The sequence below is a fragment of the Arachis stenosperma genome, chromosome 5 (genome assembly GCF_014773155.1).
Source record: "Arachis stenosperma cultivar V10309 chromosome 5, arast.V10309.gnm1.PFL2, whole genome shotgun sequence".
Classification (NCBI taxonomy): domain Eukaryota; kingdom Viridiplantae; phylum Streptophyta; class Magnoliopsida; order Fabales; family Fabaceae; genus Arachis; species Arachis stenosperma.
In genome coordinates, this window is record NC_080381.1 from 132,768,226 (window position 1) to 132,840,314 (window position 72,089).

A 72,089-nucleotide genomic window follows, 5' to 3' on the forward strand; every position below is an offset into this window, starting at 1 on the left:
CTTCCTCTGCCTTTCGCCATTTGTCCATCTTCCATCTCATCCACTTTCTTGACTGAATGTTCTATCAGTCTTCTTCTCACATGTCCAAACCACTTGAGATGCAATTCAACCATCTTTTTCACAATGGGTGCTACTCCAACTCTCTCCCTTATATCTTTATTACTTATTTTATCCAATCGCGTATGAGCATTTATCCATCTCAACATTTTCATCTCTGCCACACTCAGAATAAAAAATTAGTCCAAATAGTTTTAAATTATTTCAATTAATATTTATTATTTATTGCTAAAATAATTATATAATTTTAGATATATTAAATATATAATTATAATTATTCCATACATAAATTAAATAAAATTACTTTAGTTATTGTCTTATGTCTAACATTTCTTATAATCTTATATAGTTAATATATCTATCTATCTATCTATATATAGAAAGCCAAAAAGTAGTCTCTTATTTTTATCCTGTAGGCAATGGGTTCCTACAGAATTCAGTTAGTAGTGGGTATAGTCTCATCACTCCTTTTTGTGTTTCCAAGTACACAAGGATGGGGAGAAGATGGGCATGCCATCGTCTGTAAGATTGCTCAGGTGCCTCACCTACTGCCCTTTAATTTTAATTTGTTTCTTTGGAGAATAAAATTGTCATTTTCACTTGGTATTTTAAACAGGGTCGGCTGAATAGCAGAGCTGCGGCGGCTGTGAAGAAGCTGCTGCCGGCGGATGCAGGAAATGATTTGTCGAGCAAGTGTTCGTGGGCAGATCATGTGAGGTTCATCTACACTTGGTCATCTCCTTTGCACTTTGCTGATACTCCTGACGCCCTTTGCACCTTCAACAACCAGAGTATGTTTAAAAAGAAATTATATTACAGATCTCGGGATCTTAAGGATAGTGTGCTTTTCATAGTTAATACTCATATGATATCTTCAGGAGATTGTGTGGATCAGGCTACTGGAACGAGGGGAAGATGTGTTGTGGCAGCCATTGCAAATTACACCACCCAGCTCCTCGACTACGGGAGTGTCCCAAAATCTAAATGTAAATCATCTTATTATTAATATTATATGAAGCTCCTTGGAAACTAAAAATTCTCCATTATTCAGATAACCTCACACAAGCACTTTACTTCCTATCACACTTTATGGGAGACATTCACCAGGTATGCATCATATTTTCCCTAGGTGAAACTCACACACCTACAATCGGTGATTTTCATATGAAATTGATAATTGAGAACTAAGTCTACGTGAATCTTTACTTTTAAATTTAACTCTCAGTTTCATTTTTTTCACATATTAAAAAAATCAATTTATTAATTAAAAAAGAATAAGAATCGTGTATTTTTTTTTTTCATCTGGATTTGCAATATGGTTGATAAACTTAATCATTCTCTGTACACGCTAAATCTGCAGCCTCTGCATTGTGGATTTACCACTGACAGGGGAGGAAACGATATAACTGTTCACTGGTACACAAGGAAGCAAAATCTTCACCATGTGAGTCTCTTTGATTTCGGACTTTAGTCAATTAATTATAAAATTCTATGATCTATTCACTCTCCAATGTCTAATTGTTCAGATCTGGGACGACAGCATAATTGAAACAGAAGTTGAAAGGTTCTATGATTCTAACATTACTGACTTCGTTAATGCAATTCAACAGAACATTAAGGTATTCAATTCTATGCTACAACTTTGTTATCAATTTATCATCAATCTTAGTAGATTGACTTCGTTAATATTTTACTTTAATAACTTTTGTTTTTGGGTCATAACGAACAGAATGAATGGGCGGATCAAATTGAAGATTGGGAGAACTGCAGTGCTACGGATATCCCATGTCCAACTACGTATGTAAATTATTTAATTTTCTGTTGAAAATTATACAACTCCGCCAAGACTCCATTTTTATTCCCTAAAAGATAGAATTAATTGAAATATTTTTCTTGTTTTTCAGATATGCGTCTGAAAGTGTGGATGATGCTTGCAAATGGGCATACAAAGATGCCGAAGAGGGTTCAGTATTAGAAGGTAAGCATCATATCTTTTGAATTTAAAATTTATTTATTACAAAACTTTTTTATTTTGTAAAAAAATCTTTTTCTAAAAAGTAAAAATTGTAGTTTTTTTTTTAAAAAGAAATTTTTTATTTTATGTTTTTAGGCTATTCTACTTTTACTAAACTATTATCAAATGATGCTAAAAATCTCAATTTTTTAATTCAAAATCTTTTTAACTAAAATAACGACATCGAAACAAGCATCTAGGAGTTTTGATTTGATATATTATTATAATTTATTATTGGTGAATTCTATAGTGTTTATAATTTGGTATCTAATTTTTACCTAACTTACTTTTTATGGCAATTTTTGAATATTTAATATTTATTTATTTTTATACTTTTAAAATTAAATATTAATTTTTAACTCTTTTTGATAAGTTAGGTAAACACTTTTTAAGCACCATAACAATCACCTTTATTATTTTCCTCTCACGAAATCGCAAAAATGTTATTATATGCAGATGATTACTTCCTTTCACGGTACCCAATCGTCAATTTGAGGTTAGCTCAAGCAGGAGTACGGTTGGCTGCAACTCTCAACCAAATTCTTGACCAAGAGTTAGTGATGTCGATGTAATTCATTGATTGGCTGCAACTCTTGTTTGATGCCGTAGTAGGCTCGTTCCGCACGCAAGTCACTTTTCTATTTTATGCGAATGGCAGTAGCGAATAAAGGAAAAATAAACATAAAAAAGATCAGGAGGAGGAGAGAATAATGTTAAGCCAAGCCATTAGAATGCTTGAAGGCACTCATAGGTTCTGAGTTCCTTGCATTGTTTTCATATCAAATAAGAGTAATGCTAGGTAACATTATATCAAATAGGCAAGTCACTTTTTATTTTATGCGTATCATATGTAATATTTTATGAATTATTGAATTTTATTAGATAAAAATTAAAAGATATTATAAAAGAAAAATAATTAATAACGATCTTTAATAAATATAAAATATATTAACACATAAATAAGAAATATTTTGTAATATTTTAAATAGGATAAGTTACCAAAATTATTCTTAATTTTTGAATACTCTAACAAAAATACTTATACCTTTGTTAAGACAAAAGTATTTTAAAACATCATAAAAAAATCCAATATTAAATATATATTCTCAAAAAGTATTTTAGACATATACGGAAAAAAATATTTTTGATATTTTTATCCTTAAAATTTAATAATTTTATGCTAAGTATATTTTTTTTGTATTTCTTTTTTTAATAGTCAAGAATACTTTTAAAAAATAAAAAAATCTAGAGATCGAATTTTTATCATTTTTTGTATGACATTTCTAAATAATTATAAAAATATTTCTACAAAATTTTAGATTAAATACATAAATAATTTGTCAAATACAAAAATTATTTTTCATTTATAAGATACTAATATTTTTTTTGTTGTTTTTGTGGCACTTTATAATATTTTATTATTTTTAGGACATCTTAGTTGTTAATTTAATAAAAGTGGATATAGTATATTTTGTCAAGGTATTCAGCAATCAAGAGCAATTATAGGAGTGTATCCTTTTAAAATTACAAGTGTAACATTTTAAACAAGGTTGAGCTTTCTTTACTTTTTTCCAATTATTTCTTTAAAAGGGTTCTGGAAACGGAAAGGTAGAGCTTTTTTTTTTCATTAAAAAATTGGTTTTCCTTTATACTTTAAAAAAAAATAGAAAATAAGGACATTATTGTTATCACTATTTTTCTTCTATCAAGTTAAAATTTAATATAAAATAATCTAATTATCTATGTAGTAATATAAAATTTAATTATTTTATATTTTATATGTTGTAATTAAAGCTTACATGATAATATAAATTTATTTTTAATATAATAAATCTTTCACTGCATAATTTTAGTGAATAAAAAGATTTATAATTTTATATGCTCTGTATTTATTATAACTATATTAAACAAAAATAAAATATAATTATTTATTATGTATTAACATATTCTATGTTTATTAAATTCAGCAATATTCTTCATTTATTTTATTTTTTAATGTTCGTTTAATAAAATTGTTTGTGCAAGTGGCACATCTAATGCACTATAATTGTTTTGGCTAATTATAAACGCACTTTTGTAACAAAATTTAAGTATTAGCTCTACAATATTTCAAAATATATTTTGAGAGAAATTCTCTGTATACAAGCATTTTTTTATACAAGTCTTTACAAGTTATTATATCAGCGTGCTTGAACGTTACTGCACGTTCTTCTTCCTCTTCCTCTTCTTCTTCTTTTCTTTCGTTTCTTACTTTCTCTTTCTCCTTCTTCAACCGTTACTGCATAATTTCACTGCACCGTCTTCTTCTTCTTGCTGCACATTCTTCTTCCTCTTCCTCCTCCTCTTCTTCTTCTTTTCTTTCGTTTTTTGCCTTCTCTTTCTCCTTCTTCATTTACGTGCTTTTCTCTTTGTTTTCTTTTTTCGTTATTCTTGATTTCCATTATTTTTTTATATCAAGCTCTGAAATCATTTTTGAAGAAGAAGAAGCAGCAGAATATGAGGAGGAGAAAGAGAAAGAGTTCTGAATTATGCATAAAGTGTCCTTTGGGTGTATTTTCTATAATCGTTTGGGTGTATTTTCTATAATCGTTTGGGTGTATTTCTGAAGTTCTATCATTTTCAAAACGATTTCAAAGTTTGATTTCAGAAACCATGAAAATCGAAAAAAAAGAAGTAAGAATACCAGTAATAAACGAGTAAAACAACTAATGAAAAGGCAAAGAGAATAACGAAGAAATATCGTTTGGGTGTATTTTCTATAATCGTTTGGGTGTATTTCTGAAGTTCTATTATTTTCAAAACGATTTCAAAGTTTGATTTCAGAAACCATGAAAATCGAAAAAAAAAGAAGCAAGAATACCAGTAATAAATGCAAGTAAAACAACTAATGAAAAGGCAAAGAGAATAATGAAGAAATATCGTTTGGGTGTATTTTCTATAATCGTTTGGGTGTATTTTCTATAATCGTTTGGGTGTATTTCTGAAGTTCCATTATCTTCAAAACGATTTCAAAGCTTGATTTCAGAAACCATGAAAATCGAAAAAAAAAACGAAGCAAGAATACCAGTAATAAACGCAAATAAAACAACTAATGAAAAGGCAAAGAGAATAACGAAGAAATACATGGAGGAGGAGGAAGAAGAAGAAGAAGGAGAAGAAGAGGAAGAGGAAGAGGAAGATGAGTTGTTCATAATTCACGGTGAGGAAGAAGAAGAAGAAGAAGAAGAAGAAGAAGAGGAAGAGGAAGAGGAAGATGAGTTGTTCATAATCTACGGTGAGTGAAGAAGAAGAGGAAGAGGAAGAGGAAGAGGAAGAGGAAGAGGAAGATGAGTTTTTCATAATTCACGGTGAGAGAAGAAGAAGAAGAAAGAAGAAGAGGAAGAGGAAGAGGAAGAGGAAGAGAAGTCGTTCATAATTCACGGTGAGTATAGCGCTTTGGAAACTAAATAACGCATTAAAAGACTCTAATGTGTAGCAACTTGTAAAACTTGTAAGTCAAAAAGACTTGTATGTGTAGCAAGCCTCATATTTTGATGATTAACAAACTCAAACACTATAAGAAAGTCATTAAATACCATAATTTAAGATAGAATAAATTTAGTAAAAAAAATTTTAATTGACAAAATTTTTGAATTTGTTATTGTCAGATTTTTTTTTGATAAATCCGATTGTAATATATTATTCATTATTAATAATTAAATTAATAGTTATCGGTATATTTAACCAACGATAAACTTAAATTTTAGTTTTCTTAAAAATTTTTGTTGAAAATTTAATGTATAATTTTAAATATTTAAATTTAATATTTTCTAAATTAACAAAATTTAAAGTTTTACAATTTCTTAATAATTTATCTTTAATTTTTAGTTAAAAATTCATAAATAAATCCAAATATTAAAGTTTATTATTAAAACTAAAAAAAGAATTTAATTAAATTAAAAAATCATATTTAAAATGCATTAAATTAAACCCTCAATTACAAAAATGGAATAAAATTAAATCAGAAATCGAAAGAGCAATACCTATGAGTATTAAAGATTAAAGCTATACTAATACTACTACATTACGTAAAGAATCAACCATACCAAACTATTTATAATACTTGCAAATGATAAGACGACCTAAAAATTAAATCCTTTAGAATTTCTAGTTCAGTATTTTAGCATTGAAAATTGACAAAACAAAAAGGCATTTATTGTAGCTATATAACATCTATCATCTGCTCTGAGTTTCATTACAATAGTATCATATGATTCCAAATCAATGAAGCTTTAAAACGGTAAATTTACAATGAACCAAGGGAAAATAATCTACTTAACATTTAAAAACACATATTTAGACAGCCAATCTAAGATTTGAATCCATAACCTTTCGGTTCAAGTCACAATGTTGTATATCAGTGCATCAAATGAATTTCATCGAACAGATGTTGTATGCTAGTAAAATTAAAATGAATTTTAAAGTAGATAAAATTTAAAACTTCCAACAAAATCATCCATCACATCATTTAAAGCTTCTAACAAAGTAATTCACCACATAATGAAAAATCACAAGCTAACATTATTAGTTCTAAATTATTTAATAAGCAAAGATTTAATAAAAATAATAAAAAATTATCCTGTTTAGATAGCTCAACAGCAGCATTAATATTAGGATAATTGATGAGTTGTCCAAAAAAAGACAACACATAAAAAACTTACTTAAAAGAATTTCATGTCAACGAATAAAAACACTAAAATAAATTTTATTATCGATAATAATAAAAAAATACAAACACGTATTGACAGAGCCAAGTAAAGAAAGTAATTAAATTACACATGTTTACACTCTAAAATGTCAATTTCGTACAACACCTCCAACCTCACTAACAAGACCAATCCAAATAAATATTAAATGACTAATTAAAATTCAGAGTTAAAAACGAAATCGAAAAGTAGGGTTAGGGTTCAAAACTAAAACGGGTTAGGGTTTTTATACTTTTAAGTTATTAGACTGTACTAATCAAACAAAACAAGTTGTCAAGTTATATGCAGACAACAAACCATAACTTTTCAGTATAAATAAATTAACACAATCAATGTACTACTATCAAAATTCTTATTGAAACTATTAAAGTCTCCATAAAAAATATAAATATAACAAAATTAGAAGATTAAAACAATTAGATAATTATGAGTGAATATTCAACCAAGGTCACATCCAAGTAAACTAATAATACTAATTTTTCAAGTCTAAAAACGGGAGTCAGAGAAATGTAGAGCTAGGATTTAGCAAATGTCAACAATATAAAAAAAAAGAAAAAATAATGGAAGAAGACATATTTGGATGAAAGAGAAAGGGTAGCATCGTAGCTGACAAAAGGCAATGCAAGCAGCAGCAACGACGAGCGATGGAGGAAACAACTCGCAGGGAAGAAACAAATAGGTGTTCTTACTCATCCTCCCACCATATGTGTTCATAAATAGGTTAAGAGGTAGCAATTGGAAGGTTTTTCTAACGCTTCTCGGGCTAAAATCAAGCACTTTTCTTCTCACATAGGTGCGGTAATTCTTGTCATTCACCTCGCGAGCAAGATCCTTGTATGTAATCCATGCATCGCCATAAAATTTTTGGACCTTCAGCTGGCCCACCTCAATGTGCGGATTACGGAGCACCTCCCAACCTCTTCTTTTTATTTCATGTCGGATTTTCGGATATTCATCCGGCTTGAGGTCAAACTTAACCTTCAGGATCACCATATTCTTGTCAGTGATCTAAAAAAAGTGCTCCCCATGTAGCTTAGAGGAGAACCTGTTTGAGTTAAAGTTTTCGGTTTTAGGTGTCTTTTTCTTTTTCTTTCTTGAAGAAGATTCTCCTCCTTTTGGTGCCATTGATGAAAATATAGAAAAAGAGCGAAGCGACAACACCAAACTTATATGTTTGCTCATTTTTGGGCGTTTAGCGCCACCCCTCCTGAACCAATTTCACTCTTTGCGAAGCCTTCAGTGCTAAACGCTGACCCCTTGGCATTTAACCCAATTTTTTTTCGTATACCCTGGTGCTAGATGCCCAAGACTGACGCTAGACACCAGGGTAAGGTTAATTCCTAAGAATTAGCACCCCATGCACTAGATGCCCAAAGTTGGCGCTAGATGCCGGGGTGACAGTAAATCCTCCTTGAATTGTGTGCTTCCTGGCACCAAATGCCAGGTCCCGGCATTTAGCGTCCAACCACTAGAATCAAAGTGTTCCTTCATGGAGTTTCTAGCTCCATCCCAACCGCACCCGTTCCTGCTTTTTTCAGTATGCATGACTCAATACAATTAAAAATAAGAAAAACTATGAGATATGAAACTAATATAAATAAAAGGTGAAGAATAAAACATAACTATATACGAAGGCATTGGGTTGCCTCCCAAAAGTGCTTCTTTAACGTCACTAGCTTGACGGTTCATCCCTGCTATTAAGGGGAAATTTGATCATATTGCTTTAATTCCTCCCATCTGACCGTGAATCTTTTCCCACTGTCTTCATGGATCAACTCAAAATGCTCAAGAGAGAGAAGTTTGTTCATTGTAGCAGGCAATATTGGATGGTGAGTCAACACCACTTTCAATTTTGGTGAAAAATTTTCGGTGAGAATCTTTTTGTTTCTCTAACCTCTAGGTACCTTCTTCTTGGTATCCTTCTTTGGAATGGATGCCATACAGCTGGAAAATATTATTGGTTTCCACCATAGAAGATCTGGATTGTAACTCATATTTAGTGTCATCAGTTGGTTCTGGAGGGAATTGATCAGTGGACTGTTTTCATGCACTTTTCCTCTTCATTGGAGTGATGTGAAACCTTGAAGACATGGAAGATCAAGTGCTCATCATGCACTTTCAAGATTAATTCACCTTTTTTAAATTTTTCAGTGGCTAAGAATGTCTTACTAGAATGATGGAGAAATTTTTATCTTTCTCCATGTCAAGAATTACAAAATTTGTTGGGAGGAAGAACTTTCCTACTTTGACCAAAACATTCTGCACTACCCTATATGCTTACCTTATAGATTTATCTGCCAGTTCAAGAACTATTCTTGTGGATTTTACCTCTTGAATTTGTAACTTTTTCATCATAAAAAGCGGCATTAAATTGATGATTGCCCCTAAATCACACAATGTTCCTTCAAAGGTGTTGTTTTCGATAGTACAGGGGATCTGAAAACTTTTCTGATCTGGCTTTTTACTCGACAAAATCCTCTGAATGATAGTGCTACACTCTCTGGTTAGTACCATTGTTTGGCCTCTCTTCAGAAACCTTTTCTCAGGCAATAGTTCCTTCATGAGTGCAGCATACATAAGCATTTGTTCTTAGAGATTTGTTCATCCTTGTATTCAAGCACTGAGGTCTCCGCCTTGGGTTGTTTGATCTTTGTGTGTGCAGGGAGAGAGAGTGGACTCCTCAAGGTCTCTGACTTCCTTCATACTTTCTTTAGCCTGCTTCTCATCACCAGAGAGTTGATCATCTACCTCTTTTTCACCTATCACATAAATGGCCTTATATTTCTCTCTCAGATTTGGAATTGTATCACTAGAAAATGTATTAAGAGGCCTCTCAGCAACTTGCTTGCTCAACTGTCCCATCTGAACCTCCAAGTTTCTAATTGAAACTCTGGTTTTCTACATGAAATTATGAGTGGTCTTGGAGTCTGCTAATGATGCTTCCAACGCTGAGGTATACTGAGCAGCTGGGGGTAAATTGTATAGTTGAGAGGATTGATGTTGATGGTTAAAAGTATTCTGAGAAAAGTTGTTGTTGTTGAAGTTGGACTGCCTTTGATTCTAATTTTTTCAGCCAAAGTTTGGGTGATTTTTCCATTCCGGATTGTATGTCTTGGAAAAGGGATCATTATTAACCAATCTTGAAGAATTACCCATGTAATTAATTTGTTCAATAGAGAGTTGCTCATAATCAAAGCTTTCAAATTGAGATACTCCACCACTCATGTCAAAAGAAAGATCTTGGGTAGCTACATAGGACACTTGCATACCTCCCAAATGTTGAGTAATGACGTTGATTTGCTGAGACATAGCTTTGTTCTAAGCCAAAATAATATCCAAGACATCCAACTCTATGACACCTTTCTTCATGGTTCTCTTTGAAGAATACAAGTATTGATTATTGGCCACCATCTCTATCAAATCCAAGGCCTCATTAGTGGTCTTCATGTGCAAAGAACCTCCTGTAAAATTATCCAAATAAAGCCTCTAAGCCGGAGTAAAATCATCATAGAAAATCTATAATTGTACCTAATCCGCAAACATGTCTGGAGGACATTTTCTCACCATAGTTTTGTATCTTTTCCAAGCTTCATAGAGAAACTCTCCTTCAAGCTGTCTGAATATCTGAATGTCTGAATGTCAGTTCTCAACTTAGTCAACCTCTATGGCAAAAAAAAATTTGATTAAAAACTTACTAACCAAATCTGTCCAAATTGCTATACTTTCTTTAAGTTGAAAAAATGATAATTAATAAAAAAGATATTTATATATCTTGTCCAAAACAAGAACTCGTTAAAAAATAAATCACGTAAACTCTTTACGTTTTTCTTAGATTGGTTAAAAAGACTTTAAAAATAGTTTTTAATAATTAAAAAAATAAATTTAAAAAAATAAATAGAATCATTAAAAAAATAGTCAAGAAGCTAATGAGAATTTGCATAAATAAATTTAAGATAATAACAATAAATACAGAGTTATTAGAAGAAGAATTCCAAAATTTGTATCAAGCAAATATACATTATTAGCACACAATAATAAGTTATTCTTTCATAAATGATAAAACCATAATAGAACCTTCTCAAAATCGCGTCAAATAATTAAAGTTGCATAATAAATAAAACAAAAAATTCCAACGATTTACCGATTTTAAATAATTTTCAGAATTCAGTTAGTCATGAGAAAAATATACCAAAATAATAATAAAATAAAAAATATTATAAAATTTATATAAAAAATAAAAAATAAAATTTTTAAACATAAAATTATTAATCAAACAGAACAATAAAAATTTCACCAAAAAAAAAAATTGATATCAAAGTCAAAATAATAATTTTAAAGGGAAAAAAAGGAGAATGAACCCATAAAATAGGTTAAATTACATAGTTGGTCCCTACATTTTTAATGAAATTACAAATTGGTCTCTACACTTAAAAGTTTATAATTATGTCCTTAAAGAGAATTAAAATTTGTAATTTAGTTTCCATCATTCAAAAAATATTTAATTTAATAGAATATTTTCTTAATATTCTCTATCTTAAACATGCGAGCTTCACGTGTTCTATAATAGGAACCAATTTACAATTTTAGTGAAAGTATGAGGATCAATCGGTAATTTAACCATTTAAAAGTGACCAAAAACTCTCTAGGCTATCTAAATCCACTCCGCCCCTCTCCAACTCTCTCACTCTCACTTTCTCACTTTCCAAAACAATACCCTAACTCCAGCGCTCTCTATCTCTCACCCCGGTTCACCGTCGTTGCGCCGGATCTATTGCATTTGTGCCCACGAGTCGGGTTTCGCCTCCTTTCCATCTCGCTTCTCTCATCCGGTGACTTTTTCTTCTCTTTCAATTCCAATACTGAACACCGATAAATGGAAGAGAACAATTCCAATCCCAAACATGTTTAAAGCGAACAATTCAATATCTAAGAAACAAATAGCAACAAATTAACATAAAAATAGTAACTCAATTTATCAGTGGATCTGCGTGCAGTGACATAGGTGAGAGGCACAGCGATGGTGAACCGAGATGAGAGATAGAGAACACTGAAGTTGGGTGCTATTTTAGAAAATGAGAAAGTAAGAGTGAGAGAGCTCGGGAGGGACGGATTGAGTTTAGATAGCCTATAAAATTTTTGGTTATTTTCAAATAGTTAAATTATACAGTTAGTCTCCATACTTTCACTAAAATTATAAATTAATTTCTATTGTCAAACATATACAGCTCACATATTTAAAATAGAAAATATACTAAAAATATTTTATTAGATCAAACATTTTTTGAATGATGAAAATTAAATTATAAATTTTAATTTTTTAAAAACTAAATTATAAATTTTTAAAATATAAGAATTAATTTATAATTTCATTAAAAATATAGAAATCAACAATATAATTTAACCCATAAAATACGACGTTTACGGTCTCTATCTCTATCAGCAGAGTAAACATTTAAAATTAAACATTTACACCTTAATTGTTACCATTCACCGTTAAAGTTTCATTTCGCTTTGAAAATCTAAATTAAACATACTTTAATTGCGCCCAAGTTGTGATAACTGACATGATAACCACAAGAGGAAGCTAGAACTTTTCGAAATTGCTTATTGTTATGTTATTCACTATTCAGTGTGGTCATATGATTCATTGACGCTAAGATGCATATTGCAGAACTTTGACCTTGGACGGTGCACATTTGGCACGTGAGACAGACATTGTCCAGTGACACCCAACTTCTGTAAGAGAAAAAGTGCACGTGACATGACAAATGACAACGTGCTAGCAACAAGGATTGTGGATTGAGGAGTGTGGGACTGTGGTCTAAAATGTTGTGCTCTCTTGATTTTAATTCCAATTCAGGGATTACAATTTTAAAATAAACGTTGTGCCAGCCTAACTATTAAAAGTTTAAAATACTTGAATAAATACCAAAAATATTGATTTGACTGACAAAGTAAAGCTTTAAAAAATTTTATTTTAGAATTTTATTTTTCAATAATTTTTTTATATATTTTTAAAAATTATGTTGAAAAATCTAAACACTAATTAGTAAAATCTTTTAAAGAAATTTTTAGAATTTTTTACTTAAATAGACTAAAAGAGACACTTTATTAATCTACACTAATTTTTGTTACAAATTTGCATTGTCATCCTTTCTTTTATGCCAAAAACTCACAAAATGATAAAAGTGTGTGTTTCCCGAAAAGTCCAAAACTCGATTTGAATAAGAAGAGAATTGAAGTAATAAGAAATTGTATAATTAATATTTAAGATTTTGTAAAGGCACAATTTTTTTTTCTAAAGTTAGGAGTGAGATTCGAACCTATAATTTTTAGGTGAGTATAGAAAGATTAAGTCATTTGAACTATAGTTTGTTGGCTAAAAGTATAAAATTATTACGTAAAAAAATTCTATAAATAACATTATGGATACAAAGAGGTGTTCTGAAGGTTACTTGAAATTGGGTTATTTTTGGACCTAACTAATTTTTTTTTGAGGCAGCGTTCGACTTGTGATGGTGCCGAGGTACCACCGTCCGAGTTCCTCGTCAAGCAGTAGGGAGTGGTACCTGCAAGGAACTCTGATATTTAAGTTAGCAAGGGATTTAAGCAGGTTTTTAGTATACTGGGTTCTGAATATACTTGAGGTTGTCAATGTATTTATAGTAAAAAAGATAACTACTTTTTAGAGTAATTCCACCTTTAATGGTAGATAACTATTCTCTTTTTTTTAGGAAAACTGTTGAGATCTCCCATCTAAATGGATAGGAGATATCTTGGGAAGTGGTTACTTATTTAGCTAAGTAGAGCTTTCTATAGCTGTCATTGCGTCTGACCTCTATGAGGTTGGATAGGTGTGGAGGAGGCCTGATATTTTGTGTGGGCCTCTATTCTCTTTGGGTCTAGCTTTATTTTAGGCCAAAGTATGAACAGTATTCCTGTTTAAATCCGAACTTTTATAAGGTCGGACATGAGCATTCGTGAATTGAGTCTTCCATGTCGGGTGTATTGCCTTTGGTAGGTCGGACACTCAACGTGTTTTTAAAAATTTTGAAATGTTGCGTCCCTTTATGACACGATGCACGTTACTTTGGTAGCTTCCTTGTAAATCCAGCTTCTAGTAAAGCTCGCACTTGTTCTTCTATTACTTGTGCTCTTTTGGGACCGAGTTTCTGCCGCTTTTGTTGAACAGATCGGGAGCTTGTATAAAAGATAAGCTTGTGACTCATGAAGTCGGGGTCAATTATAGGCATATCAGAGGTTTTCCATGCGAAGAGGTTAAAGGTTTTTTTTGTAAGAGTTCAAAGAGATTTGTCTTTAAATTTTTATTTAGGTTGGCCCCTATACTCGTTGTCTTTTCTGCCTGATCTCTAATTTAAACGTTTCAACCCTTCTTTCAGGTTGTGGACGCATCTCTTCTTGTGTTCGGACACCACTGAACTCAATAGTGTTGACTTCTTTACTGCCCCTTAAGTTGAGACTTTCATTGTAATATTTTCTTTCCAATTTCTTATTGTAATATTTTCTTTCCAATTTCTGATCTCCTTTTATGGTGGCAATTTTTTCTATTGTTGAAAATTTCATACATATGTAATGTGTAGAAACAACCGCATCTAGTTAGTTCAGGATAGTCCAACCTATCAGGACATTGTAGGCTGACGCCACGTCAAACACAATGTAGTCAATGTTCAAGGTTCTTGATTTTATTCATTTACCAAAAGTGATATGCAACGAAATAAAATCAAGAGGTCGGAGTCGGTGTATCCCCTAACTCAAAAAGGTTATCGAGATAAGCCTTCAGTTCCTTTTCTTCTAACCCGAGTTTATCAAAAGCGGGTTTGAATAATATGTCAGCCAATCTCCTTTGATCCACCAAAGTTTTAGGGAGATTTGCATTAGTAAAGATCATTGTAACTATTACGGGGTCGTCGTGACCAGGTGTCAACCCTTGAGCATCTTTTTAGTGAATGAGATTATATTGTCGGTAAGTCGTAAACTCCACAATCTTTCCTAACTTGATATACTTTCTTAAGCTGCTTTTTACGTGAGGACTTAGTAATTTTTTCTCCTGCAAATATTCTATTTATCATGTGTATGTGCTTATCAAGGATTAGTGGTAGCTGATCTCATCGTAAAAATTATTGGTAGAATGCCCATATAGTTTGTGATACTCGAAATATTCCGTCTGATTTTCATCTTTTTTGTGCTTAATAGGACGAGGAGGTGAAATGTACCACCCTAATTATCTTAAACCTTACCTCATGCCGTAAAGCAAAGGATAATTAAAGGTCACGACAATTCTAAACCTTGTACAATAATATATATAGAAAGAAATAGTAATTCTAGAAGGCCGATGAAGAAATAAGCTCAAAAACAGAGTTACAAAAGTGCGAAACGTTCACACAAAGCAATAAGCTTAAAGGCACAAGACATAAATACAAAATAATAAAGTATATGTAGATATATGAGTATAATAGCCATAAAATACTAATAGCCATAAAATACTAGTCTCAGTCCGCGGAGTTTAAGCCAACTAGCTATATCAAAATAAGTCATCAACATAGAGGTAAGTTATCAAACCACTTCATTACTGCTTTGGTTAACGTTGTCAGGAAAGCCTTGCAAGTCGCATCGAACGTGTAGGCCAAACAAATACATCTTACTTTTGAATATTTTAATTTAAAATAAATTAAAAGGTAATAATTTAATTTAATTTGTAGGTACCATATAAATATTATAAAAAATAATATTATTTAATTTTTAACCTATGACTACATCGAGATAATGTAGAAACTATAATAATAACAACTAATTTTAAGAGGTCATTGTATTATAAAAGTCGTTATTTATATACTTAGACTCCTAAGAATGAACTCCAAATAAACTTAGATAAATAGGCGTAATTGATAATTATAATAGTACAAATACCTTTTATTGTAAATCTACTTTGTTTGATATTGTAACCAATAAATTCCAAAACTTTTTCAAAAACATGAACATAATATTTGGATTTGTTTCAATTTTTTTTTCTCAAGTGTGGCAAAATATTAAGAGATTCACATTGAGATTTTGTAAATGATTATATTAATTTTTGTGGTTGAACAAAGCTTACAAATTTAACTTTATAGATAACTTAGTTTTCGTTATATCCAAATTCTAAAATATTGTCTTCATAAGTATTTGCATAAATATTCTCAATTATTTTTATAAAATTTTTTATTTTAAAATGAATGACTTTACATATCTTCAAATAATATTAACTCATTTTTTTCATTATAAAAGAATGATATTGGAATATAGCTATAATGCACGGGACACTGATACGGATAGGGGATACGACATGATATGGGACACGCTGACACACGAATTTTAAAATTCTATAAGATATGGGGACACACATACATATAAAATATAAAGTATTTTTTAGATAAATCATAATGATATTTTGATATTTTATTGATATTAAAATATAAATTAATTTTTTAATTATTTTTAATGTCTTATTTTAATTATATCAAATATTTAAAATATATTTTATTTTAATAAATAATAATATATACTATATCTAAATTTATTTCAAGAATATATGTTAAGAATAAGACTGAACACGCTGACACGTAATGGTATTTATGTGTGTCCAAACATATCCGAAAAAGAATTTTTTGCTTTTTATTAAGACACGGTGGGACACAACAAATACGCGTATCGGACGAGTGTCAGTAAGTGTCGTGTCCGAAATGTGTTTGATATGCAGACATGGTAATTCAATGAGGTGTTTGTGCTTCATAGAAATATAGTATCTATAACTTAAATTAAATTGATAAAATAAATATAAATTTATTTATTTTAAATTATTTTTTATAAAAACATTTGAAGGAGACTATTTTATAATTTTTAAATTAAATTAGTATTTTTTAATTTAATTTAACTTATTTTAAATTAAAAATATCTAAAGAAATTATTTTAAAAATTTTAAAAAATATTTTGATAATTTAAAAATTTTTTAGAAAATTTTTGTACTTTATCATAGAAATTGATTTATTCAATTTACATACGTAGATACTTAATAGCCATATATATTAGTTAATATTTTACGTTCATAATCATTAACAAATCAAATTGAAAAAAAAAATTATATTATCTAACAAAAATAAATATTAGAAATTATTTTATATTAAAAAATTAAAAAACTATAATATTCTATTTTAAAAAAACTCAAAATAGTCTCTACAATTACTTCAAAAGACAATAAGATTTTTGATAAAAAAATACCAACTCAGTTTCTAAACTTTACTTTGATGGGACGAATTAGTCTCTATATAAAAAAAATCAATGTTATTTTTTTTAGTATAAAGACTAATCAATTCTAAAAAAAATATCAGAGATCGAATTTGATGTTTTTTCTTTTATTGGCCTTTCGAAATAATTGTTAGCATCATATTAAAATTTGGAGTACCATCTAATTAGTTTGGCTTGATTAAAATACAAAGTTGACTGAGTACCATTTTTTGTGTTACGTTGTTCGCAGTTTCCCACTTTCCCCTCTTTAATTGCAGCACTACGAAACCTTTGTGTCCGCAAAACGTTGTATATGATCCCAACAACACAAATTAACAAACCCGTGAATCACTCTCATTCCAACATGAATCTCTCTCTGACTTTCAGATTCCGGTCAGAGATCCTTTCACAACTTCATTTCACACCGATATCTCCGATCAAGCACCCCTTAAAGAAGCAAGAACTTCACTTTTCAACCAACCACAAGGGATCAAAACCCATGAACACAAAACTCACGGTGACAGCAAAGAAAACATCCATTGAAGGTGTGAGTGAAGAGTTAAACTCCATAGCTTCTTATAATCTTGACTTCGCTTACTCGCGCAGAAAGGTCCGTGCAGCCTTCATTGAAGTTCATCAGCAGCTGGATCACTGCTTGTTCAAGGTTAGTTGATTCTTGGTCATGGATATTGGAACGCTTCCATTGCTCAAGTTACATTTGTTTTTTGCTTTTTCTTTTTAAACTTCTTTTACTGGTTTTCGTTTTGGCATTGCTTAAGAACCAGTTGCTGATGTTTCAATCTCCAATGCCAGAATGCTCCTGAAGGGATCAGAACCGAAGAGGTAAGTTTCAATCTCTACAAAACTTTATTGGTACTTTTCTTTTTAGGGACTAATATGTTTGAAGTATAGATTTTCAGGGTTTATTTGTCTTAGTTTTTGTCTTTTATAATGATGTTATACGTCTGCGTCATAAATGATTTACTTATTTATTCAGTGACAAGAGGTTTCTTATTATCTTCTTTACCTTGTGAATGTAACCTTTTTTTCCTGCAATAGAAAGATTCTGCTTCTTACAAAATAGTTTCTATATGAAAGAAATTCACCGGACCCAACTTTTGTAAATTTGATCAAACTTTTCTGATGGTTATGAGTTGTTTTTCGTTTATTTTGTTTTATTTTTTTTCCAGTCGGAAGTAAAATCTTCAAAAGTTTATCAAACTTTGAGTTTTTTTTTTTGGGGAAGGGGGGGAGGGGGGTATGAGTGTTTTGTTGTGTATTTTGTTTATTTTATTTTTTCAGTTAGTGCCAAATCTTTTGGATGTCAAGATGTTTATGCTTTATATATATATTATGATTTAGTTTTGGTGAATTGTGTGATAAATTGTTTACTTATTTGTTCAGTGGTACGAGAGGAATTCTAGGGGATTGGAAATTTTCTGTAAGAGCTGGTTGCCACGGCCAGGGGTTCCGATTAAGGCCTCTGTATGTTTCTGCCACGGATATGGCGATACTTGCACCTTCTTCTTTGAAGGTTTGTCATAATTTGATTTCAAAATGCTGCCAAGTTGCCCTGCTCTCTATTATATGTTGTTGCTTTGCCCTGTATTATATGTTGAAGAGGCTGTTTTGTTTTTTTGGAGTCTAAGAGGGTGTTTGGTTTGTGTGTTCATATTTGTTTTCATACTCGGTGTCTTCTCTTCTTCTAAGTATGGGGAAATAAAGTTAAAACAGGATATAATTGAAAACGGGATTTTGAAGAGATGTAAGTGTAACCGGGTTGAGTTCAGGCAGGTTTCATATGCATCCATTTGACCCATGGTTGGGAACTAATGAATGGTTTTGTCTATACAGATTTTGGATTTGCTTAGAATGATCAAATTATATCTTTCCACATTTTCAGTCATTTTAGAAACTATTCTAAAATATTGGATTTTCCATTATTTAAATCTTGTATCACCATCACATGCATGATTTATCATTCAATGAATCATTGACAAAATTAGGTCAAATTGGGAAGTTTGTTATTTTGATTTTTTACAAAAGCAAGCAATGACATTGTTTGGTCATGAATTCACCTAGTAGGACAAGGCTTTGTCGTTATCATATTGTTTTCCCTGTATTCACTCTTTTCTTTACAAATTACTCCCGTTTTCACTCTTGTTTACAAAGTTGTAGAAATATAAAACATTGTAAATAAAAAACAGAAAACATCTTCTCAAATCAAGCCAATATTTGCATGATTCACAGGGCATTTAGTTTATCTATTTTTCAATTTTTTCCTCAGGTATAGCCAGGAGAATTGCATCATCTGGATATGGTGTTTATGCTATGGACTATCCAGGTTTTGGCCTTTCAGAAGGATTACATGGATACATACCAAATTTTGATGATTTAGTTGATGATGTTATCGAGCATTATAGAAGAATTAAAGGTGTGCAGTTTTAGTATCCATGACTGCTGTAACATTTCACATGTGAAGATTTAAAATATTTAAACTCTTTTTACCCCTTAAAATCATGGTTTGTATTTCAATTGGCAGAAAGGCCTGAGCTGAGAGAGTTGCCTCGATTTATATTGGGTCAGTCAATGGGAGGAGCAGTTTCTATTAAAGTTCATTTGAAGGAGCCAAATAATTGGGATGGAATGATCCTTGTAGCACCAATGTGTAAAGTAAGCTCGTCCATCTGTATTTCATTCGATGCTCACCAATTTTTTATTTAATTTAAATCGTTGTAGTTCAGCGTAAACTCTGCACTGAATTCAGTTTGAGTAGTTTTTCGTCTTCTGCAAGCATCGATTGCTGTTTCTATCAATGGTTGATACAATTGGATCTTTGCTCGATTATATTGACCAATAAAAAATGTTATAATTAATGTCAAACCTGCGACACTCCTTTAGCTTTTAAAGAGTGACAAGGGACACTAAACCAAACTGCTATTAGCATTCATTGGTGAAATATAAAACAAATGATGCTTGTTTCTTATTAGATTGGGAATATGCCTATGTATATTATATAGATAATAGTTTGCATTTGATACAGAAGAGAAACTCATTAGCCATTACAAAAGCTTACCTTTGGATAATGATTGAACTAAGCTTACCTTTTTGTGGCAACTAGTTTTTATTTTTTATTTTTTATAATTGTGTTCCCTTTTTAGGGGCCATCATACATTCATACTACTATATTGTGGGGTTAATTTATTTAAAATTCAATGGAAAATGTATTTTTATTAATCTTATTAGCTATTACAGTATTTACCTGGCTTAGCCAAACAATATTTATGATAACCATTTTGAATTTGGCGATTAGTTTGAGTATTGTGATTTCCAAGTTTTGTACTGCTTTAATTTACGTGAACATTTTTGCATTACAAGCTGGAAACTTTTATCGCTAACTCAAATAGTTAAACACTCTTTGATAAAAAGTGGCTTTTGTAATTTCTTTTTTGTCCCGTCTTTTCAATATAGTTTTGTAATGTACAACTTTCAGTTGAAGCATGGTTTGCTGATTTCTGTTGCGGGTAGATTGCAGATGATGTGATGCCATCTGATGCAGTTATGAAGGTATTAACTCTTTTATCGAAGGTGATGCCAAAAGCAAAACTGTTCCCAAACCAAGATCTAGCAGAGCTTGCCTTCAGGGAACCAAGCAAAAGAAAATTGGTTAGTGACTTATACAGAATTAACTTTTGGATTCCAATATAACAAAACAGACATTTTGATTCCTTGTCTTGCTCTTCAACAAAATATCTTGCACTTTCTTAGTGTTAGAACTTAGAAGTTGATTGATTCATTTTTATCATGTTTTCTGACATATTTTCCGCATTGTCATATATATATATATATATATATATATATATATATATATATATAAATCATGCTGTTTGGAGTTAAGGATTACTTCAGAGTCTATTATTGTTTAGTTCTCTCTTTGACTGTCTCATCATTTCATTATCTTTCACATGAACTCGTACGTTGTAGTTACAATCATCGAGTTTGTTCATGTTTGACGATCACAACTATTTTAATTAGAGAAAGATGGGAAATTGTGGCAGAGGTTACTCTATTCAAAGCTTCAATTTGTTGTCTAAGATTTGCAACGTTGTTGTTTGTTCTACTTGATACTTAAATTTTGTATTGATTTGCAAAACAAAACCCGTGTTAGTCATAATCAAACTAAATACATTGATAATATTAATTTATCCCTAGTGTTGATTTATCTTTTTAGGCTGTTTACAATGTCATTTGTTATGATGATAATCCGCGACTGAAAACCGGTATGGAGCTTTTACGAACCACAAAAGAAATTGAATCACAAGTACAGAAGGTCAGTATTCTTTTTGTCTTCCAATCTCTATATTTTCATATTTGAGTTCTTTTCCATTGCTTCGGTAGTTTGTTTCTTTTTTCATATTTGAGATCCTTTTCTTTTGTTGCAACTCAAAGAAGGTTTTCTCACTAAAATAGAAAAGATCCCGTATCATCCCTTTCTTGAAATTTAAGCATTTCATTTTTGTTTTCTCAATTTAAAATCCACCATTGGTAAATATTACAAGTGGCCATACGATACTCTAGCTAAATCTATTTTTGAATTTTTCTATGTGCAATAATTACCATAACAAGAAGAAAAACTATATTTTGCATGTGCATGTGGATGATTGCAGGTTTCGGCTCCATTATTGGTTATTCATGGAGGAGATGATAAGGTGACGGATCCATTGGTGAGCCGGTTTCTTTATGAGAGTGCCTCTAGCAAGGATAAGACTCTAAAGATTTATGAAGGTGGTTATCACTGCATTCTAGAAGGTGAACCTGATGAGAGAATTTTTGCTGTACATGATGACATTGTGTCTTGGCTTAATTCTAGGTGTTCAACTAAGTGATGTCCTTACCATGGAATATTTCCACCATTTTCATGTTATGTCATTCTTCAAATAATGTAACAATTCTGTGACTTCTAATCAAGAAATTCTAGAAGTCGTTAGTCTGGAATAAAGAGTAGGTGTCATTCTAGGAACGCCTCTTCAATCTCTTTCACATTTTCATGTATTATTCATCTTGGAATGAATAAATTATATTGATCCAAAGGTATATTCTCATCCTCTTATGCTTCTTTATTATTTTTGTTTAAATGTTATGGCGGGGTGGGGGAGTATGCTCCTGAGCTAGCCTCGACATAAGCATGCCCGAAGTGCTGATTTGGGGCCCCTCTTGATCTGGGGACTGGGGAGTTGGGAAGCCATAGATGGCGTGGATTCAATCCAAAATTTGAGTGCTGCCCTTCGATTCTCCTACTGTTCTTCTGTCATACTAAAGCTTGTGCTGGAACAATTTTCTTCTAGGCAAATCTTGTTTAGGTTAATGTAGTCAATACACATCGTGCACTTTCCGTTACTCTTAGGGATCATAACTATGCTGTAGAGCTAGCTGTAGAGGATGATCCTTAGTTGGTGAGTCTAATGGCTGCTTAATAATATGCATCTTTTGCAAGGCATTTTTCACTTCCATGCAGTGAAATTATGGCCTTTGAATACTCCTATGCATCCATCTCATATCATTCATGTTGATAAAGATGGTGAAAGTGCCTTTAGGACTATTTACAAAGAAATCTGTTGCAAGATTTCGCAAATTCCTATAGTTGTCATTCATCAAAACTAAATACTTTGAATTCATGTCTACCTATGGTTACAAGATTTAGAGATTTACAAGACTAATATTAATCACACTCCTGTATGATTTATGATGCCAATATTGTATATCATTTTATGGCACTCTAAAACCTCTCCTACTGAGGACCTTTGGTTATCCTCCTCTTGTATATATTCTCGTTTATTTTTCCAAAGAACGGACAAGATGGCTCACTTTCCCGAAAAGTTGGAAGGTAATGTGCGAGGTTTGTTAGATTTAGAGTTTGTTCTTTTATGAGGAACAGGAATTCGTATGTATAATGTTTAGCTTGAGATTTAGTTTAGGTGGTGCTGCTGTGTGTCAGAACTCGAGATATCGTATACTCGTAGAATTGAATATAATATATTTTTTTTTTGTATGGGTTGCTGCATGCACAAGGCGGGATTCGAACTCCCGACACTTGCTTAAGCGGACTAGTGAGCTAACCACTAGACCAACCCAACTTGGTTTTTTAAAGAGGTGCAACACGAGGACTTCCCAGGAGGTCACCCATCCTAGTACTACTCTCGCCCAAGCACGCTTAACTGCGAAATTCTGATTGGGATCCGGTGCATTAGTACATATATATATATATGTGTGTGTGTGTGTATGAAAATATATGTTGTATTTAGGTATTCACGTAGACACACATAATATATTTGTCACTAAGCATAGTATTATAATAATGAGGATGTTACCAAGAAGTATGATCGTTATTAATTAATTGTACATGTATTTGAATTTTTTCAAGTTAACAAAATAAAAGAGAGGATTTTAGTGATGGGTAAATGTGGATTATCGGCTTTTATGCTGTGGAGTGTGTTATTGTTTATCCTGAAATAATCTCTACTTTATTGTACTGAGTTCTTTCTTTCAAAATAATAATAATAATAATAATAATAATAATAATAATAACAAAGAGAATGTTTTATTGTTATTAAAATGAGTGTCAAAATGGTGTTTGCTCTAGAGATTTATGCATATCGGGGTTAGTCTATTTTACAAATAACGATACAATAATTAAGTAGAACCATGAACAGAGAAAGAAAAGTGCACATAAATTATAGTGTTTTTAAGTATATAGCTATTTGGTTAAATACACTACTGCTTCTTTATTTTTGATTATTGGAGCAGAAATCTTACACGAACATCAAATTCGACAGATTATTATGAACGATGTCATAGCAAGCCCCTTTTTTGAAAGCTTTGGATGCAGTCATCAAACATCTGTTCAAGGGTTTTGAATGGAGGAAACCCCAATTGAGTAATTTTGGTGGTGTTCATGCTATGTGGGTTGTTGTCTCCTTCCAGGCTGCTGCACCTGTAACACCATATACATCTAACTTCAGAAAAGCAGATCTCAAAGCATATCAAAAGATTGACAGAGATTTGGTATAATGTTTATAATTGAGTAAAATATCATTTTGATCATCAAACAATGCAAATAAAATATATAAGAATTTAATTTTAATGTCTTGTCAAATCATATATCTAATTATATAATATTATGTTAATAAAAGTATTTATTTTTTTATATTGATCACATAACTGGTTATCCAAAAAATAAAATGGGATCAAGTGATTATATAAAATATTTAATACTATCAGTATATTAAAATTAAACTCAATCTATAATCTTTCAAAAGTTAATATCTAATTATTTATACAGTTAGATTCAATAGATTAGTAATATTTAACAATTCAGTTCAAACTTCAAAGCGAAGACCGTTTTGATTAGGACTGGCAATAGATAAGATAGGATAGGGGAGGGTTTGAGTTTTACCTTAATTCTATTCGCAGGTTGAAATTTTTTTTTAAAACTCTACCTTACTCTACTCGCTAGTTAAGAATTTCTCAACCCTAATCCTACTCGTACCCTAAAGTTCTAAATTTTACCGCAGAAAATTAAATTTTTTTAAACAAATATAAATTTAATCATTTCAAATTTTATACATATTAATAAAAAATTGTGTGAACCTAATTTAAAAAATGATGTTAGGATTTTTGAATTTACTTGGTGTAATATGTAATATTTCAATTTGAATTTTATTTTTAAATTTTATTTTTATTTTAAGCTAATTTTATAAAAAAAAATATACTAAATTAGTAAATTAAATTACTAACTTAATGATTATTACAAGTTTTTATAAAAGAGAAGTTGTGAGTTTAACACCCACTTTTTTCACTAATACCGAAATCTACTGTTTTTATCAAAATTCTATGCTACTATCACGTAGGATATAAATAGTTTCAAGCATATTAGGTGAATATAAAAAGTTAATTATTAAATTAATTATTTATATATTATATATATTAAAATATAAAATATATATAAAAAATAAATTAAGATAATATATATATTTATATATAAATATATGATAATTAATTTGATTACTAATTTTTATTGTGTACATAACATTTTTTTTAAAAAAAAACTATTTTTAAGTATCTCTATTTCCGTTATATATGTTTATATTTTTCTGATTCTATTTATAAATTTAAAAGTAATTAAAATATTATTTTATTATTTTATCAATTTTTGTATTTTAAAAATTCTTTATTTTTATACTATTCAAACACTAGCTTAGCTAGTAGCTAAGCCAACTTTTCTGGGATTAAAACATTTCTCCGCATAACCCATATAATAATTTAGAAAAATTTTTAAGTGTACTGTTGTGTTTCAGTGATTTTTTATCATTGATCTTAATTATAAAAAAAATATATAATATATATAATTAAGATTAACGGTTAAAAATCACTAATATATTGATATAACGTACATTTGAAAATCTTCCAATAATTTATGGTGTTAAATAGAAAGAAAAAAATTAGAAGAAAGATTTGTAAAAGTTAACGTACTTTTTAGCAAATGGATAGGAAGGATATCTGGCCCTAAGCATTTCAATGATTTGTGACCAATGGGCTACTGAGCTAGAACAAATGAGCCTGCCACTTGCTTTGGCATCCTCCATAGCCAATATGTGAGCAGCTATCACATCATTTATGTGTACAAAGCCCACTGTTGTATTTGGATATTCTTCTCTCACACCTGTTTAAAAATGGTGATGAAGGGAGAAAACAAAAAAAAAAAATAAAGAACCGTTCAAAGATATTTATCACCACTCGCCCAAAATATGTGCTGCGCAAAACGTTTGCACTGTAAGACTTGGTCTAATGACAGTTGTGTATGCCTTATTTCCGATATTTTCAATTTATGTCAAAATTATTTCCTAAACGTCTAAATCATTTTAAAAGACAAAACTAAAAATATTTAAGGATAATTTTAACATAAATTAAAAATATTAGAAACAAAAACCATACTTTTCCCTGTTAAAATTATATGTGTTACAATATTTCATAAAATATAGTTTACTCCAAATGAAAGTAACATACAATAACTATTAATTTATTCCTATATTGATTTATTTATCAACAAACTAATATATTTTGAGAGTCAATGATAGGTTATTTTGAATACAATCTAATAATCCTTAGGTATAACAGGATCTAACCTTTGACGATGCTTAGAATCATGTACAATGTGCTTGTTGGCTGTGGTGCAAGCAGGGGACCAACAACAAAAGAGGGATTAACCACAACTAGATCCATTCCATTTTCCTTTGCAAGTTTCCAAGCCTCTTTCTCCCCTATAGTCTTTGCATATGCGTACCACAGCTGCATATTCACAAAATTATTTAAAAATAAATTGTTTAAATATTCAGAATGAAGTATCAAGATTACTCAGGACAACCTATATATGTTGTTGATAAAACAAAAATGTTATATGCACATTAAATATATGTATTATTAACTTATTTTCAATATTTATTTTGTATTTCAATATATATTATAACAAGTAATTATTTAGTAGTTGATTTTTTATGTACATACAGCATATCAAAACTACTCAAAGAAACAAGTTGATTCAATTGACAATTCTACTAAAACAATGGGTGTTTTATCGGCAAACAATCTTTCATGGATAATTTTTATTAATGATCTGGACTTTTGTTCTTTTGAGTAATTTCAGGAGTAATTTTAATACACATTACTGAAAAAAAAGTTACGATAATGGTAGCAAATGTTACTACTTACGTTGTAGCGTTTGCAGTATTCTATATCAGTCCAATGAGACTCGTTAAGAGGAGATACTTGCTGCACATCGTAACGGTATCTTATGGAAGAGCAAGATGAGGTGAGCACAACGCGTTTAACTCTTGCTTTGATGCAGGAATTCAGCACATTCACGGTTCCTTTTATACACGGATCAATTAGAGTTGCCTGCAACATTTTTCAAATCTTCAAATGAATTTTACAAAAGAACAAAAAGTTGATTAAGCTTAAGTAGATAGAAGACCTGAACGTTGTTATCATAAGGAACTAGCACTGGAGATGCTGTATGAAAGACACCATCAACCCCTGCCACTGCCTCATCAAAGTTCCCTTCCACCAATAAATCCGCTTTAAAAATCTTTAATCTCTCTTTAGCTCCACTCAATTCCCTTAGAAAGCCAACCTTCTCCACATCATCTGATCAAATAATTAAGTAACATGTAGCAGTAAAACCGTATAGCCAAATTAGAAATCAAACTATAGCATAAAATAAAAATAAAAATAAAAAAAGCAAGTGAATCTTAGAATTAAAAGTGTCACCTGGGTTTCTCACGGTGGTCCTCACAGTGTAACCCTTTTCTAGTAAGGCTTTGATAAGGTAAGCTGCGATGAAACCGGTGCCCCCAGTCACGCAGAATTCAGGCATCTCTCTCTTATCGTTTAATCTGATTTCTTTTCTCTTGTCTTTGTAACTCTTGACTTTTAGCAGCTGTTTGTGATCTTTGTTGCTCTTATGTAATATCGGATTAGGTCTACCGATCAAGTGAATAGATGAACTCCATAGCCCAACTTTGTGAAGGTAGGAGAGTCACGTGAGTTTCATTCCACTTAGATTCCAATTTGGTTTATGACAGATGTGTCACACCAGAACTGTCAGCTAGTTGGTTATTTTATTTTATTTTTTGTTTTTTTTTTACGCTATTTCTTAACTTAATAATTTAAAAATTAATTCATCCTAAATTTAAATTTTATTTAAAATTTGTTCTTTATCAATAAATTACTATATTTATAAGATTAAATTTAAAATTTTAACTTATTTAAATAAAATAATAAATTAATGGATAAAGTAAATTTTTTATTCCTAAAATTTTTAAAATTACCCCTTTTATTTAATTATGTTCAATTTTATTCTTAATGTCTAAAAAAAATTTTAATTTTATCTTTGTTAATTTTTTGGTAGTCAACTAATAATCAAATTATTTTTTCTAATTTTACTCTTACTCTTATCTCCTACCTCAACTCCATCTCTACTTACTCCTAAGTCTTACATTATCATCGTCAACAACAACATTCTCTGCACCAAATGCTTTTTCTTCTTCTCTATTCTTTTATATTGTTGAATCAAGTTCCGAATTCATCAATTATGAAAAAATTTTATCGAAGAAGAATTATTCACCCGTCACCGCCCATCATCTCCAACCAACTCTCTTTCTTTCCAGCGGCTATCCTCATCCTGTCACTCTCACACCAGAAGAGTAACAGTTGATGAATCCACATTTGATAATAATTTTTGGCTTGAAATGAGTGATTTTTATCACATAAACTTGTATTTATTCATTTAAATAGCATATTTTTGTGAATTCTCTCTCAATTGTATCTAATTGTTAAAAACATGTTTTTTGTGCTCTAAATTGCCAAATTAATTCTACTTTTATTCTATTTGATACTTTGATATGTTTGTTGAGTGATTTCAAGACTAATAGACAAGGATGGCTTTGAAGAGTGGAAAAAAAACATGCAAAGTAGGAGAATTCATAAAAATACAAAAGAAAAAAAACATTCGGATGCGTGCGTACGCACACAATGATACATATGTACAAATGTGAAGAATTAGCTGGCATGCGTACTCACACATTGAAAAAATTGGCAAGTATGCGTACGCACGAGTCCGAACGCGTGTCTCATTTAAAAAGTCACGTGCTATGCGTTTTGGAGGCATCTTTTAGCTCCATTTTGATGCCCTGAAACCAATTTGAAGCATACTCTTGGTGGGGAATAAGAACACATTACCATATGATCATTTTACAAGTTTTAACTAGGTTTTCATAATTTTTTTTAGAGAGAGAAACTCTCACTTTTTTTTAGGATTTATTAGATTTTATGCAATTTATACTTTAATTTTGAAATTTAGTTTGTCTCAATTGTAAGTTGTTTTTAATTTTCTCATCCTTTGCACTATACTTAGATTTTTTTTATAATTAAGGTTACTTTTGGTATATGCACTTGTGAATTTTTGAGTTTCATTAATGAATTTGATGTTTTGAGGTTTATACATGCTTGATTGAAGTGTTAGTATTGATTGTTTGGCTATAGTTTTTATTAATTTTTGTAATTTATTATATTTTATTACTATACCCACCAAGTATTTATTAAAATGCTCATTTTGAATATGAAATAGATTTTCATTTCTTGGTTTGGAGATTGAAGAACTAGGATATTAGAGTCGCTAATGTCTAACATTGAATGGTAGTTTTAGATTATTAGTTGATCTTGTTTTCACTAATGCTACTTTTTTATTAAGCTTAATTACTAAATTAACTAGAATTTGTGGATTAAGACCAAATATTCATCTATTTGAACAATTGAAATAACTCCCTTTTTGTCATATTCTCCAGGAGATTGTCTACAAAGATCACAGAAATCATCTCCAACCGTCTAAGCAAAGATCTTGTTGCCTCTGTTGACGCTCCCAATCCTGTTCCTTCCCGCATGTAAATACTAGTTATCTTAATTCTAGGGAATGATTATTTAGTTCAATTAATTTTATTATTTTATATCAACTTGAATTAGTTTCATTTTTTTAATTTTAAAATATCTTCAAATCTTCTATGACTACAACTTAATCAATTTGGCTTTCAATTCCACCCATTTTTTAATTTTTTTAAGATTATTTTTCTCATATTTCAAATTCTTATTTTCTCACATCCAAAACTCTCATAGCTACAACTCTATAAATTTTTCCATATTTAAAAATCTAGACATCCACATCCTTAGTTCTCCTCTAAGATGAAAATTACAAAATCAAAATTTCATAAACGACTACATGTCTAAAATTTAGAATTCAAACGAAAACGAATATTAAATTTAGATATCTAGAATAGAAAACAAATACATTGTCATATTTTTTAATTCATGATACAAAAGTAGTTCACACAATAACTTTTTTTGGGTTGTATAATAGGACATAAGGCCCAAAAGAAGAATAAAACTAATATAGAGTCACTACACAGGCCGAAGAGTAGCTCAGGTGGCGTGAGAAAAAAAATGTGATAAATGTGTGAGAAGTGTGTGAGTGTGTTGTGTACTTAAGACTGGGAGTTGTCCAATCTATTAAAGTACTACAGAGGGAGAAGACACCCCTTTATGTAGTAAGGTATGATCGTATGGTTTATATGGTGCAAATATATCGGCTTCCACTCAATTATATAAAACGGAGCACAACTGAAATTATCGAAAAAAAAGTAGGAATAAAGTGCTGCAAAGAACGCTTCTTAAGGCAAAGGTGGCAATCAATATTACTAGAGCTTTACCAACAAGATTTTGGTTGGTTAGATATTATCTTCCTAGTGCCTAGATAGATTTTAAATATGAACGAATTCAAGAATTCAAGATAGCTATTGCTTGAATCGTGGCATCTTGGGCCATGGTAGAAAAGTGCAAAAACCCTATGGCTATGGTTATTTGAAACCCGCAATTACTAAGATATGCACTTGGACTAGGAGTCAACAGAGTAAAACCACTAATAATAATGGAGGAAAGCCTAGTTGAAGAGGAAGAACACCAAAAGTGGAATGACACTGATAGTACAGGCAATAAGAGGATATTATAAGTTCAGACTGGAAATTATGGAAGAGTGGGAGAGGAGAGTCAAGGATCTAAGGAGCAGATGAATGAAATCCCCGATAATCCACAATTTAGGGGCAGAGGATCTGATGAGAAAGAATTATGGTTGATGTTAGGAAATGGAAAGATTTATTTTTTATTTTTTGATTAAAAAACGGGGCCTTTCAGTCCAACAAAAGAAAACAGAAGTTCAAAAACTACAAAGTGAACACTGAGCGGGATATAGCAACCCCTCTGCAATCATCAGACAAAAAGTTTTTTATCTCTGCAGGTGGTGTGTCAATGAAGTGATATCCTGGATCAGTTTCCAGACTCTTCTTTGCAAGCCAATCAGCTACTATGTTTCCTTCTCTTAAATTGTGCCTGAACTATACTTTTCATTGCCTTTTTATCCAATTATTTATCTTTCTAATCACTGAATTTGGGTGTTTATTTCTTTTATCTTCTTGGATCATAATCTCATATACAACTTTGGAGTCTATCTCAACTATAACTCTTCTTAATCCCAATTCCTATGTGGTAGATAACGCATAATATATACCCCAAATCTCTGCCTGAAAAGCAGTACAGTTACCTAGATTTGCCACAAAGTCAGCCACCCATCTTCCCAATTCATTTCTCACCACACCCCCACATCCTGCTTGTCTTGGATTCCCCCTCGAGGCCCCATCTGTGTTCACTTTAACCCAATTTTTTATTGGAGGTTTCCACGCCACTTGCACTTCAATTCTTTTCCTCCTCTGTGTGAAGATTGCTTCCTTCCGGAACGTTGTTTCAATCTCATTTACTAGATTAAGAATTATGTTTTTCGCTTCATTCGGTCTCTTGAACTGGGGAGAAAAAATCTCTTTATTCCGCCAACGCCATATTTGCCAACAAATCACAATGAAGAGGGTTATCCATGAGTCTTCAGGGTCGCGGCCCAGTTTGGATGTGAGGTTCCATCTCAACCACAAATCGAAGGGAGCTCTAAAGAAATTTTTTATATGATGTGGACTTAATAAGCGCGTCCAGGTACGAGAAGCAACTGGGCAATCTCTTAGCACATGAATCTGGGATTCTGGCACTCCTCTGCATCTGTGGCACTCAGCATTCGTCCCTAGAATCCTGCTTCGCCTTTCGGAAGTCATCAACTTGTTATGAAAGGTAAGCCACACAAACACTTTTATCTTCTGTGGACCTTTCCATTTTCAAACAATATCCCATATACGATTTTGTACACTCCAACTATTTGTTAGAGCGTTATAAGCACTTGCTATAGTGAATTGTCCGGACTGTGTAAGTTTTCATAAAGCCTTATCCTTTTTTAGGTCTTCATTTGGTGGATGTATAGCTTGAATATGATTAATGGTTTCTTCAAGAAGATGTATGGAAATGGAAAGATTTATCAATGAACTGAAGGTTGGAGGGCTAATAATTTTAAAGAGAAAGGAATTAAGTGGGCTAACAGGCCCAATGTCTTTTTCTTTTGAGTAGTAGATTATGAGTCTGATTAGCTATCTAGAAGAAGATTTGGGCCAAGGTAATCAGCAAAATGATGAAAACTATGTAGAAAGACAACGGACTAAAACCCGAAACAACAAGGTGAGTAATGATCAAGAGGGGTAATGTAGGAATCAACACACAGACAAGGCCCATAATCTTCCAAAACAAATCAACAAAGGGAAAAGAACTTTTTAACTATAGGAGAGCTATTAAGGGAGAAATTATGCATCAACAAAGTAAACAATAACCAAGTTGGGTTGGTCGAGTGTTTAGCTCACTCATCTACTTAAACAAGTGTCGGGAGTTCGAACTCCGCCTTGTGCATGCAGCAACTCATTGGCCAGCGGCAGACCCTTAAATGGAGCTCAGATCCGGGACGAATTAGTCTTTAACCTGTCGGGTTAGGGGATACAGAAAAAAGCAAAAACACCAAAGGTAAAACCATCATTCAAAGAACTGAAACAAGGGAATTTATTTTATGGAACTAGCGGAGGATCATGAGGATATGGAGGCTGATGTGCATGACATTATAGAACATAAAACAAATGAAAAATGAGAATTGGAGTTGGTACATAGTCTAAGGATGAATTTGAAGCTGAAAGGGGGAAGGGAAGAAGATGAATTGATGCATATGAAAAGAAAAATATAGGCTGAATTGGAGACAACAGATGAAGTAGAACACAACAAGAAGATGAAAAGGATGGACAAACAAGACAACAGATGAAGTAGAACACAACAAGAGGATGAAAAGGATGGACAAACAAGACATAGCCGAGGAGACAGGCCTCATCATACCCCACCAACAACCATTATCATCATAAGCTGGAATTGTCGCGGGTTGGCAGCTCTCACGACAATAGCAAAGTTGCTAAATTTGTGCAAAACTTTTAAGCTGTCCCTTTTATTTTTTATAGAGACTAAAGCTAGTAAGCAAAGTAGAGATAGAATTAGAAGGAAATTAGACTTTGACTAAGTATTTGTGTAGAATCCCAGGGCTTGTCCGGGAGCCTCCATGTTTATGCCTGGTGTGACAATTTTATTAAAGCAAATATAGCTAGTAGCAATAATAAGCTTTGAAAATGTATATTTGTGTATGGGCATCCTGACCCCAGAAAGAGAAGATATTTATGGTAAGAGCTTACAAATAGAAATGCTAATCAGAATATTTCAAAGGTATTCTTTAGGGATTTTAATGCTGTCATCATCTCAAGATGAGAAGATAGTGTTACATATCAAACCAAATAATCAAGTCCAAGCATTTAGAAATTTTGTGGATGATAATTCTCTCATGGATATGGAACTTCAAGGATTGAAATTTACTTATTTCAGTAATCCCAAAAACCGTTTTGTCTCACTAAAAAGAATAGACAAGGCCTTGACTAACTGAGAATGGCAAAGACTTTTCCATCATGCTACGCTCACGACCCTACTTGCTGTAAATTCTGACTACACACCATTGGTGCTTAATCTTAACCTAAAAGAAAAAAAACCAAGTACTTTAAATTCAAGGTATATTAGGTAGACCATGAAAAGTGTCGAAATATAATGAGAAAGGGCTAGGAGAATAGTAGAAAGGAAAAAAATAATCAATAGACAGATCTTAATCAAGGAATGGAGAGGTGTAAAAGAGAATTATCCGAATGAAGCAATGTAACCTTTAAAAGGGTAGAGATGGAGATAGAAAGACAGAAAACAAATTACAACAAGTACAAGAGGTTATTAAATAATTGAAGTTGGAGATATCCTGATTATGAAGACAGGAAGAAAAATACTGGGGTAAAAAAACAAGAGTGAAATTGCTAAAGCTGGGGGACTGGAACACATCTTTTTTTCATGCGACAACTATTCAGAGAAGGGATAGAAATCAGATTGAAAGATTTAAAAATTCAAGTGGGAATTTAGTTTGTGAAGAAAAGAAAATTTAAAAGTTAGTAGAAAAACACTTTAATAAGTTGTTCAAGGCCACTGAAAACATTAATATGGAAGATTGCATTGGTCAAGTTCCTATAAGAGTCACCACAGATATGAATCAAGAATTAACGGAGGAAGTCACAGATAAAGAAGTCAAGGAGGTGATTTTTAGCATGGGAAGTCTCAAGGCTCCAGATCCAGATGGTTTGAACGAATTTTTCTTCCAAAAATATTGGGACATCATTGGAAAAGAAGTACGATGTGGTTAAGGGTTTTTTTAGGAAGGGAATCTTCCTTACAATATTTGTGAAACTACTTTTGTGTTGATTCCTAAGGTAAAACAAATACTAAGTCTCTTAACCAAATGAGGATTACTTTTGGCTACCTGATTCTAATTAGGACTAGGATTGATATAAAAGAAATTATGGACATATCATCATGGAATAATCCAAGAAAGCATCTCAGGCTTCCAGCTTATTAGGAGCGTACAAAGAATAAGGCCTTAAAATGGATTGAAGTGAGAGTTGTAGACAAGGTAGAAGGATGGAAAAGGAAGCTTCTAAATCAAGTCGAGGAAGAAGTTTTGATCAAGTTGGTACTTCAAGCAATCCTGATTCATGCCATGAACATGGTTAATTTTCCAAAGGGGTTCTATCAAAGGCTAAGCGCTAAAGTTGCTAAAGATATGTCTGAGAAAGAGTGATAGTGGCAACGATTTTAAAGACTTTTATATATTCAAAATTTGGCTCACCTTGCCAAGCAAGCATGGAGGATGTTTGAAAATCTTTAAGCTATTTGGGCACAGGTTCTCAAAGCTAAATATTTTCTAAATGAGGATTTCAAAGAAGTAAAAATTGGAAGAGCATCATCTTGGACTTGAAAAAGTTTAATACAAAAAAGGGATTTTTCTTTAAGAAATGGCAGATGGTCAATAGGAAAAGGTGAAGAAGTAATGATATGGGAGGACACATGGATCTTAGGGCAGGAAAGAATTGAGATACTAAGGAATAATGAAATAAGAGTTGTCAAGAAACTTTTAAATAAAGATGGGAGTTCGAACATTGATAAACTTAGAATTTATTTTGATGGTTTCATGGTGGATAAAATTAAGAGAACCCGGATCAGCATAATCATTGAAATGGATAAGTTAATATGGACTCATAGGATTAATGAAAAATTTACTGTGAAGATCGGATACTACACAGCAAGAAGGAAAATACAATTACAAGAACAATACAGGTCATTCCCAAGTGAAAACTTCAAGGAATTGTGGGGTGAATTTGAAGTTTACAAGTGTTGTAAAAAATTAGAGGGTTTATTTGGAGGGAAGTTCACAATATTATTCCAATTTTTAAAAATTTATACAAGAGAAAAATTACCAAGACATCTCTATGTCATATTTGTATGTAAGAATAGGAAATTACGGAGCATGCATTGTTATTATGTCCATGGACAATAACAGTATGGTTTAGAGCCCAAATACAGTGCAGTCCCAATACTCAGACAGTCTCATCAAATAGGAAGCTAGATGCTGGAGCTGTATGGAAAAGGAATATAGAGCATATATAAGCAAGGCGGGATTTCTCATGTGGTAGGTTTCGAATCAAGAAATCAAGCTGTGCATTAGAAGGCTGAATCAAACCCAAAACTCATTATATTTAAGCATAAACTACCTGAACAGAAAACTCAGAAGCAGAAGAGAATAAAAATACAGAACCTCCAATAACAATAATAGAAGGCAGAGTAATTACTTGGCAACCTCCACCCAAGGATTGGACTAAATGCAATATTGATGCCACAGTTTGGAAGGACTCGGCAATCGGAGCCATCACAACAGTATTCAGAGATCAAGAAGGTAAGCTAATTATGGGAGCAGCAACCAAGATAGTAGCAAGCTCAGCACTCGTTAATTAGAGGAGTTGTATATCTACTGCAAACCTGATGAAGAAACTGCTCCTTGTTTTACTAATCAGTCTTGCACTTTTGTTAGCTTCCATATATATGAACTTGAAAATCACTTTCCAAGGTTTACTCTTATATACAATAACAAAAAAGAAAAAATAAAAAAAATAATAGTAAAAATGTAAAATAAAATAGCAGAACAGAAAGGAAAAAATAAACTATTATTTCTAACCATGAAATTTTAAAGTGTTGACAAATTTAACTATGAATGAATAAAATTGGTTTTGTACCCACAAAAAATAGTTTTATATGATAAAAGTACTTGATAGGAGCACGTGTATATTGTGCAGTTATGATCAGTTGCAATTAGTTAGTATAGTTAGTATTTCAGTTAGTTAGTTACTCCTAGCTGCTAGCTGTCACTGAAGCTTCTAGAAGAACCACTGCTTCAGAAGTCAGAGACCTCTTCCACCTCTACAAATAGATGCTACACTTATCTTGTATTTCATCTTTGATTCTTTGATCACTCTGTTCTATGACAGAACCTTCTCTCTCTCTATCTTTCATTTCTTACCCTTCTTCATGTATCTCATTCTACTTCCTAGCTCAGCTGTTTCTGTTTCTTACAGCCTAAGTTGCTGATACCTTCATGGTATCAGAGCTCTTGGCTCCATAGCTTCTGTGAACAACCAAATCAGAATCAAGATTAGTCAAGAATCATGGCTCAGAACTTTGTCACAACTCCCATATCCATGAAGCTGGATGAAAACGACTACCTGCAGTGGAAGGATCAAGCAGAGTCAACAATTGAAGGAAACAACATGCTAAACCATCTCACTGGAGAAGACATTCCTCAAATTCATCTTCCCAATGGTGCTGTGAATCCAAAATTTCAGAGGTGGAAGAGGCAAGACGCGCTTCTAAAATCATGGCTGCTGGCTTTGATGTCAACACCATTCACCACAAGAATGGTTGGTTGTACACTCACACATCAGATCTGGAGAAGGTTAGAAGATCATTTCTCATCTCAAATCAAGGCCAAGGTAATGCAATTGAAGAACCAATTAAGCACAATTCAGATAGGTAGTTTGGTCACTGAATATGTTCTAGCAATAAAGAGTACTATGGATGCATTGGCTTCTGTAGGAGAGTCAATGAAAGAGAGCAATCATGTCAATGCAATTCTACATGGTCTAACTGAAGAATATGGCAATGTGATGACCTTAGTTCTAGCAAGATCAACAAGCATAACCGTAGGAGAATTAGAAGCTTTACTGCTAGCTCATGAAAGTATGCTAGCAAGATTTAGAAAGTCAGAACCCTTTATACAAGCCAATATAGCTCAGCACTCACAATTCAACCAAAACCAACTATATCCACAAAATTCAACTGCAAGAGGAAACTTTAGAGGCAATTTTCGAGGTAGATCAGGAAGAACGTTCAGAGAAAATGGCAGAGGCACATATGACTCAGAAAGAATGACTCAAGATGCAGGAAGATTCATACAAGAATACAATAATCATGGTGACTACAATAGAGGACAATACAGTCGAGGAAGAATGATGCAGGAAAGTGGAAAATCACAATGCCAAGTATGTGATAGAGTTTGCCACACAGCAAGATTTTGCTGGTATAGGTATGACAAGGAAGATATGCACGGAAGCAGCAGTCAGATTACCCAACCAAAGGCTAATTACACTAATGTTCTAGCAACATCCTCCACTGTACAAGATCCAAATTGGTATCCTGACTCTGGAACCACACACCACATTACTCATGATGCACAAAATCTTATGGAGAAAGAAGCATACACTGGGAATGAGCAAGTTGTCATAGGAGATGGATCAGGTTTACATATTCATAATGTTGGTAAAATGTGCTTTAGAACTGATTTGAGCTCCAGCTTACTTACACTAACTAAACTGCTTCATGTTCCTGAAACCACAAAGAATTTGATGAGTGTTAATCAATTCTGTTGTGACAATAGAGTCTTTTTTGAATTTCATGCTGACAAATGCTGCATCAAATCACAGAAAACTAGAGAATTGTTGCTTCAAGGGAATGTTGATAGAGGCCTCTATAAACTTGGAAACATCACAGCTGCACACACACCTCCTTCTGCTTATACTTCTTCCTTAATACAGTCCAATAATTTTCTGATTTGGCATGCAAGATTAGGACATGCAAATCAAAATGTAGTGTCAAAAGTATTAAAGTCTTGTAATCTCTCTTTTTCACCTAATAAAGAAAGATGTGAAGCCTGTTGTATTGGAAAGTCACATCAATTACCATTCTCCCCTTCATATACAACATACAACTCACCCTTAGAACTTGTCTACTCTGATATTTGGGGACCTGCACCCCAGCCAGACAGTTTTGGAAATTGGTATTTTGTAATTTTTATTGATGCATTTTCAAGATTTACCTGGCTATATCTCATTAAATCTCGAGCTCAACTAAAATCAGTTTTTGATCACTTCCAACAAATGATTGAATTGCAACTAAACACAAAACTAAAAATGTTACAATCTGACAATGCTCTGAATATGTTAGCTTATCAAAGGTTCTAAGAGAAAGAGAAGTGCAACACAGATTCTCCTGTCCCCATGTACATCAACAGAATGGATCTGCATAAAGAAAGCACAGACATATAGTTGAAATGGGTCTCACACTCTTGGCTGGTGCCTCCATGCCAACCAAATTCTGGTGAGAAGCATTCAGTACAGCTGCAAAATTGGTCAATGTATTGCCTACACCAGTACTTGATGGAGTGTCTCCAACAGAAAAGCTGTTTGGCAAAAAGCCACCTTATACAGACCTCAAAGTTTTTGGATGTCTTTGTTTTCCTCATCAAAGGCCTTATAACAACCACAAATTGGAGTTCAGATCCTCACCTTGCACTTTCATTGGCTACAGCACTGCTCATAAGGGCTACAAATGCCTAACTCAGGCTGGAAAGACAATAATCACTAGGGATGTGGTATTTGTTGAAAATAGATTTCCTTTCAAAGAGCTCAACCAGCAAAGACAGTCATCAGTAGAGTCAGCTAGCCAAGTAACATCACAGCCACCAATCATTCCAAAACTCCTAGCCTCAACAATCCAGCCAGCTCCAGCTCCAATTCAGCCAACACCAATACCCACACCAACAATTGCTTCTCAAATATCAACACCTCAATTAGATCCAATCAACTGTTCAAGATCACTGCCCTTGAGTGTTCAGCAAGCAACAATGCCAGCCACTACACAGCAATCTATAATTCCTCACCCACAACCAGCAAGCAGTCCTCAAATGCCAGCAAACAGTCCTCAAATGCCAGTAGCAGTGCCCTCAACTCGAACTCCAATTCCAATCAATGACTTAGAAATTGTACTCCCAAGTTCTGAACCACCTCCTCAAGTACCAGCAACAACAAATGCTCATCCCATGACAACCCGAAGCTAGGCAGGCATAGTAAAGCCAAGAGTCTTTCAAGCAAGTGTAGAACCAAGAAGTGTGAAACAAGCTCTCAACAGACCAGAATGGAAAGCAGCAATGGACCTAGAATATGAGGCCTTGATGAAGAACAACACATGGGAGCTAGTTCAACTACCACCAAACAGAAAAGCCATAGGAAGTAAGTGGGTCTTCAGAGAAAAATATAACTCTGATGGATCTTTCCAAAGATACAAAGCAAGGTTAGTTGCTCAGGACTATTCTCAAAGGCCAGGCTTTGATTTCACAGAAACTTACAGCCCTGTAGTGAAAGCTACCTCAATAAGAATAATTCTGTCCATTGCCTTGGCAAACTCTTGGCCAATAAGGCAACTTGATGTTAATAATGCCTTCTTACATGGTGAATTAATGGAAGAAATGTACATGAAACAGCCTCAAGGATATGAAAAGGGTGACTCTCTAGTGTGCAAACTGACAAAAGCCCTTTATGGCCTAAAGCAAGCACCAAGAGAATGGTATTGCAAGCTAGCCACTGGGTTGAGAGATATTGGTTTCAAATCCATCAAGTCTGATGTGTTTGTATTTGTGAGCAACCTCAATGGAGCAAAAACGTTTGTGCTGGTTTATGTAGATGACATAATAGTCACAGGAGAATCTGAAGATACAATCAAACAAGTCATAAAGCAGCTGAATGCCAAGTTCTCTCTAAAAGACATGGGAAGCCTGCACTATTTTCTTGGAATTCAAGTATCAAAAAACAACCAATGGTGATCTAATACTCACTCAACAGAAGTATATAAAGGAGCTAATGGAAAAGGCCAACATGGTAGGTTGCAGCCCCTGCCACACTCCTCTGCCATCCACTGTCAAACTATTAGCTTGTGGAGGTGCCAAGTTCGATGATCCTGCACTCTACAGGTCTATAGTAGGCAGCTTGCAATACCTGACTGTAACAAGGCCTGAGATATCCTACAGTGTGCACAAACTAGCACAGTTCGTCCAATCCCCTTTGGAATGTCATTGGAAAATGGTGAAGAGAGTGCTTCGATACTTGAATGGAACAGCAAGCTTTGGACTACAACTAAAGAAGGACCATGGAAGTCAGAGCTCAATGAAAATCACTGCCTACTGTGATTCAGACTGGGCTGGGGATCCTGACGATAGAAAATCCACCAGTGGATACTGTGTCTTTCTAGGATCAAACCTAGTATCTTGGGCCTCAAAGAAGCAAATGGCAGTAGCAAGATCAAGCACTGAGGCAGAATACAGAAGCATGGCAGACTTAACAGCCGAACTGATTTGGGTGAAGAACCTGCTGTGTGAGCTTCAATTCCCACCAGAGGAGGCTCCCTTGTTGTACTGCGACAACCAAAGCGCAGTGTTATTAGCTGCAAACCCCATCCTGCATTCCAAGTCAAAATATTTCGAAATTGATCTCCATTTCGTGAGAGACCATGTCAACAGCAAGGCTATAACAGTGCACCATATCCCAGGAACAGTCCAAGTAGCTAATATCCTCACAAAGCCAATCCCTTCAGAGGCTTTTCTACACTTCAGAGACAGATTAGGAGTCACTGAAGTTACACAAATGTCCAAGGAACAAGAAGTATGTGTTGCAGAAAACAAGAGAAAAGAAAACTAGAGATGATGATAGGAGCACGTGTATATTGTGCAGTTATGATCAGTTGCAATTAGTTAGTGTAGTTAGTATTTCAGTTAGTTAGTTACTCTTAGCTGCTAGCTGTCATTGAAGCTTCTAGAAGAACCACTGCTTCAGAAGTCAGAGACCTCTTCCACCTCTACAAATAGCTGCTACACTTATCTTGTATTTCATCTTTGATTCTTCGATCACTCTGTTCTATGACAGAACCTTCTCTCTCTATCTTTCATTTCTTACCCTTCTTCATGCATCTCATTCTACTTCCTAGCTCAGCTGTTTCTGTTTCTTACAGTCTAAGTTGCTAATACCTTCAGTACTAATATTAATCTTATTCATACGTAAATTTGTCAATATTCTAAATTTTAATGAATAAAAATGATAAGTTTTTATTTTTTCATAAGTACGAAATTAATTTCGCTTATTCATAAGTAAATTCTTTAATATCTTGAATTTTTATAAATAAAAATGGTAGTTTACTCAGTAGTCGATATTTTCTTTTAGAAAGTTCTCCACTTGTCACCCGACTTGGTTCAGACTGGATACTACTTGATATTTTCTTTGAGAAAGTGCTCCACTTATCACCCGACATGGTCTTTTCATTTGCAAGCCTTGCTTTGCTGACTTCAATCTAATGCCACTCAACTAGGTGCCCACTTCTCTCTTTGGAACTCTGCACTTGTGGATGCATTTTTTTGGCATTTAAAATGTCTTTTTTTTAATATGTTTTTCAGTAATTAAAATTTAATATATATAATCGATTAAATCATGTTATTTTTGTTAAAATTATGCTAGATAAATTGATTTAACCGAAAAAATGGTAAATCAAATCTTGAACTAGTCTAAATTAATATTAGTTTTTTTTATAAAAAATGATTACAATATTCTTATTATAGAGAATGATTAAAATACTCTTATTTTATATATATTTATTAATTTTAAAAATTTTAAATCCTAACTTTACAATAGAAAAATAAAGGACTAAAATTTAGGATTTTTAAAATTAATATATATATATAATAAAATTATTTTATTCATTTTTTATAATAGGATATTGTAGTCATTTTTTATAAAAAAGAAAAATATTAATTTAGACCAGTTCAAGATTTGATTCACCATTTTTTGGTCAAATCAATTTATCTAACCTAATTTTGACAAAAATAACACAATTTATTCAATTATATGTATTAAATTTTAATTATTAAAAAATATTTTAAAAAAAAGACGTTTTGAACGTCTTTATCTGAGTGGCTCCCTTCGTGATAAGCGATAAATATTACTACCAAACTTTTCTCACATTATATATCATTTAAAGGTAATTAATTACCTCATTTCCTAACTAAATACACATCTCACACACACACACATATATATATAACACAAGCTAATAACATGAAAATGCAAGATTAATTGCGAGATACTTTTTTTCGTCATCCCCAAAATAACAAATTTTACAATAATAGCTAGAAAACATTTTTCTTTTCTTTTTAGGTGGAGTATAAAAATAATTTGAGAGTCAACTAAAAATATCTCATACCAAATGGAGTCAAAGAGAAAAGAGTAAAATTATAGGAAAAATCCATTGAACAACAAATATTTGCAATGTCCCAAAATACTATCTATAAAAAAGAAAAAGAGAAAAATATACGCGGAAAGAAACAGCAAATAATTAACAGGTAATAGCTTGCTTTCACCGTTGTTTCGCAATGTGTAACAATACAAAGTTGCGCAAAAGAATAAACCACATAACCCCAAAAGCTTCAAAAAAATGGGTGATACCCATGGTATTGGAAAATCTTTTCTCAGTATCACCTTGCTTTGGTTAATTCTTGTTCCTTCAATGACGCACATGCATGCGCACGCACATGGCTCGTTATGGGATGAATTGCTTCATCCAATACTCACCGTCACAATAATTAACAAAATACCAAATAGTACTGTCTGCGTTAAATGCATATCAAGCGAGGATGACATCAAGGAGGGACTACTGAATTCTTCGAGCACGGAGCCATTCAGCTTCACTGTCAGGCTTAAACTACTAACAACAATAAGATACAATTGCTTGTTAAGACATGATGGCGAAGAAATTGGTCAATTCTTAGGGTTTCGAAGCGGTTCTTATTGCGAGAAAGGATGTGTATGGGAGATTTATGAACATTATGCACTGCGAACAACAATGCGCTATGGTTATGTCAATCATACGTACAAGCCTATAGGAAGCCCAGATGACCATACTTATGACTATACCTAATTAAACAACCTGCATTGTGCCATTATATCTTACCAATAAAGGAATAAGGAGTTCTAACTTCTAAGGTAGATCATATGTTATCTATGCTAGGTTACATAGAGATTATTATTTATACCATTTTTTCTTCTTTTTTTTTTTATTATCTTTGACAAAGGAATGGTGATGCCTCTTCCATTACAGGATTTTGGAGACAATTAAGAATGGAAGAAACATTAATCAAAATTTAGTTATTATTATTTGTATAGAAATGTAAGGTTCATTTTCTCTTTGTGTTGAGGTTGTAAATGTGTGTTATTAAATTGTGAGTTATTACAACATAATCTTTGGAGTTACAACAAATCTAATAGTAGGTTTTTATTTGAGAAAAAGTATCCAATTTAAATTACATACTCTGTCAATGTTATTACGTAATTAAGAATGAAAGGTTGGGAGGGCTTTTAGTTTTATTCAACAATTCTTTCAATTCTAAAAAAAATTGGGGGATTATTCGGCTTGAAGAAAATTGATAAAGAAAAAAAAAATCACTTTACAAGTATTAGTTTTTGGTTTAAAAAAATTATAGAAATATAATGCTTTGATCTTTAAAATTCGAATTTTTTTTATATAAATAAAATAAATATTTTATTTATCCATATAAATAAAGTATAGACAATTGATGCATTTTTGTAATTAACCATATTTCAAGGAAATAGATTTTCTTAATTTTTTCTATTAATTATTTTATCAATTATAATTTTTTATCATTTAACATTTTTTTCACAAGTTTTCTTTTAGTCCTACTTAAAAAACTTATGGTGAGAGAACACACTTTATAAAATAATTAGAAAAAATATTGAAAAGTAAAAAACATATTTGGCTTGATCTTAGCGGCTCTCAAAATGTGTAATAGATAATATCTCAAGTGCTATGCATCAGAGATGAGGTTGGAGAATGCTTGTATAAAGACTGCATAAGGAATGTGATTCATTTAAGGTAAAAAGTTAAAAGTTGTATGTTACCCATTTTCGTATAGATTCCTAAATTATTCTTTTGACCATATTTTTTACTAATCAATTGACTAAACAAGACGTGACATATCACTAGACACTACACTTCGAGGTTGCTATATTCTTTGAGTTTATTTAGGGAAAATAATTTATAGTTTAGAGATTATTGTTTAGTTAAATTATGAAAATTTTATTTAGATTAGAAAAATGTAATAGTTTTACACAATTTAGGTTACTTAGATTGCAACAATTTTAGTTCAGATTAGAATAAAAATATAATAATCTTAGACGATTAAGGCTAGTTAGATTGTTGTTTTGTTAGATTACATTAGATTTTATATTCGTATAATTTTACATGATTTTAGAAATATTTTTTTTGTAACAATATGTTATGTTCTTAGTTATACTAGATAATTTTTGCACATTAACTAATTTTTAATATTAAAAATTATAGTTATAAGTGATGATACTTTTTTATTAAAAAAATTATGACTATATTTTTACAGAGACTTTGGATATTAATATCCCGTCGTATTAGCCTATTGATTTCACTTCCAATATGCTCTCTACCATATATTAGAGAGGCTAGATTCGGCCACGCTATAAAACTTACGGATTTTTTCTTTAACAATATCCTAATGTCTACATTTATTAAAAGGTGGAAAAGCATGAGATTTCATAACTTTCATTTATTGCGTGAGTATTCAACTCATTTTTTAGGGATGGATGTTTGTGTTGTGTTATGCACCATTATGGAATGGGTGAGTGATTTTTACCAATGTGAAAATGAGTAAGGAAAAAAATATATAGAAATCAAAGGCTCAAATTTTTGGAGAAATGAATTCGAATTTAAGAGTGCACAAATCGGATTTTCTGATTTGTGTGGTAGTTTTTTTTATTTTCATTTTAGGATATATGAGTGTGTCAAATTTGCAATTAAAATATTTGAAATCAAAAATTAAAAAATCGGCGAGTTAGATTTAAAAACAAAAATATTAAATTCAAAAATATATAAATATGAGGGTCAAATTTGTTAAATATATATACCTATTTGGTCCAATTGTTCATAGTTCATTTTTTTTTACCTCATCTCCTCTTTGGTTCCTTTTCACTTTACTAATGTGAATAAGTAAGAATGAGAGTGACAATGATTTAAGAAAAAGAATAGATGATAGAGTTATGTTAAGAGTATATTAGTGTAGTAAAATTCTATTATAAATATTTAAGGGAGTGAGATTTGTATATGAAAATCTTTTTGATCTTGTTATTCTTTTCACATTATCATTTGAAGAACTAAAATGTGTGATTTGTGAAATGATAGATTCTCAAATATCAAAGATGGTATCGTGTATTTTGCATAAGTATATGATTTTGTGGGTTTGTTCATCTTTAAATGAAGTATGTCACCAATAAAGTGAGTAAGAGATGTTTTCAATCTATTATGAAAATCGATCACAAGTATCGTTTATCGAGTTGTATATTAAATTTAAAAATCTGAAACTAATCGAAATATCAAATGGAGAGACTACAACAGTGACAACAAAGATGAGTTTGAAAAAATATGACTCTCTGCTAATATTATCATTAAATAACCATGAAATTAAATTCTAATTTCTATTCTACTCTTTTTTTTATATATGAAAGAAGAGGATCAAAGACTCAGGAAAAGCAACAAAAAAAAAAAAAAAACAAAGGTCTAACATGATCCTCTCAACCTAAAAGAATCCGAGATTATAAGTATTGTTTATTGAGTTGTATATTAAATTTGAACAATCTAAAACTTATCAAAATATCAAATAAAAAGACTACAACAATGCCAATGAATATAAATTTAAAAAAATATATAAACGAATCACCGTCAATATTATCATTAAATTAACATAAAATTAAATTCTAACTCCGATCCTATTCTACCCTAACCAATATAATTAATCAAGCTATAAAATAAATCTAATTCTCATTAAGAGATAACTAATATATCTTTACTTTTCATTATCATACTAATTATCATTATCATTAACATAAAGTAACTATACATATAACTAATATTTATTTACACACAATATATTATAATACTACCATTAAATCAATATATACAACATTAACATATAATATTATCATTTTTTCATTTTCACCATAAAAAAATAAAAAATCACTTACATAATTAAATTGATTAAGATAGTTAATAATTGTTTAAAATGATCAATTTCTTTAATTTTTGGTCTCTTAGACATTGCTTTTTGTTGTTTTTGGCTGAGCTTCAAGTTTGGTTTTATGTTTGAGAGCATGAATGTATTGTGAGAATGTTAAGTGAAGGGAATGAAAGTGAGACGGAGAGGGATACAAGGGAGAGAAGAAGAGTCTCGCACCACACGCGTACCACATGCATGCACGACGCATATCTGCACCTTAACAAATCTGAGGCTCAGATTTGCGCAAAAAATCCTAAGCGTCCGATTTTATTGATTTCAAATTTGGTCATCTAATTTGTGATGGGCCACGAATCTGAGACTCAGATTTACGATGAACATTCTAATCCCTTTGATCACTAACAATAAAACTATGGTTGTCTGATTTCTACACGCATGTCCCTTGCAACCATAAATCTAAGTCTCCAATTTTCTTGAAAAATTGGCCTTCCAATTTCTTGTTAAGGAAAATTAACTCTCTAATTTGTTCGAAGGTGACCTCCACAAATGGGTGAAACACACAGACTTTCAATAATAATGATGCAAAGCACAACAATTTCTTTAATATTAAAATTAAAAAGTGTACATCATTATGTTACAAGATATGGCATATCATTTGAATTTGCACACTGATGATAACTTTGAATGAAAATATTCTAACCGAGTAAATATAGGAACATGCTACGGTAGAGCAGGGACAATCTCACCACTGCCTCTTACTCAAGCAATGTTACGACTCAGAACAAGCAGCGATAAAATTTAACCCTTGTATCTTATTAGAAGTCTCAAACTCTTATCTGGAGCAAGTGGATTATACCACTACATCCGGATCATTTTGCTCTCTTTCACCAGATGATGGAGGAGCAGAGAAGGCAGGAGCATGACATAGAGAAACTTAAATGTTTTATAGAATTCTTTAGAGAGAGCAACAGCCACTATCACTGAGGTGGTTGAGTTTCATTCTCCCTCTTTTTTATCTTATTCCTGTTTTTAGTATTTCATTCTATTCTCTATTTTCTTTTATGAGTTTGCATGATCACTATTAGGATTTTCTTACTTTCTAGCTTAGTTATTTGTTTCAGTACTGTATGATTAATTTTAAAAGATGTCTCATATATTGTGTTTTGAACTTAAACAAAAATCAAAAGAAAAAAGAGTAGAAAAAGGCATGAGATTTTGAATTATATATTGCGTGTTCTAATACTTTGATGTGTTGAACTATGCATATTTGATATTGGAGTTGAGCATATTGGTGCTTGAGGAACAGGAACTTAGAGAAGTATTATTGATTCTCTTAATTAAAGAAATTAAAGAAGATTGATTCTTGAAGCAAAATAAACAACAAAAATAATTGAAAAAGAAAAGAAAATAAAAAAAAGGTCCAAGACTTTGAGCATTAATGGCTAAGAGGGTCAAAAAAAACTGATTAAAGGCTCAAAAGAGTAGTTTTCCCTAACCATATGCTTGTGGTGTGAAAGTATCACATAACCCTTGAGACTGAACACTTAAAGTCATGACCCATTGTTGTTACAGAATACACCTAAGACCCTGAGCACCACTGTCTGGGAGAAGTAAAAAGAAAAAAAATTAGAACTCAAAGGTTCCCCAGTTAAGTGGTTGTGGTGTTCTTGTTTCAAGTTAAGTTTGAAAACAAAACACTTAGAGTCATGACTAGGCTCAAAGGTGCAAAGCACCAAGAAAAAGAAAAAGTTGTATTCAAGAATCAATTGAACCTAAGGACGAGAATCTATAATATCATTCGAATTCTAGTTCTGAAGGATGCTGATAGTTTTAAGCTTCAATAGATAGTAAGATGCCAAAACTATTTAGAAATAGAGTGTCATAAGCCCCATCCAATAACTAGACCTGAGCTTCATTGACAACTCAAGGTCTTAAGCATTTTCTCTTCTTGGTCCTACATTGTTCTGGTTGCTTGAGGACAAGCAACAGTTTAAGTTTGGTGTTGTAATACGCGAGCATCTTATACCCCTTTTGGCATCATTTTTCTAGTTGCTTTTAGTTAGATTTTATTTATTTTTACTTGATTTTAGTGCAAAAATCACCTTTGGATACTACTTTGAGTTTTTCTTGTGTTTTTATGATTTCAGGTGAAATTCGGAGCAGTTTGGCGGAATCTGGAGCTAAAATGAAAAATGCTGGCAGCACCCCCTAGGCGCTGAACGCCCACCCGGCATTTCACGCCAGGAGGGGATCAATACCAGAACGTTGCACTCCCTTTGCTGGCATTTAACGTCCATCTCTGGAGTTAAACACCAGCAGCAGTCCGTTTCATACCTCATTGGGCCTCTCAAGTGGATTTTACACCTCTTAGCTTATTTTTATTTTCTTTTTGTAATTTTTAATTAAAAATAATATCTTTTAGGTTTAGAATTTATTATTTTATTTTATTTTCATTTCAAATTAGGTTAGTATTTAAAGGAAAAGAGTAACCCTAGTTAGGGGGGCATTATCTTCTTTCTTCTATACCTTTCAAAATCCTGTTTTCTCTATAAGTATGAGCAACTAAATCTTTTGGTTAAGGTTAGGAGCTCTGTTTATTTTTTTGGATTAGAACTATTATTCTTCTATTTTAATATATGCATGTTTGATTCAATTCTAACGATTGTTTTTGTTCTTAATCTTATGAACTGGGTGGAACAAGAGTATAACCCTTTTCTACATGAGTTCTTGTGATTCTCGAGAAAGTTATCTCGCTTGAACTACAGTTTGAAAACATTCCTCTTAGACGGCTAATTACACAAACCGATAGGGATAAGCAATATCTATTCAGCCGGTTTGGGGTGATTAGGGCTTTCGTGGTATAAACTAGTTTTCTGAACTTCACCCTCTAATTTGAGTTAAGTGACCACGAGAGTGGAGGTTGACGAAGGTTAAAGGAGGCTAAATCGCTAAGAGATTAGGGTTTAGACCCTTAAAATGAATCGTTCATTGTTAAAATAGTTAGTAAGACATTTTAATTCGGAAAAAGTAAACATCTCTGTAACCTTAACTGTTTTCTCATTATTGTTTTAACACCAAACATTTGCTTGCTTTCTTTATTTAATCGCTTATTATTTTATGCATTTACAACAACAACAACTCTCTTTATTGTTTTTCTGACTAAGTTTAACAAGATAACCATTGCTTGCTCAGTCCGAAAGTCCTCGTGGGATTGACTCTCGCTCACCTGAGATATTACTTGGATGACCCGGTGCACTTGCCGGTTAAGTTGTGCAAAATCCTAAGAAACAAAAGAAACAGAAGTAGAAGCAACCAGAAGCATCAACAACAATAATGGATAATGGAATCAGAATCAGAAGCAGAACCATAGAAGTAGAATGGAATTAGAATCAACAACAATAATAGAATCGAAATTAAAAATAATATAATTAACAAAATCAATAAAATCACAAATAAAAAAATTCAACAAATCCAGCGGCGAAGACGCGAAGCACAGCGACAAGTGACACGAAGCACAGCCGCGATGACTGGCGAGCGAGCGAGGAGGAGGAGCAGAAACGGCGAGCGACGCATGACGTCCACCCGCGCAGATCTGCTGGTGTCGACGTCGAACGAGGATGAGAAGCAGCGACAAGATCTGGCGGCGAGATCCTACGACGAGGATGCGAACGAGGAGGAGCAACGGCGAGCAGTGAAGAGTAGCGACGGCGGATTCCCTTTACCTTCCCTTTCCCACCTTTCCTTCCCCCTTTTCTTTTAACCTGTTTTTTTTTTTTCTTGTTTTTTATTTTATATTTTTTTTTAGTTAAGAGTAATTTGGTAATAAAAATTAAAATTTTGGTAAAAAGGACAATTTTTAAATTAAGTTAAACCTTAGGGACAATTTTGTAAACCAAAAAATATTAGGAACGAAAAACATTTTCAGCCTCTATCTTAGAAACCAAAATCGTACTTAACCCTGTAATATAATATCTAAATTACTACACATTATAATATTAATATACACAATACTGTTAATAATAGAAAAAATTAACATACTTAACCTACTAATGATAATTAGGATACACATACCGAAAAAATTATTCCAATATATACTTTTATATTTAATTATTCGTATAATTTATTATCATTAACATGTAAAAATAATTAAAAATTTCTCAATATAATAAAAGAAATACATCCGTAAAAACAAATAATTTGATAACATAATAACTAATTTATGTATTGAGGATTATTGAAAGTGCAATAATATATTCTCTTTTAAAAATTAAATTTGGTACCATTTTTTACTAAAAATACATTTTAAACATTAATAAATTCACACATCTTTAATATTATCACAAATAAAATATATACTCAGAGACGGATCTATTGTTATAGCTATGGGGCAAGCGCCCCACTACAATTTAAAATTTTATTGAGTAGTATATAATAATAATATTTATTTGTCTCTACTAAATTATTTAATTTGACCCCACAATAATTTTTTATTCAATTTTAGACACTTAATAGTCAATTTGAGAACTTCATATTAGATGTCCATTATAATTATTAATTTTTAAATTTAAATAAGATTGGTGTTCTTTTTTAAAAATTGACTCAAGAATATTATCTATTTATTTGTGTTTTTTCTTTTAAAATTAGCTTTAATTTTTTTCATAACAGCTATACTGAATGAACTTTTTCAATTATGAATATCATCAAGAGCTAATTGTATGAAGGTTGAATTTTAAATGATTGTTTAACAATATATATATAAAAAAAAGACATTTTGATTATATTGTCAACATTTTAAAATATGAAATATAAAAATTTAAATTTTAAATTCTATATTATTATTTAAATTACTATTTTAGTATTTTAATTTGTAATTAGATATTTTAAAACTTAATTATATTTTACAATAACAAATATAATTATAATAACAATTATGCTACGTATACATAAAATAATTATTTGTACAGAATAAATCTTAAAATATAAATTTTAAAATATAAAATATACATTAAAAATAAATTAAATATATGTATTTATACACAAATTTACAATAGATAATTTGATAGTTAACGTTCTATGTAAACATAATATTTTTATTATAAAAATGATTATCATATTATATATATTTCGCCCCCACTGTTAAATCTATTCGAGCATGTGCAGCTCATGTTCGACATCTATTGGAAAATTATGGTGGAACAAGTGATGGAACTCTCTGCCGAGGTTGGAGGTGTTGGTCATGGTGATTTTGTACACTCGACCTACATATTTGCACGCTGAGTCCGCAACAGTATCAGATTGTCACACTCAAATATCACCCCATTATCGCCATTTCTCATATGACAATTGAGGTAAGCAGGCACAACTATGTAAATGAGGTTACTAGCCATTGTTGCCTTGTTTTTGTGAAAAAAACGGGATAGAAAAAGATATAAAATATGTGTAAAAAAGAGTGAACTACCAACCCGACCCCTATCTATTTTTCAGAATGACAACGCGACCCCTCACCATAAAATCGACCCATTTCGGTCCCTGTCCTTTACTTTCGTGACCCAACACGGTCCCTGCGAGTTTGAACAGAAAATACTGACGTGTCAAGTTAAAAAATGGAGAAGGACTTAGTTGTCTCTAAACTTAAATTGATTAGGGGTTTATTTGTCCCTATTCTTTAAATAATATTTTTTTAAAAAAAAAATATTCATTATGAAATTAAATAAATGATTTTCAAATATAATTTTTAAATTTATAAATAATAAATATTAAAAAATGGTTAATACATTAATAATAATAATCTTATGATATAATATTAGTATTATAATCTAGATAATTTTCACAATAAAATAAAAAATAAAAAACACATTATTTGATATATAATAATTTTTTTAGTTTTTCTCTCTTTAAACTAAATTAATAATTTTATTTAATATTTTTGCCAAATAATACTAAATAAAATAATATATATATATATATATATATATATATATATATATATATATATATATATATATATATATAATAGGCTATTTATAAACTCAACAAACTCAAAGTATCAATAATACATATTCTCATAAGGTACAAATTCATGAAGATTTATTAATATAAGAATAATGTGGATTAACTAAAATTTTATGTATACTAAAATTTAATTAAATATTACATATATTTTACTCAAAATCTTATTTATAGATCAATAATATTATTGATGTTTTGAGTTTGCTGAGTTTATAAATGATCTCCATAATATATATATATATATATATATATATATATATATATATATATATATATGTTTTATTTCATTTAGTATTAGACTATTAGTAGCCTATTCATAGTGTATTTTAGTGCCAAGATATCAAATAGAATTATTAATTTCGTTTAAAGAGATACAAAAATTTAAATTTGTTATTACTCAAAAACATTTTACTATATATCAAATAATGTGTTCATTAGTTTTTATTATATTGTGAAAATTATTTAGATCATAATACTAATAGTATATCATAGGATTATTATTATTAATGTATTAATAGAATTTTAATATTTATTATTTATATATATTTAAAAATTATATTTGAGAATTATTCATAATAAATAATATTTTTAAATTTGTATAATTTATTAATTAGTTTGTACTTATTATACCATATATTCAATAATTTATAAAAAAAGAATATTAATATAATGAATAAAAAATTTTAAAAAAATATTATTTAAAGAATAAGAACAAATAAACCCTTAAATTTAGAGATAATTAGGTCTCTGTCAATTTTTGAACCTGACACGTCAACATTTTTCGTTTAGAGTTGACAAAAAAACACCCACAAAAACCGCATTAGGTCACGAAAGTAAAAGACAGGGAGCGAAGTGGATCGTTTTTATGGTAATGGGTCACGTTGTCATTCTAAAAAATGAATAAGGGCCGAATTGGTAGTTCACTCGTGTAAATACTAAGAGTTATATATTTTTTTATAGCTGCTGAAAATTTATCTTATCGTAATTCGTTTACACTGTAAATGAGATAATATATATATATATATATATATATATATATATATATATATATATATATATGTGTGTGTGTGTGTGTGTCATATCCATGTATCTTTATCTAATAAAAAATCCAGTGAACTAGCAGGTAAAATAAGCACTTGCCTGTGGGCCATCAAGTAGTGTCTGATACCCACCAGCATTAATTACACAACCCTCTAGTGGTGGACTGCTATATATGCCTCAATGCTTCATGCCCTCATCTATTTTTTTTATTTTTTTTTGGTTGGAGACATAAATAAATAGCCTAATAAGTATAGGTCCATCTAGTGTACAGATGTGTTTTGGTACAGATTTACAGATTTTTGTTCTTTATTGATTTAAAAGTGTATCACTAAAAGTGTTGCTTAAAGAAAAAGTGTTACTCTTAATCGTTAACTTGGCTCTGATACCAATTTTTTTTAAAATGTAATTTCTTTTTCAAAATTTCTATTAACTCTTCATATTTTGCTTCAAAATAGTTTATAATTTGTATAGATTTGGTTGGTGGTACTTTATCATTTGCAATTTCATAATCAAAATTATTGACAATTTCTACTATTACTAATTCTGATTTCATTTTTATAGTTTTTCAATCTTGTTTTAGTTTATAATATTCTTTTTTGCATGGATTATTGTATATAAAACCTTTTATCTGTTTGTCTTTTTCTTTAATATAATTTTTCAAATCCTCAAAAACTTCTTTTATTTCTACACTTTCTGTTGTTTCTAAATATCTTTTTAATTTTTCAACTTCATTCTCCATTTTTTCTTTCAACAGCTTTAATTCTTTTAAGTCATAATATGGTTTTACAGGCATTTATAAATTTTTTAAGTTTAGCTCCAACTTATTTATATTTGTTCTTATTTCTATCCTTTTTATTATAAGGTCATTAATTTCGAACTGAAGGTTATTTAACTCCCTTTTATACTCCTTTATTTTACTTTTTAATTTTTTCGCCCTTTTTCTTTTTATTTTGTTTTCTGGTCTTTCAATCTTTGTATACTTCATTATTTATCTTAAAATTTCTGCAAATTCTATCATTGATTCATCACTATTTTCTAGAGATTCTGTTAATCTTTCTAACTCTTCAACTTCTCCTTTCAATTTGTCATAGATTATTTTTAGAGCTTCAAATGCTCTTTGATTTATTTCAGAAAACTGTAAATAATTCAACCGATTTTCTCTTTCAAAGAGCTCTTGTTTCTTGTCTTGATAGGTTACATATATTTTTTCTTTATTTATTGTCATAACTTAGTGTTTAGGGTTTCATTTAATTTTTCGACCTTTTTTGTTAATTCTTTTATTTCAGAATTTTCTTCTTTAATTTTTAACTTAGATAAATTTAAAGGGCTATTAATTTTAGATTCTCTTATTTGAAAATTCGATGAAACTAATTTCCTGATAGTTCTTTTAATAATAGAACTGGGTTTTCAATAGCTTTATATTTCGGTATTTCTGTTTTTACGATTTTCTGAAATAATTCATCAACATAAATTCTTTCTCTGTTTTTAAATATTATACTATGATGGCTATTTGTTAAAGCATAATTTATTGCATATGTAATTGAAAATGGTTCATCATCTTGTTCCATTAGATTTTTTCTGTGAAATTTATAAGCTAAGCTTATAGATCTTCCAAGATTTTCAGTTGATAAAGGTATAGTGTATCCAAGATGGGCATTGAATTTAACATTTACGTTTGTCAAGTTTCCATGAACAATTCCAATTATTTGATCTATTGGGTCATCAGTAATTCTTTTATCGCAGATTGCTAAGCTTATTGGTGAATTAATTCCTTTCATATATGTAGATTTGATTAAGACTTGTATAGTACTAATATGGATCCATCCAATTTTAGATCTTTTTTGTTGATCCTTAATTTTTTCAATCTGTTTACTTAATTCTTCATCATTTATCAAAGCTATTTCAAGTTCTCCATTGGCGGATTTTATCTTTATAGGTGCTTCAAGTTGAATTTTTCCATAGTATATTATATTTTTTCTATTAAAAACTTCTTTTAAAAGATTTTGTTTATTAAAATTTTCATTTGATTTGAGATTTAATTCTGTTTTTAGAACAGCCTGTTTTTCATTATCTAATAAGGCAGATAATCTATAATAATCAGATTCTTCCGTTAATTCTAAACTTTCTAAATAATTCATAACTAAGAGATCAGGATAAAGGCGTACCTTTCTGGAGAAAAACTTCCTTTATTTAGAATATTTTACATAAGATGTTTTTTGTCTCCAGAGGGGAGATTGTAGATACTAACTCCAGAGGGGAGTTTAGAATTGGTTTTTCCTAAGGGAATTCTTCTTCTTCAGACTATAGAATCGCCTCGGCAGCTTCTTCCTTGCTCTCCTAGCATATGAGTACTCTTAGCCTCCTGCTTTCTATTGTCTGATACCTTCTACAATTGTCTAAGCAACCTATTTATAATGGTTGGGTCTGATGGACAATTCCCATCCTTACCCTTCTTATGACGTCATTGCTTACGTCATTGTTTATTATCTTGCACCAGCTACATTGTTGGTGCTCTATGACCTAAGCGCTTACGTCACTATGCAATAATGTTGAGAGATGCTTCAGATGTGCTGTCCTCTTCTTTCATTATGTGACCTTTAGATGCGTTGTCTTCTTCCTTTATCATGTGGGTTGATTCTGTTTCATTATTGCTTTCTTCAGATAACTCTGAGACACATAGCTGGCGCTTGTGGTCTTCTCTGTCTTTTATCAAATAGCAGAGATTCCTCTTTATCCCTTCGGGGAGCTTTTCTAAGAGTCCAGATAAGTTGTAGAATGCTGATTCAAATTCCACTAAGAGTCTCATCTCTCTTTCTTCAATTTCATTCCTTTTACTGGACACAAGCAAAATATTTCTGCTTTTATAATTGATTCTTGTGTGAGATTCCCTTGTTATCTTTTGAGTTCTTTCGAAGACCCTTGCTAGTGTGCTGGCTAGTCTTCCTTCATGACTGTAGATTGTTAAATCTTGAACTTGATCAATTGGTTGAAAATTTCCTGGGAAGACGGACATAAAGGTTACTTGATGTGCTGGAACCAAGCATTCTTCTTCTTCATTAAAAATAGGTTGACTATTCGTAAATTTTAGGGATATATCCCTTGGATTTACGTTGTCAATCATATTTTTAAATCTCTTTACTGGATCAACGAATCCTGCAGGAAACTCACTAATAATTTTCAAATCATTAAAAATTAAAATTGTATCAATTAATCCATACTGGAAAAACTGATAGGTGTCAGATGGGAAAGCATCTGGAAATATAACCAGCTTTGTTAGCTGTTCTTTGGCAATAGGATAATATCCCAAGATTGCCATTTTTTCTTCAGTCCAATTCAGGACTATGTTAAGGGTTTCTCTGAGATTTGATCTACAGACCCTTTTCTTTTCCTTGATTTCAGCCCTTGTAGGAATGTTTCTTATTATCCCTGTTCTCTGGGTTTGAATTGGAGCTTTATCTGCTCTTTTTAGGGTTTGCTCTGGATGAAGAGCTTCATATTCCCTGAAGGATTCTTTTGCTTCTTCCAATGTTAAAAACCCTCCTTTATGAATTATCCTTGATTGATGTGTAAATGGTGCTGCTTTTTCCCAGGCATCATATACTCCTTTCATTGGGCCATTATAAATTACATAATATTTTTTATCTTGGGTGGATTTTTTGATAATTTCAGCAATTTTTTTATTTTCTGGAATTTTTTCTTCACCTGATTTGTCCACCACGCTTAGCTGGCTGAACTCTGATGGTTTTGGTTGTTGTGTTGATTTCATTGCTTCGATGGCCTTTTTGAGGGATTGGATCTGTATCCTTATTTGCTGACAATGCTTGCATTTTTCGAGTTTTTGTTCGTATTTTTGAATTTCTTGATCTAATGCGTTGTAGACGAACTCCATTCTCTTGTTAATGTATCTGCAATAACATTTTTGTCACCCTTAATATATTCAATTTTTATTGGATATTGTAACAAAAATAATTGCCATCTTACCAATCGTCCATGATTATAATCAACTTTTAAGTTATATCGTATAAAACCTGTTAGGTAACTTGAATCTGTCCTTAATGTAAATTCTCTGGGTAGTAAATCAATTTTCCATTTCTTAAGAGATTTAATTGCTGCTAGAGTTTCCTTTTCATGAGTGGTATATCTCTGTTCTATTGGAGTAAAAGTCCCTGAAATATACCTGCAAAGTAATTCCTTTGGGGGATATTTAGAATCTAGTGATTCTTTTTCTTGTTCCAAACTTTTTATAGCTTTCTTAGCTTTTAGACATCCTGACCAGGTTATGTCTGAAGCATCTGTTTCTACTATTAAGTAGTCATTTTCTTCTGGAATATAAAGTTCTGGAAGTTTTTCACATAATTCTTTAATTCTTTGAATTTGTATACTATCTTTTTCATCCCATTTCCATTATTTTTTAGTACTTATTTTTGGAAATAAGCTTTTAGTGTATTCTGTTATATTCTTTAAAAATCCTTGATCCGAAATATAATTTATACACCCTAAAAATCTTTGTAATTGTTTTCTATCTTCTATTCTGTTCGGAAATAAATTTACCTTTTCTAGAACATTTGGTTGAAGTTTTAGCTTTCCTTGAGTGGATAGAATTAATCCAAGAAACTCTATTTCTTGTTTTGCTATTCTTGCTTTCTTTTTGCTAAGAACTAATCCTTTCTATTTACATCTTTCTAAAACTATTAATAATTTTTGAAGATGATCTTCTTTATCCTGTTTTGTAAAAATTAGTATATCATCAATGTATACTAAAACAAATTCATTTAACTCTTTTAAATTTTCTTCCATAAATTTTTTATAAATACCTGGGGCTTGCTTTAATCCGAATGGTAATACATTCCATTCATAAAGCAACACACTTGTTGATTCTTTTGTTGGGCAAGTAAAAGCGGTTAATTTCTTTGTTTCTTCGTCTAAACGAAGTTGCCAATATCCTGATTTTGCATCAAAAGATGAAAACCAAGTTGCTCCTTTGATTTTTTCTAAAATAGAATCTTTTCTTGGAAGTTTATGAGCATCACCAATAGTTGCTTCATTCATTTTCTTATAGTTTATTACCATTCTTCGTTTTCCCCTTTTAATTTCATTATTATTTTCAACGTAAAAAGCTGGAGCCGCATGAGGACTTTTACTTAATCTTATAATTCCTTTTTCCAAAAGATCTTTACATTCTAATGAGAACTCTTCTCTATCTCTTGCGGAATAAGGAATTTTATTTGGAACATTTATCTCTTTTGTGGGATCTTTTAATTTAATGCTTACTAATTCGTTATTTGTATTTTTAATATCTAAAGCATTTTCAGCACAAATTTCATCCAAGAGTTCTTCTATCTTTATTTCAAGATTATTTTTTGGAATATTTATCTGAAAGTATAGATTTAAATAACATGTTTCTAATATAAAAAATATTTTAAATTTTAAGATCTTATCTATAGTAGTAGTTGGTATTTTTATACGTTTTGATTTTTGATTTATTGAAGAATCGTGTAGAGCTTTTAAAACTATATAGGTTAATTCTTGAATGAATGGATGATATAGCTTTAAAAAGTTATTTCCTATGATAAAATCTATTCGAGAATCTAACATATATATAGATGGAACAATGAATCTATAATTTTGAATAAAAATTTCAACCATCTTTGCTTTTTGGTCAATTTTATGTATTGATTTGTCAGCTATTCTAACTCTTAACGGTTTCTTTAATTTTTTCCAATCAAGTTTTATATTTGAACTAGCAAAGCATTGTGTTGCCCCAGAATCTATGAAAGCATTTATAAACTTTTCTGTTATTTTTATAGTAATAAATGTAGCATTATTACTCAGTCTCTGAGTCTGTTTCCGAGACATATTCAAAAATATAGTCTAAGTTATCATCAGATTCTTCTAATGGTTCCATTAAACAAGACTTAGCAATTTCTATTTGTTTAGTAAGATCCTTTTTATCCTTCTTTTTCGGGCATTCATTTGCGTAGTGTCCTTCTTCTTGGCAATACCAACATTTACAATTTTCTTTTTTATTCGCGCAATAGTTATTTCTTTGTCTTTTGTTTTTATTGTTATTTTCTTTTCTAAAATATCTCTTTTTTCTCCAGTTTGGATAGTATTTTCTTTTTCTAAATTGATATTTTCTTTTTCTTTGAAAATTTTTATTAAGACCATATTTTTGAGGTATCTCCTCATTATCCTGACAGCAAATTCTGATTATATTTGCAAATCTTTTTTGAGTTGTTTCTTGCATACAACGTTCTTTTATTTCCTCTCTTATTGCAGAGGTTGCTCCACCAAAATTATTTTCAATTGTTCCTCTATTTATTTCTCTTATAAATCTTCCCATTATAAATTCATTAGCAGGATATGGAAGTTTTGTTATGTACATACTAAGATAATGATTTTTATCTTCTTCTTTTAATTTGTAATAATGTATTCTATATTCACATATATAAGACTCCACATTACATAAATCATATATCTGAATATTAGCTAAATGATTTTTTGCTTCTTGATATTCTTTATTATAGACTTCTTGTCTATGATCTATAATATTTTTTCCAAAAAATTCTTTATATAGAATCATCATTATATATAATATCTTATCATAAGCTGTTGTTTTTGTTTCTAATTCTTCTATTATTTGGTTTTCTATTGATGTCATATAATCTCTTATAGTTCCTTTAGTATGAAACCCTATGTAATTCCAAATGTCCCTTCTAGACAATTCACTAAGTTTTGGATTAGTAAAGACTTCTAATAAGAAGGAATTCAACCAGTTTTCAAAAATTTCTTTTTCGTTCTTTTTGCAGTCTAAATCAAGCATTCTTTCTCCTTCCATTTCCTGGATTTTAGGAACGTATTTTGACGGTATTTTTGTATATTTTGAATCTTTATTTATAAACCCTTTTTTAAAAGCATAATTATCAAAACCTGTTTCCCATTTAAATTGAGATTGATTATCCTTAGATGTTCCAGCTTTATTTTTAACTTGTATTGGAATTGCTGGTTCTTCGTCACTTGAATAATCTAAGATATGTTCTTCATTTTCTATATTTTCAGAATTTACTAATTCTTCTTCTATTTGAAATTCCTGTTCCATAATATTATTTTCTTGAGCCATTTTTAATTGTTTAAAAAGCATTGTAACTTCTTCTAATTTTTCTTCAATATTCATAATTTTAGTGGTGGTTTTACTTTTAAATATGTTATATTGATTATATTTTGAAATTTCTCTTCCTTGGGATTCTCTTTTTCCTTATTTCTTTGAAATTTTATGGATGTTAATATTTCAAGCATATCTACTATAGAATTTAATTGTGGGTTAAAAGTATGATATAGATGTGGGGAATCATTTCCATGGTAACATCTTTTAGAAATTCCGTGTGAAAAATAAGTTTTTTCAGGTTTTTAAAGTCCTTCAATAAAACTTATAGTAAATAAAGATTTTGAGAAAAGTCATTTTGTATTGATTTTAAAAATTCGGTGTCGTTACAGTTAACATTAGTTAAAATCATTAATTTTTGATCTATTAATTTTGATAACTTAATTATTTCTTCTCTCAAATCTTCTAATTTACTTTTTTCCATTAGGTGAGGCTTTTCTTTATGAAGAGTTACGATTTTAAGTGAAAAGTGTAACTTTAAGATGTGTGGTTTAAATTTTGCCACGTAATCATATCTTTAAATCTGTACAGATTTAGATCTGTACCATATAATTTCCTATAAGTATATTATTAGGTAAAACCATACAACTAAGATATTTGAATATGGAAGCAAAATTGGCAAAATATCCCAAAGTGAAATTCTGCAACATAGGCTTGTCATGTTTCACTCTGAGAAGTCTTTATTTTTTCTAAATAATAACTGGAATTTGGATGCTTCGGCTAGATTTACACGGTGGACAATTTTTTCCGAATTTATTTATTACGGTATAATTGGAGGTTGTAGGATTTCAATAACAGCCTCAAAGGCAAGATAAATCTAAAACTCACTCAAAAGCACTTTCACATTACACTCAGGTTTCAACCACAAGCCTTGTTGCCAAGACTTGTTAAAATGGGAAAAGGAGGAACGTGATTCTAGCTCATCTCTTCTCCCTCAACAACGCCAAACAATTATAGCCAAAAAACAAAAAGAGAAAAGAAAGCAGGAAATTTCTAAAATAACAAATAAGATGACAGAACCTGGAACCTATAATTATCCCATTTTCCAGGTCATAGCAAAGTTTCTACCTACAGGGATGTTCAAGCCTGTCAACCCTACCATGATTATCTTACTTTCGCCATTATTCTCACCATCCAAGTGCACATGCTGCGACGTACTAACAGTGGCGTTTGTGACACTCATCAATGGCTTTCCATCTATCTCGACTTCAGATATTACTCCGCTTCCATCTAATCCCAGCACAGATATGGCTTCAATGGTGAAACCTTTATCTAAAGCAAACTTGCCCTCTTGGACCTCTGACCAAACTTTCACAGCACCTTGCTTGACAGTGGCCTGGAAATCAACATAAGTTGAGTAGCCATTTCCGAGTTGCATCTCCGGCTGTTCGTCCTCATCAAGGTAAAGGTTCCCTTTAGCTTCTCCTTGTGTTGCCCCTGCCGGGAAGGCGACAATAAGTGTGAAGGGTGTTGTTCTTGCTTCCTTTGATATCATTCCGCCCCGCTGCATTGGAAGAATGGCATTCTGGTATAAATGCACATTTACCACGTGCAGCGGCGCATCAAGGGTGACATAGACTCCATTCTTCGACGAGATAGTGCTTGTCCAATCAAGCAAACTATACCAGCTTCCAGGAGGGAAGAGTGCTTTGACTTGTGTTTTCCCCTGTTCTAGCACTGGAGAGATCATGAGACTGCTTCCTAGCAAGAACTGGGTGCTAAGGCCGTAACACTCGGTGTAAGTCGGAAATGAGAAGAAAAGAGGCCTGGCAATTGGGGCTCCACTGACATGAGCCTCATAGCTCAAGGTGTAGAGATATGGCAATAACTTATACCTTATACCCAAAGCATTTCTTGCAGATTGCGCTACCGACTCCCATTGGTAAAGCTCCTGTCTAGGGGAGTAATAGTTGGCATGATCCCTTGAAAAAGGATAGAAAGCACCAACTTCAATCCACCTATTGCAAAGCTCTTCTGTTGGTTGTGGATAGAATCCACATATATCTGAACCCACCATTGGCACCCCAAATATACCGAAATTGAGCATTGTGGATATTGAGTACCTCAAATTCTCCCATGTTCCTTGATTGTCACCGGTCCAATGCGCAGCGTATTTTCCTGAACCGACATAAGTTGATCGAGACAAAATGAATGGCCTTTTGCCTTGAAGGCCTTGGAGGGCCTTGTGAGTCGCAATGGACTGAGAGAAACCATAAAGACTGTGCGCATCATACTCCAGAACACCATTATAGTGGACTGCACTTGTTGCTATTGTTTTGTAGCCGATTGGAACCTGTGTTCCTGAGGCATTTATCTTATATGGAGGATCGTCCCATCGCGTTTTGGTGATGTTCTTGCAATCCAAGCAGCATATCCATCCAGGCCCTGTACCACTTGGGCATATCTTTCCCTTAGGAATCTTGCACTTTCCAGAGCAGAAATTAGAAGCTTCATTCATGTCAATCCATAGCCCGTCTACAGGAACGAGTTCATGGAAGCGTCGAACCTCATCACCCCACCAAGAAACTGTCTTTGGATTGAGAAAATCAGGAAAATTTACAGCCCCGGGCCAAACCTGAGCCAAGAAAGGTTCACCTTCATACTTGATGAAAACATCATTTGCTAAACCCCTTTGATATACACCATAAGAGGAGTTAACTGCAATTCCGGGATCAATAATGACAATGTATTTCATGCCAATCTTGTGTATTCTGTCCAAAAAGTTTAAGAGTTTCGGACGAGGGTAGTTTACTGGATTGAGAGTGAAGTCCTTGTGCCCATCCATGTGATCATCATCATTCCATATCACATCAAGTGGGATTTGAGCCTTTTTATAATTTTCAACAACATCCTCAACCACGGACAGATTGTGATATCCCCATCTGCATTGATGGAACCCTGTAAAACCAAATGACTGAGAATATCAGTTCAAAAATTGAGATAGAATTTCAAGGTACGGCTTGTATTTTCAACTAGTTCTGGAAGCTTAAGAATCCAATGGAACTGATCCTTATCAATTCATGGAAAAGTAGCAACATGTAATTGAAGCAAAGTGAAAAGATAAATCAACTCAGGCAAATTCTAACTAGAATCGAAATTTTACTTCCTTCGTTTCAAATAATTGTTGCTTTATAAAAAAACTAACTATCTAAACACATTAAGTTAATATACATAGACATTAATTTTTATAATGTACCAAAAAGTAAAATCTTCTATTAATTTAAAATGTAGAGAGTAGAAAGAAAACATAAAAAGATTAAGCATAACCCTTCATGAATAGTTCTTAATTTCTTATGAAAGAGTCCGAATTAACCTAGATATCACATAATCCAAAGTCCAAACTAACCTTTATTCCATGCACATGATTGAAGGGACCATAAGTCAATGAACAGCTAATTTCAACTATGAAGGAAGCATATCATTGAAATGAAAGAAAGATCTTCCTTATGGTCGCATTTAATACATAATGTGAGCATGATATTTCCTTGAGAAAAATGGGCATGGTGATAAACGTGTAAGCAATCATGGTCCTTGAAAAGGACCCAGGGATTGCTTTCATTCATGCATGTTATAAAGGTCAATCTCCTAGTCTCAAAAGTATAGCAAACATTATCAACTTTTTTATATGGTAAAGTTGCGTTTCCAATTTTTTATGTATTACGCTTATCTTTCTGTGTGGGCCTAAAAGGCATTAAATAATTCAACAACTATTATTAGATCCAAAAAAGATCTTTGTCAAGATCCATCTAATACAGTCAGATTCATAATAATAAAATAATGCAGACCTAACAACAAAAAATAATAATTAAGAACAAAAAAATCTCTGAGACAGCATCACACACGTCACAATATCAAGAAAACAGGGGAATTGGGAAAATCATTACTCAGCATTCTCAAAAGCATCATGCATCCGAAATTTATGCTATAAAGTATAAACCCTAAATCTTAGATCAGTTAAGCAACTCACTGTTAATCATATACACATAATCACATTTAAAATTAGATCTTCGACGGCATTATCTAAGCAAAATAACACCTTATCTTTATCCACATCTGATTAGTGTAAGACCATTTTCAGATTCCAAATTCTTCAATTATATAACCGCTAAAAAGGAAATGACATCAAAATTCATTTTATCAGTATCACTAACTCGAGGCATACCATATGGAACAGAACATTAAGAACACGAAGAGCAACCCAATGCACAATATGCTTGTGCGCTAGACAGGGTCTGAAGAAGGACCACCACACACAGTACAATGTAGGCAATCCTTCACATAGTTACATAGTACGCAATGGAACTAGTACACTACGTCATACTAAAAATATTTTATGTGAAAAATATACATATGTCATTCCGGTACGCAGAAGAATTGGTATCCAATACGTTAACTAATTAGTGAATTCATGTAAGTATGATCCTACATTAATAGTTAATTGACTTCATTCCACATCTTGAACCGTAACCTTTGAGATTCACGCAGAAACTAGATAACAGCATAAAGAGTTTTTATTTAAAAAAAAAAAGAAAAGAAAAGCATACCGAAAGCCCAGTAAGGCATTGGAGCAGGTCTGCCAATGAAGGAAGTATACTGATCAACAACATTCAATGGAGAAGGTCCCGAAAAGAAGTAGAAATCGAAGACACCACCAATGACCTTGTAAGTCAAGGACGTCCCTTTATAGAAAACATCCATTCCATTGCTGTTAAGAAGCAAAACGGCGTGCGCCGAAGCAGAACCGCCGTTATTTCTCAGATCCATGTACACCGGATGCGATCCGTACAGATCAGCATTGAGGTTAATGGCAGAAATATCAGTCGTGTACAGCGTGTAAGGATCACTCGGGTACAGCTTAATCCCGTGCGGTTGCGTGTTTTCTCCCAATCCATAAAGAGAAGCGTCTTTCGGAAGTTTTGTTGAAATCTCAAGGTACTGGTCCTTGAACACGAGGGAACTGAAAAGGGAGTTTGTGTCGAAGAGGGTTTCGCCGTTCGACTTCCGTTTCACGGCGAAGGTGAACGGGTTTGAGGTGTAGCTTAACAGAAGCTCGGAGCCAGAGTACTCTGAGACGGTTATGGGGTTCTTGATGGACTTCCTTCCGATGCTTTGTGTTAATGGCGGTGGTTGCTCTCTTGGTAAAAGGTTGTACGGAACCTCCCATCTTGGTTTGGTAGCGTCGGTTATTTGAACCCTCAAACGGTTATCCGTCTCGTGTCTGCCAGAAAAATACAAAGAAAAGAACGAAAACAGTTTGAAAGTTAACGGAAACATGCAAGTAAAAGAGGGAAATGTGAGTGCATTGTGGTTTTACTTTTAGTGGACTCATTAGTGCCAAACTTTCCCACACTGTTTTTGAAAAATAAATAACACCTGTTAAGAACTTACTTGGCGTAGAAACGGAGGAGGGGAATGTCAGGTCCGTAGATTTTGGTTTTCTTGTTAACTTGAAGGAGGCCTATAAGGCCACCGTCAGGGGCCTCTTCAACGGAAATGAGACGGTAGCCTTGGCCGATATTTGTGGCATTAGGCTGAGAAGAAGAAGAAGAGGCCACTGCTACAGAGAGCAGAAGAAGAGTGAAGAAAAGTGAAGGATTGGGAGAAACCATGGCTCACTGACTCACTGTTTAGAGTAATGAGCTGGAAACTAGTACCACGGGGTCCGGTGTATAAATAACCAGCTGGAGAGATAATAGCTGAGAGTAATTAAGAGAGGTGTCTTATACACAAAAAGGAATTTACCTCTCCCTTTTTGTTTTTGCTTCTCGTTTTGTTATTTTTCTGGCGTGGGTTTTTTGTTTTATGTTAAAGTTTGCATGAATATTAGAAATTATTCGTTAACTAATTATATATCAATTCACCATAAAAATAAATATATATTGAATGTATTAGATGAGATTTTTATATATAAATATAAAAAAATTATAATTATTGAATTAAATATACTTAAATAAATAATATACTAATAAAGGATTTATATGCATTTATATTTTATAGACATTAATTCATATAAAAATATATTTATAATCATTGTATTTATGGTATTATTTTTAATTTTATTAAAATATATCTAATAATGTAAGAAATAAGTTGTTTCGACCTGCTTTTTTATTAGTCATAAACATATATATATACATTTTTTGGTATAAAACAATATAAAATCTTTTCTATCTTAAAAGGCATAATTTTCAATCCTAATAAATTATAATATATAACTTTCTATTTTAGTAATATACACGAAAGTATTCAAAGAGCACTGTATCTATGTTTATTTATCCATTAATATCCACTTTGAAATATCCTCCTCAAGTTGGAGCATGCAAGTCTTTAATCTCTAACTTGACTAATATTGCCTCAAACTTTTTTTTTTGACACCAAGAGCTTTAGTAAAAAAGTTGGCCAACTGAGTGTGAGTGAGAACATAAAATGGAAGGAAACGTTGGTGCATGATCTCATCTCGAACAAAATGACGGTCTACTTCAATGTGCTTCTTCATGAAAAACTGAATTTTTAGCAATGGAAAGAGTTGCTCGACTGTTGTAATAGTGACGAATGATGACATGATGAGGCACGTATAGAGAGGAAAGTATATCTCTAATCCATTTCAACTCTTTTGTTGTCTAAGCCATTGAACGATATTCAGCTTCAAATACAAACACTATCTGTTGTTTCTGAATTTTTCGGATAGAACATGAGCCCTAATTTTTCTCTCAAATAGTTAGAGATGAGCGTTGGCGCGAAGCTATGTCCCGAGAAATTCGTGCGCTTCAAATCAATAACACTTGGAAGCTCACAATCCTTCCTCGGAAAAAAAAGCTCATGGATGTAAATGGGTTTATAAAATTAAATACAACTCTGCCGGGACAGCAAAGAGGTCCAAAGCAACATTGATCATTTTGAAAAATAATCAAGTAAAAAGTTTAGATTACAATGAAATGTTTTTCAGTGGTAAAGATGGTAACAATTCGCACAACACTCGCAGTAACAGCAGCTCAGAATTGAAAACTTCACCAGATATATGTCTACAATGCATTTTTTCATGAAGAGCTTAACGAGAATGTTTACATGAAGCTTCTCCCTGGTTCAGGTGCCTCAACAAAGACTGATCTGTAAATTTCAAACATTTTCCTACGGACTACAACAAGTTTCACGTTGTTAGTTTGCAAAATTTTCATTTGCCTTCCATCAATATGGTTTTCATCCATCTTCAAAGGATTATTCTATGTTTAACCTTTGTTACAATAGCATGCAATTGATAGTTTTAGTGTATATTAATAATTTTGTAACTGCAGAAAATAATGATACTGCAATTCAACGTTTCAAAGAGTACTGTATCTATATTTAATTATTTATTAATAAATAAATAATTTAAATAACTAAAATTCACATAATTATAAAAAATAATAAAATTAAAAAATTATATACAAATAATTTTTTAAAAAAAATAGAATCACATTAAAATTTAAAAGTGTTACATTTCTTTATTTTCTCAATCTCTCAATCCTTTAAAAAATATTAGAACGGTAAGGGTCATTTGGATTGTGAAAATATTTTTATTTTAATTTTTTGTTTGCTTTTTTAAAAGTTATTTTTATTTTTAAATTCTCATATTTTAAAAATTGTGATTAGTTTGTCAAAATAGATTTTGTTTCTAAACTAAAGACGAAAATATATTTGATTGATATATTTTTAAAATAAAATTCAAAATTAAAAATAAAAGTTGATACGGTCGTTACAAAAATAATGATATAACTCGGCATTATGTACCATAACTCGGCACTTTACGATATAACTCGGTGTTATACATTATAATCAGACTCAACATATTACATCATGGAATAAAAATATCCGACCAGACATGATCACTTATTAAAACCTAATAATTGCTCTTCAATTCAGATGATCAACAGAATGTAACCGACCATCTTCACCTCACCTATAAAAGTATGATATTTTATCCTCAAATGACACACTAAATTCTCAGTACTAACTTAAGTATTGGAGTGTCTTTTACAGGTACACTCCCCCTTTGTTTATACTTTCCTTGACGTGATATCTCTCTTGACAAAGAGTTCGGATCATCTCAGCTTATAGCTTGGCATTGAAAGCTAAAGCTCAGCGTCAACTTCCCTAGCCGAGGTCACGTCCAGGTTATTCGCGCAAGAACAAGGGTTAATTACGATTTTGCTTTCTAAGGTATAGGTCAAAAATATTTTTTTCTCTAACTTTTTTTGCATACAAAATAGTCCCTAAGATTTAACTTGGTTTTAAATTTTTGCAGCGGAAGCAAAGGTAGAGGTGGATCGTAGACAACTTCTTCTTCTTTCCTTTCTCTTCGCAAGAGCAAAAACACTCTCCTTCTTTTATTTTTATTTTTTTATTTTATAATTTTTTATAGATAATTTAGTCTAAAATTTTAAAATTTAAGTAAAAAAGACGATTTTAAAACTTGGTTTTAAATCTTAGAGACTATTTTATATACAAAAAAGGTTAGAAACAAAAAAAAAATTTAACTTATATTTTATTTTAGGAATCAAAATCATCCTTAACCCTAAAGAAAATATGTATCACTAAATAATAAATATTAAAAACACACTTTATTTTATAAATTATTTAGTTAACTAAAAGATAATTTTATAAATTCATTAGATTTCAATAATTTTTTAAAAATCAATTAATTTTTTGTTAAAAAAATATATTGTGGCACGATAAACTTTTATATTTATACAACAACCTTATTATTGGTATAAGAAAGATGAACTAAAACTAATAACTAATAACTAATATTGAAATTTTACGGTGATATCATTTTTAAATAGATTAATAATAACTAACATTGATTTTTTTTTTAAATTGTATGTTTCGTGCTTCAAATGTTTTTAATATAAAGAGTTTAAGATTTCAAATAGTATTTAAAAGTTATTAATTTATATTTTTAGAATGTTTAATTTAATTTTATATATTTTAATTTTTATTTATTTAGTTTTTAGATTGAGTTTTGTATTAATGGGCTTAGAATTTTTATTATTTTAACCTTATAAGAGGCTATAAATATTAGGAGTGGCATTGGGTAGGGTAGAATAGAGTTTGAATCTAATTCTAGTTTTACCCATGGGTTGAGATTTTTATATAAACTCAATCTCACCCTACCCGCAGGTTGAGAATATTATAACCCTAACTCTATCCGTTCTTAATCTGCGGATACTCGACCCACTCCGCGGGTTACCAAAAAGATGCAACATTATTATATAAATTGATGTTAATTTAAAATAGAATTAACTTCTATATAAAATAAAAATGTATTAAATTATCAATTAATGATCTTTTCTTAGAGGCAAAGAATCTTTTTGCAATTAGTGATAGGCCTTTGATTTAACATCCACTTGAAACATATTTTTATATAAATATATAACATATACATATATATAGGGTGTGAGTTGGTCGGGTAGATCTGCACCCTATCCGACCCACACGAAAACCTTACCCTACTCATTGTGGATCGGGTTGGCAACCCTACCCGTCCCGATTGGGTATCCACAGGTAGGGTGCATATTGCCATCCCTAATAAATACTTCATAAATTATTGTAGTCGTTATTCCGTAATTAGAGGTGTGAAAATTTTGTTTTTGGTTTTGTGATTAAACCATGATGTGGACAAGTAAGGTTGAATGAGTTTATCTCTTGTTGTATCAGAGAATTGAATAGAAGGTTGAGGAGTCCATTCGATTCAATTCCCAAAATATGGCGTGAACAAGTTAGGTTGATGAGTCCCTTTCTTGTTGCGTCAAGAAATTAGGTAAAAAGTAAAATGATTCTCTTTGTATTCAATTTCAATCTATTTCTCTTATTTTCTATTTCAATTTCAATGTATTTTTTATTCCATTTGAACTCTTATCTTCTTGTTTACTTTTCTTGTTCTTTATTTTTTTATTCGATTTCAATTCATATATTTTTGTTCATCATTCTTTATAAACTAAAGACAATTACTTTACGATTTGATTTGGTAAAATTTTTTAAAAAGGTGTTTGTACTCTTGAAAATATAAACATCTTATTTTATTTTTGGTAAATTAAAAAATTCATATGCTTATGCTTTTGGCATCTAAAAATTAAGAGTACTTTTAAAAATATCTAAAAAAAACTTTTAAAAATTGATTTATGCCTATCAAAACTAAAAAATTTAATATAACCTCATTTATTAATTAATATTTAAATTTAATTCTTATATTAATATTTATTATACTATTTTCAAATTTTAAAAGTTATTTTACTGAACCAAAACAAACTCAGGAGCACAAGCATAGGCTTTAACCCCCAATTTTTTTTTAAAAAAATTATTAGTAAATAATATTTATTTTAATATAAATTAAGCCTAACCCAAAAAATATAAGTAAAAAGAATATTTTTTGTAAAAAAAAAAAAAAAAAAGTTAACAAGACCTGTTATTGGATAATGGGCGCTGAACATTAAACACCATAAAAGTATATGACCCAAAAGTTAAAAGAAAATTAAATTGAAGTCAAAACGTCGAAAACTTCTTCTCCCTTAAGTCTTAACTTTCAAACCTTTCTTCTCCTTTGTCACGGTAATATGAAGTACTGAAGTGTGAACGGTAAAGTAATGTAAACAACCATACAAAAACACAAAAAATATACTGTTTTAAAAGAAGGAAAGACAAAAATAAGTAACAAAATTTTTTTTATCAATTTTATTTTTACCACTTATCATTTATGTGATAGTTGAAAAATTAGAACTGAAGAACAGAAATTAAAAATAGATGGCATGATAATACACTAACACAATAGCACACTAATACATGAAACAAAATTAGGGAGATATATTGCGTAATTTTATACTTTTATTAACATTAATTTTATTAAATTTGTTTTTAGTAATAGAGATATATCATACCTAGTATTTAACAAGTAAGAAAAAAAATCAAGAAGACAAGAAAAGGAAAAAGTTTACAGAAGCAAAAGGTTAGTATATTTTTTCTTAATATTTTTAAATTATTAATTTGATTTAAAAATTAAATGTTATAATTTAATTATTATTTTTATTTTTAAAAATATATATTTATAATAAATTTTTGTTATCTTATTCATATTATAATTCAAGTAAAAAGAAATTAGAGCATTTTATAATGAAAAAACAAAACAAAATAAATATAATTTTTAAGAGAAAATTTGTTGATAATAATGTTGATGTTCAAATTAGTCAGCCTTCTAATCTTATTTCATAAGAAGTTTAAGTAAATAAGTGTTCTAATCTTACTCAAAATACACGTCATCCTAAAGTTAAACTAAAGTCCTAAAAATAGAAAAAAATGTTGATATCTCTTTATTAAAAAGGGATTCAGAAAAGAGACGTCCAAGTTGGC

The 72,089-nt window shown here is 31.3% G+C and overlaps 4 protein-coding genes and 1 pseudogene across 4 annotated transcripts; 2 read left to right on the top strand and 3 right to left on the bottom strand.

The window, feature by feature from the left end:
- Positions 1 to 402: 402 nt before the first annotated feature.
- Positions 403 to 2,940, top strand: LOC130982015 (endonuclease 2-like). The gene is made up of 9 exons (XM_057905831.1): positions 403 to 593; positions 674 to 848; positions 936 to 1,043; positions 1,109 to 1,164; positions 1,418 to 1,501; positions 1,584 to 1,676; positions 1,787 to 1,854; positions 1,962 to 2,035; positions 2,528 to 2,940. Exons 1-9 carry the CDS (start codon positions 477 to 479, stop codon positions 2,641 to 2,643), a joined length of 891 nt encoding a protein of 296 aa, XP_057761814.1. The 5' UTR covers positions 403 to 476; the 3' UTR covers positions 2,644 to 2,940.
- Positions 2,941 to 17,327: 14,387 nt separating this feature from the next.
- LOC130979378 (caffeoylshikimate esterase-like) lies at positions 17,328 to 22,198 on the top strand. The gene is made up of 8 exons (XM_057902806.1): positions 17,328 to 17,758; positions 17,908 to 17,937; positions 18,499 to 18,628; positions 19,382 to 19,528; positions 19,637 to 19,767; positions 20,623 to 20,760; positions 21,326 to 21,424; positions 21,762 to 22,198. Exons 1-8 carry the CDS (start codon positions 17,408 to 17,410, stop codon positions 21,978 to 21,980), a joined length of 1,245 nt encoding a protein of 414 aa, XP_057758789.1. The 5' UTR covers positions 17,328 to 17,407; the 3' UTR covers positions 21,981 to 22,198.
- A 1,043-nt stretch (positions 22,199 to 23,241) lies between these two features.
- On the bottom strand, positions 23,242 to 23,361 carry LOC130983312 (5S ribosomal RNA; annotated as a pseudogene).
- A 339-nt stretch (positions 23,362 to 23,700) lies between these two features.
- LOC130982028 (tetraketide alpha-pyrone reductase 2-like) lies at positions 23,701 to 27,723 on the bottom strand. The gene is made up of 6 exons (XM_057905845.1): positions 27,418 to 27,723; positions 27,122 to 27,294; positions 26,860 to 27,045; positions 26,277 to 26,439; positions 25,624 to 25,813; positions 23,701 to 24,085 (listed from the first exon to the last, which is right to left on the bottom strand). The coding sequence occupies exons 1-6, from the start codon at positions 27,521 to 27,523 to the stop codon at positions 23,944 to 23,946; spliced, it is 960 nt and encodes a 319-aa protein (XP_057761828.1). The 5' UTR covers positions 27,524 to 27,723; the 3' UTR covers positions 23,701 to 23,943.
- A 33,700-nt stretch (positions 27,724 to 61,423) lies between these two features.
- Positions 61,424 to 66,370, bottom strand: LOC130982621 (alpha-xylosidase 1). The gene is made up of 3 exons (XM_057906662.1): positions 66,099 to 66,370; positions 65,255 to 65,928; positions 61,424 to 63,608 (listed from the first exon to the last, which is right to left on the bottom strand). The coding sequence occupies exons 1-3, from the start codon at positions 66,317 to 66,319 to the stop codon at positions 61,744 to 61,746; spliced, it is 2,760 nt and encodes a 919-aa protein (XP_057762645.1). The 5' UTR covers positions 66,320 to 66,370; the 3' UTR covers positions 61,424 to 61,743.
- Between the last annotated feature and the right edge of the window lie 5,719 nt (positions 66,371 to 72,089).

Excerpts from the sequence above, each read along its gene's own strand:
- LOC130982015 (XM_057905831.1), top strand. The coding sequence starts at position 477 with ATGGGTTCCTACAGAATTCAGTTAGTAGTGGGTATAGTCTCATCACTC. Across the intron at positions 1,044-1,108 it reads GAGTGTCCCAAAATCTAAAT|ATAACCTCACACAAGCACTT; the intron begins GTAAATCATCTT and ends TCCATTATTCAG. Across the intron at positions 1,165-1,417 it reads TTATGGGAGACATTCACCAG|CCTCTGCATTGTGGATTTAC; the intron begins GTATGCATCATA and ends CTAAATCTGCAG.
- LOC130979378 (XM_057902806.1), top strand. The coding sequence starts at position 17,408 with ATGATCCCAACAACACAAATTAACAAACCCGTGAATCACTCTCATTCC. Across the intron at positions 18,629-19,381 it reads TTGCACCTTCTTCTTTGAAG|GTATAGCCAGGAGAATTGCA; the intron begins GTTTGTCATAAT and ends TTTTTTCCTCAG. Across the intron at positions 21,425-21,761 it reads TTGAATCACAAGTACAGAAG|GTTTCGGCTCCATTATTGGT; the intron begins GTCAGTATTCTT and ends GGATGATTGCAG.
- LOC130982028 (XM_057905845.1), bottom strand. The coding sequence starts at position 27,523 with ATGCCTGAATTCTGCGTGACTGGGGGCACCGGTTTCATCGCAGCTTAC. Across the intron at positions 27,046-27,121 it reads CTTATGATAACAACGTTCAG|GCAACTCTAATTGATCCGTG; the intron begins GTCTTCTATCTA and ends AAAATGTTGCAG. Across the intron at positions 24,086-25,623 it reads TCCTATCCATTTGCTAAAAA|GTGCAGCAGCCTGGAAGGAG; the intron begins GTACGTTAACTT and ends ATGGTGTTACAG.
- LOC130982621 (XM_057906662.1), bottom strand. The coding sequence starts at position 66,319 with ATGGTTTCTCCCAATCCTTCACTTTTCTTCACTCTTCTTCTGCTCTCT. Across the intron at positions 65,929-66,098 it reads CTCCTCCGTTTCTACGCCAA|ACACGAGACGGATAACCGTT; the intron begins GTAAGTTCTTAA and ends TTTTTCTGGCAG. Across the intron at positions 63,609-65,254 it reads AATGCCTTACTGGGCTTTCG|GGTTCCATCAATGCAGATGG; the intron begins GTATGCTTTTCT and ends TTGGTTTTACAG.